This window comes from Coenobita brevimanus, chromosome 90, assembly GCF_032717465.1.
Source record: "Coenobita brevimanus isolate Jiangsu-jjx chromosome 90, ASM3271746v2, whole genome shotgun sequence".
Classification (NCBI taxonomy): Eukaryota; Metazoa; Arthropoda; class Malacostraca; order Decapoda; family Coenobitidae; genus Coenobita; species Coenobita brevimanus.
In genome coordinates, this window is record NC_137043.1 from 37947581 (window position 1) to 38018314 (window position 70734).

The window sequence follows — 70734 nt, forward strand, 5'->3', positions numbered from 1 at the left end:
GCACTGAGTAGAGGTGGGAGGCTGTTGCTTAATTATCTATTATTCTGTATCTATTTGTCTGTCAGTATGCATCTGTCTATGTCAGTTTTTTAGTTGATCTGGTCTATCTGTATTCATTAGTCTGCCTGTCTGTCTTTATCTGTCATTCTCGTTCTTTCACTTTATATATCTGTCGAATATGTCTGTCTGTCTGTTTATCTATCAATGCCTTAATCCTGCAGCATTGGTGGTCACAAACAAAGTGCCTTCATGTCACCCTGTCCTCCTCCATCAGGCATCCCTGTCTCAGTCCCACATCACTCTCATCCACATACCTCTCCACTCTGCATCCACCACATCCTCAGTCTTGTGTTCTCACCCTCTCTCCTTCCACCACACTCACATACACTCTCTGGAGTCTGAACTGTAGTGGCCAAGTGTCTGTGTAGCCAATGATAGATTTTTTTTTTCTTTTTGCGTTTCAGAATTATATTTCAACAAAAGTGATGAAATGCAGTAATCCATGTAGTATGTAGTTTTATATGTCAAATTTTGCCTTGGTTATGGGTTTTTACCAGAAATATGCCCCACTGATGTAAATTTCAATACAGTGTGCATCAGAATAATTAAAGTGTACAAAATGATACTGGTATATGAGTTTAAAAGCCCAATAACTATTCTGAACTCCTTGCTTAGGTGGGAAGAAAGATCGGAATGAATGTGTAGGTAATGTTGGTGGTTAATATGATGATGATGATGTTGGTGATGAATTTGTCTCTTTCATTCTCTTCATATTGCACAAACTCCATCACACCTCATCACCCCAGGGCACAGACAGACAGATGATGATGATGATGATTTTCTTTTGGTTTCACCCTCGTCAACTTTCACATTAGCTTGACTCCACCACACTGTTTGTCCCTACAGGCAATCAGTGGTACGGGAAGGTGAGCTACGTGGCAGCTTTGGTCCCACTGCTGTGCTATCTAGTTGTCTGTTTATACCTCGCAGCTGGAACGAAGGATGACCTCTATATTAATGACGTCACAAATTTTAGCGAATTCTTCATGAATAGTCGGGTCAGTGTGTGTTTGTGGTTTTATTGGTTTCATTTGTTTTGGATGTGATTTATGCAGTAATCATGTCACAAGTCATATTACAATCAAAATACTGCATAGGCCTATGTAAGTACCAGTAATTTTTGTTTCAGTCATGGATGGCAGCAAGTCGGGAGGTGTTTCTGGTGTGGGGTTTACACAGTGCAGTTTTACAGCAGATGGCTGCACATAATAAGTAAGTTACTCCCATTTTGCTCTTGGTTTATTGTTACTCAAATTGGGTCCCATATGTGTAATGTGAATAGTAGATAATGGCTTGTTTTTTAGAAAACAGGCTGTTTTTCCTTTGCAAACCAGGGGACATCATGTTAATTTTGTACTTTCCATCTCTTGACAAATTAATCAGCTTCAGATACACTCCTCAAACTGCCAGGGTTACAAATGGAATTAATAAACCCCTTTGGTGCAAGAGGTTTTTACAGAGTTAATGAAATAACCTGGAAGCAGCAAGAATACCCCTCCCCCCCAAAAAAAAAGCACATCGCCTGGAATTATGGGGTTAAATGTTGTGTCCATTTTTCTGCATCATCCATACCAGGCAATAACCATCTCGAATGTATGGATATCCTGAGAATTGCCCAAACTTTTTGAGCCAGCATCTGATTGAGTCCATATGTAGCACACTTATGGTTGTTGATTTCATAAAAAATATTACAATTTCAACATATTCTGGGTTCAGGATCTGTCTGCTTGTCTACCTATATCCAGTTGTCTTGATCCCTGGAGTGGCCTCAAACCAGTTGCCTCCTTGTCATCCTGTCCTCAGTCCTAAAGCTACCCTCCCTTCAGGTCACACAATGTTCAGTCATGTACCTCTTCACCTCATCTCTCCACATCATTCCTGGTCTACCCTTCCACCTCACTTTCATAAACTTTGAGTCTATTATTCTCCAATCTGGTGGACTACACTGCTCATCTTTCCAGGCGAGGCCATGCACTTTACCGAGACACTACAGTGCTGTGGGTGGTGACAAGCCTGGCCCTGGTTCTGGCTGCTGTCACTGGTTCTTCCTGTGTTGCTGGACTTAGTCACCATGACCTCAGATACAAGCCGTCTTCATTTGGTAAGCCCATCATCATCATCATCAAAAGCAGCAGTGGCATGGATTTAATAATGTCTTTGGAGATACTGTACCTTATAAATTGGCTTTTTCTCTACTTTTTTTCTGCTTCATCATCATTGTGCTGACCATCCATCTCCTGCTTTGGCTTTCATCCTCTTCATAAAAAGTACCTAATCAGTCTCTCTACCACAGAAACAAGTGAGACTGCACAGTTCCTGACGGAGGCGAGAGACGATGAGAATGGTGTGCTGGAGGCATTCATGAAGCGACTGCAGCTGAGTCACCTCCGACCACGCTTTGATGAGTACCTACACCATGACAACTTCTATGCGGGGATTAGGATACGACCATCACCTATAGCCACCCGATGTGAGGATTTTGATTACTTAAGTTTTTGTGTAATGCTTTTTTGAAGGGAACGGTACAGTCACTCCAAGCTTTATCCAGTGACATCTGTTTAAATTTATTCTTGCTTCTTACAGATAATTTTATTCATGTTTGGAAGGCTTTTAGACTGTACTTAAGGGGTTAATGCAGTCTATACTGGACTTCAGCTCAAAAAGTTTCTATCCATCCATCATCTAATCCTACGTTGCCCCATGAGGTGCATAGGAGCCCGGGGCTAGGAAAGTTGGTCCTGGCATTAAGATGAGAGTGACCAGCCTCACTCATCCCTGAGTGGCATTATGTGAGGAATAAACCCCAACCATCCCTTGGATATAAATCTTCACCGGCTCAATCCGATTGGAGTACCTTTATTACCCACTAAACCACCAGGAGCCAAAATTTGGTTATATGGTTACCACCCAGCATAGCAAATGGTTTCCTGGTGTACAGGAAACCATTTAGCTTGTCACTCAGTGTAGAGTCACCCACAGGCAGAAGAAAGAGGAAAGAATGAAGGAAAGACACAAGAGGGAGTGTAAAGTAACCTGCAGGCAGAAGAAAGAGGAAAGAATGAAGGAAAGAAAGACAGACGAGGATGGATGGAAAGAAGGATGGAGGAGAGAAAAGGGCAGACACCCGAGAGCAGCACTACATCAAGTGAGTGGATGGTGTTACTAATTATAATTAAATTGACTCTATCAGATACATTTATGTGAAGTTACAGAATGTGATGAATGTTTTTGGCGTATCCGATAGAGCCAGGATTCCAGGGCTTGAATGATGAGTGAATGGAATGGTGGCCCATTGGGTTGGGCAAATTTGGGCTCTCTGGACATTGCTGCTCATCATCCTGCCCTAGGGTGGGAAAGGAAATCCGGATGATGATGATCAATTACATTGCATGGTGGTGTTAAAAACAAAATATAAAGGATATCACCTGAGTAAAGGTATTAATGCCTAGGATGTGTGCAGGCAAAATGTTGCTCTAAGTGAGGCAGGCATCTGGCTTATGACTGGGTAATTAGTCATATGAAAATTCTCATATCCCACTTCAAAGTAGCTTTATAATGAATCACAAGCATCATTAAATGAAGAAAATTACATCCCCTGGCTGTTGTCAGTGCTGTCTGAACATAACCTGGTGAAGTGCAGGCTGAAGATACCCATCTCTTGCTGTCTACCATCCTCTTTTTGGGTGATAGAGAGAGTTGAAGGATGTTCACATGACTAGGCAGTGGAGTCACCCATTTATATCAGAGCTACCATGAGAAGGCGTCCCTCTTTTGCACCATGTCTTCTAGCTGAAAGAGTTAACAGACTCTCCTCCTTCTGTGAACAGTAAAACAGGGTGAGGGAGAGGAGGAAGAGAGTGGATACCAAAGCCTTAGATTGGCCACTGAGCTTTTCCCAGCACTCCTGGCTGTCAGTGGGGCAAAGGAGGTCTCACCTTTCTGGTCTTCCCTCTTCTACCTCAGTCTTCTGCTCTTTGGCATAGCTCAGCAGGTAAGTGGTACCAGTAAGTTCCCTGAAGGAGATATTCTAAAAATATTTTGTGAATTAATATGGTATGTAATTGTCATCTTCATTACCATCAAGTAACCTCATTAGTTACCATACTTTTTCTGGATTCTACTTCATCTCATCCATTGATTGAGAAAAAAGGTCATGGTGATGATGATGATAATGGAGAATGAAGTTTGAGAACTGATAAACAAGTGACAGCTTACTTCTTATCACTTCAGCTGGCAGTGTGGCGAACAGTTGTCGAGGCGGTGATCAGCTTGCGGCGAGAGAGGCTACAGGGGTGGGAGACCTTTATCACCTTCCTTTGCTGCCTTTTTGGGTTCTCTGCAGCTCTTCCAATGGCCACTGGGGTAGGAGTTGATCTGAGTCCTCTTGTTTGGGGGTAGGGGTGGGATTTTTAGCAATAGTACAGTGCCTTCAGAAAGTACAGGTCCAGAATCCTTACTTTACTTTTTCCATTTTAAAGCAGTAGATGATGACAGTATTCTCCAGTAACTTCTTTTTAATGTATATGACTCTATTTCTGTTTGTACATCTTCAAGCTAGAACTTTATCAAAATTATGAAATACAGTATACAGTACATTGAAAAATAATAGGCATACTAGTAGAAAAAAAGAAAAGAAAACAGCAAGTGCTCAAAGTAAAACTGTCTGTCATCTGGGTAAGGATTTTTTTTTTTAGTCCTCACAGTAAATTTCCTTTTTGACATTTTTTTTTTTTTTATATTAAATCCTCTTTAAACACAGAAAAATTGCTCATTAAGTCTCTGTTGTTATCTATAAAACTTATTTGCCAGTTTCCTCTAAATTACGGTACCAGTTGTACAATGAAAAAAGTTAAGGTATTTTGCAACACATCTCTGACTTATTAAGATAAGTCTGAAATGAGATACATGCTATTTTCCAGTGCATACTACTTCCTAGTAGACTCTACAATGCAGTACTTTCCAGTACATGTTACAGTACTTTCTAATGCATACTACTTTTTTCATGTACACCCTGTGATACCTCTTCACTCCTGTGCCATGTACCACTGCAGGCTGGCATACACATCCTCTACTTCCTGGACTATGCCGTCAGCTGTGGGTGGTGGCTTATGATCATACAGCTTGTGCAGGTATGTTATTCCTCACCTCTTAGTTTGGCACAGACTGCCTTAATCATGGGTTTAAAGGAGTATGTTGTGCTGCTGTGATCGGTTTATTTCAAAGTCCTTACTGAAGCATTTTGATTGACATTAGTAAAAAAAAAAATTATATTGGTGTCAATAGCTCATCTCATTTTGCCTCATTCATTGTGTAGAGCCCCAAGCTTAGGTAAGTAAGGCTTATAGTACAGTGAAGAGTAAATGACCAGCCTGCTCCTTTTGGTGGCTTTACAAAATAGAATGAAACTGTGCACTAACCTGTACTGATATCATTTTCCACTTAACAAAGAAGCCTTCATTTAAGCATATGAAGCCACTTTGTACCAATCAAAAGTTTATCCAAACCTCCATTAAAATTTTGTCCCCAGATATTTGCACTTTTGTTTGTGCGCGGTAAACCCTACAGTGGGCAGGACATTGTGAGTGAGCTGCTGGGGCGCGAGGGTGGCTGTGGGTGGCTCTGGCTGGGTCCCCTCACATCCTTCTCCTGGAATATTATTGTGCCTGTCGGCCTTCTCGTGTTGTCCATTTCATCTTTCAAGTCTGGCCAGTACAGGGAGGTAGGTAGCTTTCTTGATTCTTAACCTCTTTGCTATGAGAGGTTCAAGTGAGTTTAATGAAAGGATCTGGCAGTAGCAAAAATAAAGTACAGTATTAAAAAATGTCAAGTTAATAGGATAATTTCTAACTCCATGACTATAAGAAGGCCATCCTAAGATATATAAAACTGGCTGAGAGTAGCAAGTATTACATAAACTAACAATTATTTTATTGAAGAAAATAATGGAATTGCTATTGACCAAGGGCCAATATAAGGATGTGATGGAGAGATGGAGTGGAGAGGTATATGAGGGAAGCGGGAGTGGGTGGGAGGAGTTCAGTGAAATGGCAGGGGGCAGGGCGACATGGAGGCAATTTATATGTGGCCACCCCTTCCAGGAGTAAGGCGTCTGGAAATAGATAGATAGATAGATAGCTGTTGATCACTTCACTAAGACCTTCCAAGTAACACAAATGTAAAATGCTATTACACTGACTAAATACCATGAGGGTTCTTCAGTAAGCTTAAAAAAATAATAATAATAATAATACATTTGACAATAGCAAGAATAGAATGAAAATGATGGCATTGTACCTAAGGGTTTTATATATAGAAAATTGATAATATTTCTGGATTGTACCTCACCCCATCTGATGTTGGAAAAAAGAATCCAGATGATGATAATTAAAAATAATAATGTATACCACAGGTGTTCACATGGGGAGGTGAGGGTGGATACTGGCCAGTGTGGGCATGTCAGCTGGCAGCTGCACTACAGCTCTTCCCCATACTCTTGGTGCCTTTGGTTGGCTTGGCCCAGACCTGTCGATACCTTGCCTCTTCAGATGATGATCTCTTTGAGGTGACTCCATATTGCAGTTATGTCAGTACAACATTGCTATAGCTCTTTTGAACTTTTTATAAATTTTATATTTAACATTGATATTTTGACAGTGCATTAAGTTCATTATTAGTTTTTGGTACATACTTTGACCCAAGGTGTTCAGTGATATAAATCTTCTATCTTCCCTTGGACATGAGTACCCAAGTTTTTCCTGTATATATCATCTGTGTGTATACTGTACTATGAAGCTATATTTTGTGGTATACCTGTACAGCATATGGTGTCCTGTGAAATGTGTTACAAACTACAGAAGGTTGTTCTTGGGCTTATTCTGAGTAACAAATGCTGTATCTCCATGAGTCCAGTTCTCAGCCATTACAGATCACAGTTACTGATGATCTTGTATCTGAATTATAAGGAACACCATTTTCCTCCATAAGGTCATTAGTTATTGTAACTCTGGAATGGTTGAAAACTGGATTCATGTTGATATTGTCTCTTGTACACAAATGTCCAAGAATACCGTAACTTCCAGAAATTTGGCATACAGTACACTCTTGATATAACACACAAATTGGTACCAGGCCCTTGACGTTAAAGCCGATAGTTCGTTAAAGCTGAACACCATGCTGTTCGGTAATTTCCTAGGTGTCGTGGCTTATACTGAACAAAGATCATTAAATATAGAGCATTGTTCGGCCGTACAGTCCTACAAAATAACGTACAGCTAGGTCTAAATGGCTCTTTTTCTCAATGACTGCTCTATTTATGGTTCTCACGATGCAGGTCACCCAGAGACTGATGCAGCATTCTGCAGGATGCAGAGGAGCATGTGTGTGTGTGTGTGTGTGTGTGTGTGTGTGTGTGTGTGTGTGTGTGTATGTGTGTGTGCATGTAGGGACACTGTGCTGGTCAGTTTCCTGCAAATCCATTCTTTTACCGAACAAAATTCTTTAAATGAACTTAACGTTCAGCCAGCTCAAGGTTGTCGTTAAAACCAAAATTTTTGGTAAATTGAGGGTTACTGTACATTTCATGGAAAACCTTGTATGTAGTACTGGCTTAATTACAGTCTACTCATTGTGATCATTAATTTGTTGTAACAGAGGATCCAGCGACTGTATCGTCCAACACTACGCTCCCCGTACTCCCTCGGCCGCCATGCCTTCCTCTCCACCTCTGAATCAGATCTGGTGGAGAGGGGAGGAGGAGGAGATGGAGGAGAAGACTCTGGAGATAATCATCTGCCCCTCCCTTACAGTGACCCTCCACCCAAATACACGCCTCCTCCCTCATACTCCACTGCTACAGGAGCCAGGTCAGAGCTTTGTTGTTTTAACCACCGTTGGTCCTAGTTTAATATAGCCAGCCACACTGTGTATTATTATTACTGTACTTATTTCTCTTAGGATCTGAGGATGGATTTCAAGAACTATGCAAAGTCATTTCCCTGTTTTACCTCTTTGGTATGACAGGGCTTTCTTAAACACGATTAAAACAAGAAAACTGTCATCATACTTGAAGACTTAAAGGATAATACTGTACTCGCAAACTTTTCACTACAGATAACCGATAAGTCCCAGTGTTATCAAAATTTACCCTTTTATGGGACTGTTCTCTGTTATGCAAAGGGAGATCAAGGATGGGTTGTTGTGTTGTTTACTGATGTAGTGCATTAGTCCTGTTGCCCTCCTTCTGTACAGTATTTTAGGTGCCTGATGGTCTAGTGAGTTGAGGCACTCAAAGTTGAGGATCAAATTCAAAGGGGTAGTTGGACTGATTGACCATCTAATGCTGTTGTAGGGCAGAAAAATGGTCACTCTTGTCTTGCATGTCTGGACTGCATAGCCTAGCTCTGGGCCCTAACTTTCCTGATAGAGCAATACTAGGATAGATGATGGATAATGACTTTGCTTAATGAGTTATGTACAGGGAAGGTATTCATACCTGGACAGTCAGGCTGCATTACTATGCAATGATCAGTACTGTATCTTGTGCCCTCAGACTGGCCAAGCTGTTGAACCAAGGTGTTCGGCAGAGTATACGGCGACTGAGGGCAAGTTTCCGCTCTGCTACCACTGCCACCACCACTGCCGCTACAGACAGTGAAGCAACACAGCAAGGAGGGGACCAGTCAGGGGGAGCTGGCTCACGGCCCTATATACCCCCACCAGACTATGTAACAGCAACAGATAGTAGTAGCAATGATCCCCCACAATATGCCACACTGGACCCCCTGAGGAGACAGCGTGCACTGGCAGTTCTGTCAGGGATCAAGGTGGGAGACCAAAGCAGTAGCGAGAGTCCAGGTGGTCCAGCCAGTTCCGGGCTAAATCGGAACAGTAGTCTTCGGGGATCTGGCTTTGGAAGGAGCCTTACTTCAGGGGTGCGGCGCAGTGCAAGGCGGCTGGCAGCTACGTTAGGTGTTGGAGGTGGAGATGATGGGGCAGCTCTGGTAGTCAGTGAGGCCACCCCATCCCAAGCCAGCAACTCGGGAACAAACCAGGACTCGCAACCCTATGTCTACACAAATATCGAGCTGGTCTCACATTCCTACGCATAATCTGGTCTCGGTGCTCTATGGCTGTAATAACTTAGGCATTACTTTACTATTTATAATGTAAAAAAAATATATATATATATATATATATGTCAGTGTTCCGGTCCGTCCTCGATATCTCCATGTTTCAATGTGTATTTCGGTAACATTGTAGCATAAGTACATGTGTGTGCAATAAAGCTGGTGTATCCGTGAGTGCCAGTGAAAAAAGTGTTGGTAGATGTGCAGAGCAGTAGAATGAGGTATCGAGAAGGGGTCATGGGAAAAGTACCTAACCAAAAGGAACTGAGTCTGCAAAAGAGTAGGAAAACAACAGGAAAGGAGCTAGCAAAAGAGTAGGAAAGCAAGAGAAAAGGAGCCTGCAAATGAGTGGAAGGCAAGAGAAAAGGAGCCTGCAAATAAGTAATAACATTAAGTATGGAGCCTGCAGCCAGTTATAGAAGGCAAAGTGGAAGGGATGCAACAGTGAGGAAGCTGCAGCAGATACACTAATCACAACTATGGCATGCCACACCTGCAGTTCAAGTCAGACTCACATTTATGTTCTACTGGTCATTTACCATCTAATATTTGTTATTTATAAATAAAATCTTTACAGAATGTAGTATTTACTTTGCAGACTTTAAACTTAATTTATGGGAGTTTTAAGTACACTACATTTTCCCATTCAGCCTGCAGTTCACCAGTTTCATGTTCAGATGGGCCACCAACACCAGCAGCAGCACTTCCCATTCATAAATGTTTACAAGATAATAAATACAAAGTAGCAGATGCATTGAAACCCTTGACACAACCAGAAGACTGAGTGTGGAGGGTACAAAACACCTGTGGTTGTGGGACTTTGGTGTGGCATGAATATGAAGCCAAGTGCGAAGGAAGTGGCAGTTGGACTGTTAAGGAGTATTTTTATGTGGGTTGTATAGGCTTGACAGAAGAATCACAAAGAGATTCCTGCAAAATTTGTGATAAAGTAGTCAAGTAATTAGACAGCAGAAAAGAGTGTATCTAGATGGTACAGTATATAGAAAATGGATATGAACAAGGCAGTGACAAAGGACATGCTGTACCAGCATGCAAGTGAGTTTGATGGTAGGACAGGGTTAGGATAGCCAAGACAACTGCCAGTGGATGGAAATCAATGTATGACAAAGTAATGCATATTGACACTGAATATTCTAGCATCCGGCAGCAAAGGCCATATGGCACTCAAGTGATGCATAGAAGCTGAGGAAGCAAATGAACTGACACGATTAAAAGAGATGGATGACAAATATGGAGATACACATGATAGGTTGATAACTGATGCCTTTCTGAAGCACATCTAAAAGTAACAGGCAAAGAAAAAATAGATAATTTTGCTTGTGACTACGTGGATAGGTGACTCTGAAGCTACAGACTGCATGTTTTTCAATGTTGGGTGGAGCCAGGATTCTAGGGGTTTGAATGGTGAGTGAATTTGAGCATTATAGCTCATTCAACCGGGCAAAGTTTGGTTGAGCCCTCATCCTATGAAGGTTTATTTGGCTCTCTGGACCCTACCTTAACCCACCTTGGAGTGGAAAAGGAGGTCTGGATGGTGACAGTGATGTGACTCAATATGAAAAAAGCTTGAGTGGTGAGTGAATTGTATGGTCCATTTCACTAGGAACTTTGTTGTTAGCTCTGTTTTTCTCCTTCTACCTATATTGGGATCTCACATCCCTTTTTATACTAGGAGTTAGGTTCACGACGTTAGTAATGTAATAAGCCTTTTTTTAATTCATCTAATCATGCCTAGTTATTGGTGCTGCTTAACCGTGGTCAGGCACAGGATAATATATATTGAAAACGTGGTGGAAAAGCACTGCATACAGTAGAGTGCATGGGAAAACAAACAGCAACACGAGACTGTTCGGCCAGACTGCCTAGGGAACAACTACTACAAACAGCAACACACTGTTGGTACTTTTGTGGCTGTCTGGCATAGGGAAGGTCATAACAAGCAAAACTAATCTATCAGCTAAAGACAGGAATAGAAAAGCCGGAAGGCTCCCCCAGTAACAGATCGCCAGCGACACATACCAGCACTGTAAACAAGAATCTCAAGATTGAAATTAATTTTCATTCATATCAGAAAAAATAACTAATACCATCTGGAATATTTACAGATGTAATGAAAATGCCTTTTTATTAACACACTTCTTTATTGGATAGGTCAGTACATACACAAATGCCTCTAACAATCAATAATCATTTATATACATAGAAGATAAGCTTTCAAGTGTGTATCTCTTTAGAGAAATAGTGCTGAACCCCCTATCACATTATTAAATCAAACTATATTGTCATCATCATAACTGGCTTTTCGGCATGCATAATGTGTCCCCTCATCTTCATTTAACTGATACATTTATGACAATATGCTTTTCACAATTAGCAGCACTCTTTAATATTTTCAACATTATTTCACCCATTTTACCAATGTCACCAGTTTCACCACTTCCATCTTACTGCTCCCAGTCATTTGGTACACTGCCATACGAGAACCTGTTAATATTTGAGGTTTTGGCTTCATAAATTTTTGATGCTTTGAGTAAGAATTGCAAGAGGTATAAAAGATTTTCCTCACGCCATCCTTTGGTGGGAAAATGAGGTTGGGATGTTGCTGATAAAGAATTTTGAGTGTAGAATTGTGGAGATTTCCAACTCGGTTAATCTTCACCAGTTCCCACTCTCTTAAAAGTCACACCACCAAAGATGTAGGTTTCTTACTTTCCTCAGGCAGACATATTTTCATCCATTTTACTGCGCTCCTTCTTGGTAAGTCCTGTGCGACGGTAAGTGCTACGTTCCTCCAAGTATTCGCGCGTACATCGGGCCTGTCAACAAATATACTTATCATCTCTCTCCCTTTCATGAATCTGGTGTGATGAAGACATTATAGGTACCTGTAGGAGCTAAACTTTCAGAGGCCTTATAATACAGTAAATGAAGAGAAACATCAGACAGGCAGTCTGAAGACAGGCACTTTTACTTATTAACCTATTTCTTTTCTCATCTCAGTTCTTCCAACTTCACAACATGGAAAATGTGAGTAAAAAAGAATATGGTGGATCACTGTTTTGCCACAGCACCATCAGTTCACAAAGAAACTGGACCATTGTATAAAACTATTAAAGGTGAAAATATAGTTTACTAATTAGCGCAGTGCATGTGAGGTGGAGATGGGGAGGGGGAAATTGAGGATGAGGTGGAGGAATGGGGTGGAGCAGTATATAATTGAATGTATTGTGAGTTGGAAAAAGGGTAGCCTGATGGAAGAGGAAAGGGTGACATGGTGGAACTTTGTTCAAGGACACAGCAGGATTATGGCATCAGGTTATGGAATGATACACAAAAAATATTTATATACCTTAAACTCCTCATCATTATACCACTTGCCCAAGCAGTCCCAAAGCACGGTGTTCTCTGCCCGACACTTATACACCATCGCAAAGCTGGAGTCTTTACAGCACTTGGTGAATTCTGAAAGGTAAAATTTATGTAGTAAAGTTTCAATGATAAACTTGCTAAATAATTACTATTTGCTTGATCTTGAATGAATTACATTTGATGAACACTTTTACAATGACCCCTACAAAAGCTGCATTACATTACTCAGTCAATAGCTAGTTTCCCTCAGCTGAAGAATAATGAACTTTCTCATCTGAAGATAATAATCTGGCAGTAAACACGATAAAGTGCCATGTTATGTATGAGCAAAAACAGAATGGTACAGATCATATTAAATATTCAACCAATTGCACAAGTGCCAAAGTAACCTTTTTAGTATACACTGTCAAGGTAAATTATCTTATCCTTTGAAAATTATCAATAAATTACAGTATTCTTAACAATGGCCACTAAAGCAGACTTTCAGTAAACCTGTATGGAAATTTTCATATTACACTCTACCTTCAACCTCTTTCGTGCACTTCTCCTGTCTTGCAATATCTCGCATCTTTTTGGGTATACAGACTTCTATCTCCACTTTTCTTAGACTTTTGTCATCTGGGTCACCTGTCAAGAACAATGAATATTTGAATCATCACTAGAACTGATGAAACAATGAAATGCATAAAACATTTAATAATAACAATGCAATTCTATCTCAGTCCTGATCTCTGCATTACTCAAAATTCTTGCATTAAGTAAATCTGCGAATGCCAAAGTTGTGAAAAAGTAGAATGATGCCCATATACAGTACGGTACTTTAGGCACATTTAAAAAGCAGCTCTATGACAAATCCCATATTTGAGCTCAATACAGTATCATGAATAGTATTGTAACCGAGCTTCATAATCTTTAAATACTGAATGAAAAAATACGTGTCCAAGAATTCCTTAACCTATGAAAAATTGGTAATGAAATGCAATATCGCTAATGAAGGTTACCTAATCCATGAGGTCCGCCCTTATTTTTGAAAGGATCACTTAGGCTTTCTACCCCCATCCTGAGGTAAAGCTGCTGCTGTAGTTCTGCTATCTAGTGCTCCTTATTGGCGACTCAAGTGTCAAAGTATAATGAATTTAACCTCGTTCGTCTCTTTCGGCCAGTTTTGTTTACATGTGAGTGACGGGAAAATAAATAGTCATGGTGATCGCGCAGGAACCAAAACAATAGTCACGCTGATGTTATTGTTCTAAGTTATTCTATCATGTTAAATAATAAATATATTTTTTAAATGATTATAACATTCGTGTACAACAGATGAGTAAGATTTAATATGAACAAAGCCACTTAAAATAAAGGAGCCTGACCAGTAAGGAAGAAGAAGAGTAGCGGGTGAGCGAAAAAGTGACGTTTACAAAATCGTTAGTACAGTCATTCCTTGTAAACTGTTTGTGTTCATTAACTGCAAGCGACTGCTCTGTACCTTGGACTGAGGACTGAATGGCTACGGTAAGTCAGACAAGTGTAAGTTAGGCATGATACTGCGTCGTAAGAGTAAGTTCATGTTGATTCAAATGTGTGCAGTCATATCATTTTATCTGCACGGTCCCATGTTGGTTGTCATTCTCATCTACTTTCTTTTCCCCCAAGTTCTCTGGCCCATCTCCCAGTGCTTCCTTAGTTCTCTTGTCTGCTTCATTCATCATTTTCTCTTCATCATGTCTGACATTTTATTGTAGCGGTGTCTTGCAGCACCTGTAATCTCAGCTCCCGTGCTCTCACGATAAATCTCTTGCTCGTACTCTAGACGCAGCTTCAGGAAGGCCAAGTTAAACCGTTATAAGCAGGCAGCAGAAAGCCCCTGTCAGTATCTCCAATTGGCCACAGTATTCTCGTACTCTTGCAACATTCATGTTAGGCGGGATGGAAGACAAGTAAAAAATACGAAGTTTTCTCCAAATCTTTTGTCATGATTGTTTGGATTCCAATCCCTGTGAAAGACAGGAACATAGGAACAATAAGAAATTAGTTTTATATCCTCCGACGGTCCTCATCGACATCGGCTCATCGTCTTCGCTGATTCAAATGTGTACGGTATTGTGTCATGCTAATATTTGCTGTTTTTATTAGTTCTCTTACACTCTCTTCTGTATTGTTGAAGTTAGATGAGCTGTGTGTGTGTGTGTGTGTGTGTGTGTGTGTGTGTGTATGTGTGTTTTGTTGCAAGTAGTAAATCATTGCCTTGGTAAGTTTTGGGTACTGCACAAACATTCTGTCATCAATGATGTTGCAGGCCACTAAGCAGTACCCTGACTTTCTTCCCTAATTCTTGCTGCAGTCAGACGAGGGGAAGACCGAGGATGAGATGGAGGGATGGAATAGGGAGGTATATGAATGAGGGGGATGTAAGTTGGGGGGAGGGGAGTGAAATGGGAGAGGGCAGGGCGACATGGAAGTGATTTGTTTGTGGCCACCCCTTACTGGATGAAGGCGTCTGGCTGTAGATAGGTAGATAGAAACAAGTTTACAGCAATAAACATTTCTGTCAGTTCCAGTAACCCCTACAGACACACACACACACACACACACACACACATATATATATATATATATATATATATATATATATATATATATATATATATATATATATATATATATATATATATATATTATACTCGTGTGACCGCCAGACGAATTTTCTTACCGTAGGGGAGGCCTTCTGTTTAGTTGGTTTGTTTTATCAGACGGAATTGGACTACTCCTACAACTTGAGTACTGTATCGTGGTTACATGAAATTTGATGGGCATTCGCTATGAGGTAGGAATGCGTCTCCTTGGTTAGTAGTGTATAATCACACCTACCCTGAAGTCTAGATACACTTGGCCATCAACTGAACAGAAAGAAAGGGTTGGGGATCTTTGTTTGGTTAGGAAATATATAGTAAAGGGAAAACCAGTCTCGACAACCCATCTCATCACAGTCCTCAGACTCGATAGGGAAGAAGAAGAGTGCCAGACAGCAGGAAGTGACTGACAAGGAAAGTGCCCAAACATTGCCTTAAAACCCGACATGCAACCGTCGATGTACAGGTCAGGTCTCTATTTTCGGCTCTAGATTAGGTAAAGAACAGACTGGTATGAATAAGCAGGAAGAAACGTTAGCTATAAATACTGTGTATAAAAATGAATCGGCACCTCCAATACTGGCAGCAAACTCTCAGTAAGTTACATAAGAAGCGGCGGTCCTCTCCCCCTCTCGCTCCGTCCCTCTCTCTCTCTCTCTCTCTCTACTACCTTGGCACGTTACCACTAGGGTAACAAGACCCCAGCAACACCTCTCTGCCGCCCTCCTCCATTGTCCCCCCCCCCAGTCTCCTTTGCATTTACCCTCCATCTCCCTCTATATCTGTCTCCCCTTTTATCATCATCCCCTTTCCTTGCTCTTGGACTCTAGCCTCTCCTCTCCCTCTCCCAAGCCCCACCTCCCTCTCCCTCTCCTATTCCCCTCTCCCTCCCTCTCCCATTCCCCTCTCCCTTGTTCTCGCCTTCCTCCTCTCTTCCCCCTCCCTCTCCCTTTCCCCTGCCATCCCACACTACAACACAACACTCATTTCCTATCACAACGCTATTTGGCCCGCGCTTGATCACGCTTCCCAACATACGGCGCTGATCTGTGCTCTCGTGGACATAAAGGTAGAGAATAATTAGCTGTCAGTCAATCCTTCATTCTGCCCCATTCGCTCTAGGGCATTGAGTCTAGGCTACATAGTCCAGTACATTAACGATTAGATGATCAGACTGGACCTACTTCCTTTGATGACATATACCGTAATCGAAAAACATGTGGCCCTACTCGCGGATTGGGTTTTGTTTGTGTGTCAGGGTGAGAGTTACATAGGTACAAATGTATCCTGTATAGCCACTAGAAATAGGTATAGTCAGCCTTAGTGTTACTTCGTTATTTTTATTATTGTTTGCTTTTATTGATATAGTATGGTTAGTTACTAATACCACCATCACCACAACACCAACATCACTGCTACGACTGCAATTACTACTACTACTACTACTACTATCCAACTCGGGGGTACAAGTTTAATTGGGTGCAAAAGTATGTCGTTTAATGTGTCTGTCTGCATAGCCCGTGTTCATTCAGATATGATTATGCAGACTCTCTCTCTCTCTCTCTCTCTCTCACACACACACACACACACACACACACACACACACACAAATAAGAATACTGTACAGTATAAAGCAAAATACCATATTGGGAGTTTATGAGGAAGACGCAGCGTCACCCACAAAAGCAATCCCATGTGGACATTGCTATGAGCGAACACCTTTTCTGTGAGTGAAAGATGGCTTGGTGGCGGGGCGGGTTTCACCGGATTACGTGTGTGTTTGAAAATGTTTAGAACTCTGGCCCGTATTGCTTGGATTTCGTAGCACCTCTTCCACATCTATTTATCATACCTGTTAGGCCGTTCAGTTAACACCTTGAGGCTCCTATGACGCAGCTAACAAACAAAATCGTCTGGCGTTAGCTGGAATATACCGTACTGAATTAGAGGATGAGGTTCAGGGATGGAATGGAGATTTCGTGAGAGGGGAGTGTGAGTTAGAGGGAGGGCACCCAAATGTTAGAGGTTGGCGACATGGAGACAATTATGTTTGTGGCCACCCCTTACGGAAGGCGTCTGACAGTGGATGGACAGACAGATATTATTGATGCAAACTATCTTGTGCATTACTAATGCAAGCAATGTCGACAGAGTGATTTACGTAACATAAGAGATTGTTAAGGTATATATATATATATATATATATATATATATGCAAAATAACGTTAATTCTAAATGAATTGAGAAAGGAATGGTTTAACGAAAGAGAAAGGTGAAGCAGTCAAAGCAGGCAGCGCAAGACAATTAGATAAGGAAACTAAAGATAAGATAGCCGTAAGGTATCGGTATTCCATTTATCTCATACGAACCTTCGACGTTATTCTCTCTCAGATACTTTCACAGTAACTAGGCCCAGATTATCGTCCTTTTGCAGCTTATTTCTCGTAACCTAGTGACGGAAAAAAAAGGTAGCCTAATACTACGGCTCTATATTATTTCCATAGCACTTCCCCGTGACTAGTAGTAGATTCTAGTAGAAGACTACATCGTCTCTACATTCTTTCCATTCCACTACTTCGTGACTAGCAGGATATTCTGGTGTATTTCTCCTGTTACAAATCAACATTCAAGATGGAGAGGTGACAATTTTAGGCCAAGTTAAAGCGAAAAGAGAACAGTTCACTGGGTTTTCCATCAGGTTAAGAAAATCGAGTTGGTGGGGGGAAAAAAGTACCAAAATGTTTGCTCTTTTAGACAAAGGGTTAAGCTTTTAATGGATAGGTCTAATCTTTATGTACGGTAACTTGTGTTCTCACTCATACCTTCCTCACTTTCGTTGTTTCTATTCCAGCAGAATGAGGGAGGGGAGTGGAGGTCGAGGTGGAGATGGAAGGAAAGGTGAACCTCTGATAGTGAAGTATAAGGGTGAAGTTCCTCCCCCACCCATCCCCAACACCAACTATGCCTCATTCATCCTCAACATCTTCGCACACCACGGCAATAAAGTAGCCTTGGTAAGTGGTCAGTAATTTATTTTTATTATCTGAACACTCTGAGCCCTTTATTTCCCAACCCTGTTGGCTCCTTTGAAATAGGGACATGAATTGTACAGTGTCGGTTGCGTGTCGGGAGAAAGTTGCCAGGGTGCTTCCTTGCCAGTGATGCCTGTGATTATAACCTGCCCTTTATAGTTTTTTGGCCATGTATTTCTCTTCTAAGTCCTCTTGTTATCAGAGATTTTTTTTTTTTTCTGTCATAAGTCTGTAACCTACCTACCTTCCCTCCTCCAGGTAGACGCAGGTACCGGTAAACACCACACGTACCGGGACCTGTGTCAGTTGTGTGTGCGTGTGAAGGTGGGGCTGGGGGTCGCCGGGGTGGGGGCAGGGGAGGGCGTTCTGCTCTTGACTCCCAACCACATAGACTTCCCCATCGTTGCTTTCGCCGTGTTCCTGACCAAGGCTGTCTGTGTGCCTGCCAGCCCCAAGTTGATGCCTGGTGAGCTGGGTGGAAATCTAGCGGTCTATATGCTAATCTATATCTATTTATCTGTTTTTACTTATGTTATCTGTCTGTCCATATGTTTATCTGTCTACCTATCAGCCTATCTATCAGTCTACTTGTCTGTGTTTGTCAGTCTGTCCAACTGTCTCTGTCCATTTTTCTTTCTTCATGTGTTTATGAATACATTGTGTGTTCATCTTTAGGGGAGAAAGAAGTCTTTTATTTGTCTCTCTCTCTCTGTCTTTGTCTCTGCCTACCTATGTCTGTCTGTCTGTCTATTTATCTATCTGTGTGTCTCTATCTCTGTCTGTCTGTCTTTCTTTCACTTACACCACCATCTAACCCCTCATTCTATTTCTTGTCCAGAGGAACTATCGCACATCCTACAAGTAAGTGGGGCCAAGTGGGCGGTGGTGCACGAGAGCCTGGTGGACGTGCTGGAGCGTGCCACGTCCCTGCTGCCCCCCGCACATGCACTCTCCAACATGTGGGTCCTTGGCCATGCATCGGGATATACCTCACTTGCAGAGCTGATGAGGAGTAAGGAAGGGGAGATTAAAGAGGATGTGGAGGTAAGTGAGAGGAAGCTTGGAGAAACAGAAAAATAGGGGAGGGAAATGGAGGAGGCTGGAGGGGTAAGGGAAATATAGGAGGGGTGGGGGGGATGGAGAAGTGGCGGGTGAAAGGTAAGGGAGGTGGGGGAAGGTAATGACGTAAGGGTTGGGAGTAAGGAGGAGGATTTTGGAGATGATGGTGTGGAGGTTAAGTTTATGAAGGAATTTGGGAGAAATAGGGGAGAAAAGTAGGTAACAATACAGGTAGTGAAAATAATAATGGGTATAAAGATGATAATAATAATAGTAACAGTACGAATACCACTCCTCTCCCCACAGGACTTCAACGCGAGCACAACGGTAGCGATGATGCAGTTCTCCTCAGGTACAACAGGCCTGCCCAAAGGTGTTCTACTCTCACACATAAACCTACTTGTCTCCTTCATGCAGAACAGGTGTGTGTGTGTGTGTGTGTGTGTGTGTGTGTGAGAGAGAGAGAGAGAGAGAGAGAGAGAGAGAGAAGTGGTTATGGTAGGAGTACATGCGAGTGTGTATGTGTGGAGGTGGGTAAGAGTAAGGTAGGTGCATATTGATTTAAGTTTTCCATACTCCTTTCTAGTAATCCTTCTTACTTTTTCCTGCCATCTCACAATTTCTTCCTCTTCCCAGGTACCTTCGCGAGACCTTAGGGGGCAGTGGCCCCAATTCATCAGGGACATTGCAAGCCACTCTTTTGCTGTTGCCATTGTGTCACAACTACGGGTACAACATGACGATAAACACACTGTCTGCTGGGGGAAGGGTAGTGATGATGCCGAAATTCTCCACACACGCTTTCTTCACAGCCATACAGGAGCATAAGGTAGGGAATGGGGTGTATGGAAGTGTATAAAAGGTGTATATAGAAGGTATTAAGGGATCTGGTTATAGTTAGATAGATTTGTAGATATATAGGCAGTAAATGGAGCACAAGGTGGAACAGGGGAATGTATTGGGATGTATAAAAGTGTATTTAGGTCTATAAAACTGAACTGGGGGATATGAAAAGTAGGAGTGTATTGGATGTATGTAGGCTAACATGGGGGTGCTTTGATTGTATTAAAGTGGGAATGCATTGAGGTGCATGAAATGTGAGAGTGTATTGTAGTGTGGAGAAGTCTGTCCCTTGATTCTAGAGACATAAATTATTCAGATGTAAGAAATACACTCAACTCTGAAAACAGCTGAAGCACATCAGTTCAGAATCTTAGTGGTGCCAGATAGTGCTACATGCACCCCCCCAAAAAAAAAAAAAAAAAAACAACATATATTAACCTCTCCCTCCCTCCTGCCTCCTCCTCCTCCTCATCATCATCATCATCATCATTACCATTCAGTGTCTTCTAATTTCCTTCCACAGATCACCTACGCACCTGTGGTCCCTCACCTAGTGCGGCACCTGTTGCAGTCGGAGGCGTGGGGGCGCTATGACCTCTCCTCCCTCAAGTCCATCTCCAGCGGATCAGCGCCCATACAGTCACACACGCTACAGGCATTCATGGAGAAGGTCAGTGTATGACTGGAGTGAGCAAACTGGCTATATAGAGCCAGGCAGTTAGTCAGTCAGTCACTCAACGAGTCTGTCAGTTCTTCTATCCTAGCAGTCAGTCAGTCAGCATTCTGTCTCACCTATGGTTGACCTCCTTCTTGCAGAGTATAAAGGTTAATCGATCAGTTAGTCAGCCAGTCAATCAGTCAGTCACCTGTTCTATATCATGAAAGTAAAAAAATCAGTCAAGAAGTCTACTATCTCTCGTGTCTGCTGTCCTTACTGATCAAAAGATCAACCAACCACCCAATTAACCAGTCAGTCAGTTAGCTTTCTTTTTATCCTAGCAGCCAAAAAGCCAATCAATCAGGCAATCAGTTTGTTAGTCAGTCAACACTTTTATCCTAGCAGTCAAGAAGTCAGTCAGTCAGACAGATAATTAATCATTCAGCCAGTTAGTCTTCCTGAACTCTTCATTTGTCTTAGTAATTGAAAGGTCAGTCAGCTAGTCAATCAGTCTCACCTAACTCTGCTGTCCTCCTTGGTTCAGAGTGGCCGTGGAGCCAGTCAGGGGTACGGTATGACTGAGACCTGTGCAACAGTGACAATCAATGGGGGACCCGTGGGGTACAAGTTGCATTCTGTTGGAAGAGTCTTGCCCTACTTTGAGGTCAAGGTGGGTGCACAGGCCTTAGTCATGAGCAGTATCATCATCAGCATCAGTAAGAGACACAGTAGCATCAGCGTGGCATCATTGTCATCATGAGCCGCAACAGCAGCATCTTTATCATATTTTTCGTTTTCGTTTGTCATATTATCATTGTCGTCATCGCTATCATTATCAGGAGCAGCTGTAACGGTTACATTTACCTCATAATCTTCCATTATGGTCATCTTCATTTTTGTTTTGTTCATCCTGATTATCCCATCATTGTTGTCATTGTCATTGATGTCACTTCATCGTGTTGCTTGTCTTTTCATCATCATCATCATCATCATCATCATCATCATCATCATCAACAGGGGACATGTGGGCTACAAGATGTATGTTGCTGGTAGTGTCTCACTGAGAAGCCAAGGTGGGTGTACAGGCCATAAAACCATGAGCACCAGCTATTTCATCGTAATCACAATCATCATCATTATCAGAGTGCGTCCTCCCTTCTCGTATTTTGTTGTTGTGCGATTTATATTGGTATCACGTAAGAATAGCTTATGTAGTGCCTTCCAATGCCACACCTGGCAGAGAAGTGTTGCAAACTTTTGCTTTGGTTGTACCAATAAAGAAAACGTATAATAAAAGGAAACATTCATATTTAATGTAAACTAACCTGTATTTATATTCCTTTGCAATTTTTGTGTTAGATTTTACCTTATTCATTGTTTGTCTTTTCCCCAAAATTAGTGGATGGAGGCAGTTGTGAGACGGGTTGATGATAAGGCAGAAGTGTCTCCTTGGTTACTAATCAAACTTACCCAACAATATTGATACACTTGTCCGTCAGTTGACCTGAATGGGGTTTAGGGATCTTTGTTGGGATAGAGGAAATGCGCTTTTAGTTGTTTTGCTGATGATGCTTCCCTTTCAACAGGTAGTGGACGTGGAGACAGGGGAGACTTTAAGTGAGGGTGAGGAAGGTGAGGTGTGCGTGCGGGGTCCTGCAGTGATGCTGGGTTATGCTGGAGACCCCAAGAGTACCAGCGAAATGTTGGACTCTGATGGGTGGCTCCACACGCAAGACCTCGGCAGGCTGGATTCTGATGGATTCCTCTTCGTCACTGACAGGATTAAGGATATTATTAAAGTTAAGGGGTTCCAGGTGGGTTCATGAGTGGCTTTATCCCCTTTAGTAGGATTGAAGAGGCTTTGCAAAGTTTCAGGTGACTGAGGAGGATTTAAAATTTTTAAAGTGAGTTTGAGAAGGATTCAAGAGGTTAAAGTAGATCTGAAGAGGGTTTCAGTGGTTTTAAAGTTGATATATGAGGTTCTAAATAGATATGAGGATACTTTAAGGTTTCAAGTGAATCTAAGGAAACTTGAAGAAGCTTGAGGTAGGTTTGAGGGGGCTTTGAAAGCTTTGAGTAGATTTACAGAGTTCATTTGGTTTTAAGTGATCTTTAGAAAGTTCAGAGTGAACCCATGTAACCATCACTCAGTTCCATTGTCCAGTACAATTTATCCACGTTAGCAATACCTCATCTTGCTGGAGAGTGACACCTTCACTTGGTGACACTGATATGACCGAGCAATGAAGCAGCTCTGTTATACAAACGTCTCTCCTCCCAAACCCTCAAAAGGAAGATGATGAACTGCAGCCTCAGCTAACAATCCACTGGGTTCACGTTCAGATGAACCTGAGGTTGCAGTTACTAATAGGCCAGTAGTACCACCTTCACCAAAATTAAGCCACTTCTCCAGTTTTCAACATATTCACTTTTTTACCTTACTGTTACCTCCTCTACCTCCCCCAGGTGAGCCCTACGGAACTAGAGGGCGTGCTGAGGGAAGTTGAGGGTGTGGGTGAGGTTGCCGTGGCTGGAATCCCTAGCAGCAGGTACGGGGAGGTACCGAGGGCGTGGGTAGTGCCTAGAGATGGTGCCACACTCAACCCTCAGCATCTACAGGAATATGTCACAGGTGTGTGTGTGTGTGTGTGTGTGTGTGTGTGTGTGTGTGTGTGTGTGTGTGTGTGTGTGTGTGTGTGTGATAACATACAGATTCCATTGTTATGTATGAATTAATTGTTATAATAATGTTCTGCCTTACTGAATGAGAGCTTTTTGTAGGCCTTTTTGTATGTATAAATAAATGACTTGTAAGGACTCTTTGTTCTGTATGAATTATGTCTTGAGATGTTGTAATGAATGATTTATATGAATGATGTTTAAGTAAATAATTATGTGTTTTGTTATACTAGATAAGCAATGTAATGATGAAGTGCTTTATATTGTGCTGTTATATTGTTCATGTATGGGGGTTTGAAATAAGGACAGAATTTGTATTAATGGGTGAGCAGTATAATAATGCTGTGTTTTGTATTGTGCAGGCCGTGTGTCTAGCCATAAACAGCTGATCGGCGGTGTGGAGCTGGTGAAGGAACTGCCCAAGAATGATATAGGAAAGGTGGCGAGGAGGAAACTAAGGGAAAAATACCTAGCAATGCACTCCAAGCTCTGATATCGATACTACTGTTACATCTGTGGCTGTTTCAACTCTGCTACTATTATTTCTGTCACTACTGCAACTACTTATATGAGAGAAGAAGAGGAAACATACCAAGGCCTATTCTTGTACGTTCCTAGTGATTATACAATGGTGAGGCTTTGTTATTTTTGTGAAATCTTTAGGGGATTGTATTTGTGCCTAGATGCTTCGATAATATTATTACTAGTAGTAGTAGTAGTAGGGGTAGTAGTAGTAGTAGTATAAGTAGTAGTAGAAAGTAGTAAAAGTAGTAGTAGTAATGTACAAGTTATTAAAGGAACAACAGATATAACTGAATAGAATTAAGACAGTTATATTTGCAGGGGAAAATTTATGATATTTAATAAAGTGACAGTTCACCTGTAATAACCCTGCCCTTGCGTGGAAAAGGAGGTCCGGATGATGATAATAATATGAATAGGGGATAGCGTCAATTGGTCACTCAGCATTGAAGACAAGAATTCAAATCTCCACCACCACCACCACCATCACCATCACTCGAGGATATTAATTAAACATAGTGATGTTATTGTTCTTTCACCTTAACTTGGCCCATATTTTCATACTATTGCAGCTTATTTCACTGTGCTCAGGGGCAGGAAAATACAGTGCCACGACTATATATCGTTTCCATAACACTTCTTGATGACTAGCATCATATTCTAGTATTAGTCTGTTGTTACGACTCAGGATTCAAGATGGAGAGATGACAATTTTGGCCAAATTAGAGTAAGAAGAGTATAGAGATGTGTAAATGTATGAATATTATTGTACTTAAATTTGTATAATAATAATTGTCTGTGTTAACTGTAGTATTATCATGCTTAGTGATAATCGTTTACCTTTATCTTGGCTTATTAATGATAAAAGGGAAACGTAAAGAAATAAAGAATGAATTTCGATTTTTCTACGCGCCGAGGGAAAGAGGGAGGAGTGGGGGGGGGAACCACCTGACAGGTATCTTCCTCTTTTATTTTTGTCCGAAACTTTATGGGTTGTGTGCGTTGCTGCCCGACACTCCAGAACACACACACACACACACACACACACACACACACACACACACACACACACACACACACACACACACACACACTCTCTCTCTCTCTCTCTCTCTCTCATTAATTTGCGTATCATTTTAATGAAAAAATAAGACAGCTCTTACATTCGGTCTATCAGTCCGTCTATCAGTTTTATCTCAATGTCTTCGTATTGTTCTCAGTTTATCTGTTTTTCTTTTTCTGGCCTGATAACTCCTGATAGCTTGCATACACCAGTCGTACAAACAAGTGTGGCATACTCGCTCTCTCGTACACACACACACACACACACACACACACACACACACTCTCTCTCTCTCTCTCTCTCTCTCTCTCTCATTAATTTGCGTATCATTTTAATGAGAAAATAAGACAGCTCTTACATTCGGTCTATCAGTCCGTCTATCAGTTTTATCTCAATGTCTTCGTATTGTTCTCAGTTTATCTGTTTTTCTTTTTCTGGCCTGATAACTCCTGATAGCTTGCATACACCAGTCGTACAAACAAGTGTGGCATACTCGCTCTCTCGTACACACACACACACACACACACACACACACACACACACACACACACACACACACCGTCACTCTGGCGCCACTGAGTCCAGACGGGATGGGGGCGGGGGGGAGGAAGGTGAGAAAGAGAGAGAGAGAGAGAGAGAGACGGGGGAGGAGGCAGGAAAGAGAGGGAGGGGAATGTATGAGAAAAATGGGGAAGAACACATAGAGTATATGTAGATATAGAGAGAGTACAGGAAAAAGTGAGGAGAGAAAGCATTGAAGGAGAAACGAGTTAAGGAGGAAGTGAGGGATGGGGAAGGAAGGGAGGAGTTGAAACAGAAGGTAAAGAATGGGGTAAGGTTGTTGGGCAGGGAGGGAGGGAGGGAGGGAGGGAGAGAGAGGTGGGGTAGGTAGAAAGGTATATAAGTAAGTGGGTATATAGGAATGGAGGGAGGTGGGTAGGTAGTTAAGGAAGGAGTAAGAAAATCGAGGTAGATAGGTAGGTATATGGAAGAGTAGGTAGGCAGATGGGAATGGAGGGAGATGGGTAGGTAGGTAGGGTGGGGGAGCGAGACAAGGAAGTAGGTAGGTAGGTAGGTAAGATGCTACCCAGGTGGAAAGATGGTTAGTAGGCAGGGAGGTAGGTAGGCATGTAGAAAAGTAAGGGTCTTGGCAGTTAGGTAGGTAGGAAGGTTGATAGGTAGACAGGTGTGTGGATAGGTAGAAAGTTGGTAAGGTAGTGTGTAGGTAGATAAATAGGTGGTGTGTCGGTAGATAGGTGTGTAGGTAAGTAGGGAGGTAAGTTAGTGCTTTGGTAGGTAGGTAGGCAGGTAAATATGATAACATTGAGGTAAGCTGGTATTTAAAGATAACAGAATATCTTTTTGTAATCTGCTATTGATGCCGGCAGGAAAAAGGAAAACGATGCATTAGGAAAGAATAGGTTATAGAAGAGAACGAATGGATGTTATTGCATGAATACATTATTGGTACTGTTGGATAGATAGGTAGATATACAGACTAATAGCGAGGGAGGGAGAAATTTAATTATAAGCTTAAGTAATGTTCATTTTGGTCTCTCTCTCTCTCTCTGAAAAACCTTTATCTAGACATTCAGTAGGAAAACAGAGAGGGTGGGGGGCTTGATTTATGAGAGAAGAGCCAGAGGTCAGTGAATTGGGTAAAATCAGAGCAAAAAGACAATAGGCTATCCCCCTCCCTCCTACCCCTCCGTTGTAGAGTGAACGAGCATCCCAAAGAGAATTTCACGAGACGTCTCTATAAATCAACTAAAATAATTTGCAGGAAAGCTTGCAGGTGAATAATATGAAAATAAACATGTAATAATTCGGAAATACTTTGACAGGACAGTAAGAAGTTAGCTATGATTTTTTAAAAGAGATTTTCACACAACAGTCAGAAGTTAGCCCAAAATTTGATAAAAAAATTCGCAGGACAAAAAAAAAAAGTGCCTGAAGTTCGGTCTCTCTCTCTCAACGTGAACCCGGTAGACTGCTGACTTAGGTTGTCCTTCCCCTGCAGTCCACCATCCTTCCGGGAGATAAGGAGGTAATTGAGGGGCGTTTGCATTGCCAGGCAGTTGATAAATCCGATTATTTCAGTGCCTACACGTGAAGTCGTCTCTGCAGCACCTGAGAGGCTACTTAAGGGTTATATAAGACGATGTGTTATAGAAACAGCTGAAAATTGATGATATGAAGGATGGAATGGTTGGAGAGAGAGAGAGAGGAGAAAGACGGATGGAGATGGGGAAGGGACAGTAGGAGAAACAGAAGTAGAGGTGTAGGGAGAAGAAGGTGAGAAGTAGGAGGTACACACATAGGAAGAGTAGAGAGAGGAGAGGAAAGAGGGAATGGTGGAGAGGAGAGAGAACATAAGAAGAGAGGAAGACTGCAGTTGGCCAGTTGGCCCATGCTAGACAGCTCCTTAAAGAGGAGAGGGGGATGGAAAGAGAAAATGGGAGGGATGAAGAAGCTGATAAAAATGAAGCTGGAATAAGAGGAGGTGCTCATAAGGAAGGGAGAGGGGGAGAATAAGAGAGAGAGAGACGTATAAGGGAGGGGAAGAGAGAGAGAGAGGAGTAGAAGTGGGAGGGGGAGAGAGAGACGTGTAAGGGAAGGGGGGAGGGGGAGAGAGAAAGAGTTGGGTAGGGAGGAGGGGGTCGGACATTCCATCTGAGGACGCTACCACAAGGACGCCACCCAGACCTTTCTTTGTGGTCGGACACTGCCCCCTCCCCCTACCCATCCCTCCCCCCTTACCTTACCTCCAGTTCCCCTCCCCCTTGAAATTCCCCCTACCCTTCCTCACCCCCTCCCTTTCTCCTTTCCTCTGCCTCCTATCTTCTTCCTTCTATCCCTCCTCCCTGTATATCTCGCCGACCCCAGCTGACCTCCTCCCCATCCTTCCTTCTGTCGCTTTGTCTTCCCCTCCCCCTCTGCCATGCTTTCCTCCCCCCTCCACCCCCTCCCTTCCCTTCCCTCTCCCCATCCTTTCCTCCATCCACTTCCCCATAATTTCCTCCATTCCCCCTCCCTCCCTCCTCCCCCTCCCCATCCTTTCCTGCTCCTTCCCCCTCTCCATGCTTTCCTCCTCCCCCACCCCCTCCCATTGTTTTCTCTCCCATCCTTGTCTCTCTTCCTGCACGTAATCCTTCCATCCTTCTCCCTATCACCATCCCGTCTCTCTCTTTCTCTCTCCTCTTCCTCCCTTCCCTCTTCAGTTTCCTACTTCCTCCCCTTCTCCCCACTTCTTCGGACTTCTCTTCCTCCTCCTCCTTCTCATCATCAGCATCACCACCATCACCACCATCACCACAAGCGCCGCCACCACTACCACCATCATCATCATTATCATCTTTTCTTCATATTCTCATTCTTCATCCTCTTCACCTCCTCCAAAACTCCTCCCTACCTCCTTTTCTTCGTTTATTACCTGCAGCCTACCCCCCCCCTCTCTCTCTCTGATAAACACATGGAAATAAGGCCTTGGTCTGAAGGAGTTAAAAGAGTGTGATTGTGTATGTGATGATGATGATGGTGATGATGATGAGCCTGTAATAGGTCTGGGTGTTGTCATCATCATTATCATCATCATCATCATCATCACCACGCCGGCAAATAACGGGCCCTCCCTTAATTGCTAAGTCAGGGGTGATGATGAGGGGGGATAGGGGGGTATTTACAGCCTCTCTCTCTCTCTCTCTCTCTCTCTCTCTCTCTCATATAGACCACCTCCAGACGAAAAAGATTTGTTTTATTAAAGGGATTAATGGTGTCTTCGTTCCTTCTCCACTCTGAAAAGTCTCTCTCGTCTTAAGAAAAAGAAAGAAAAAAGTCTCCGGTTTCAAGAGATATCTAAATGATGATGATGATAATGATGACGGTAGCGGTGGTGGTGGTGGTGATGGTGGTGGTGGTGGTTGGTGATGATGGTGGTGATAGTGGTGATGATGATGGTGGTGGTGGTGGTGGTGATGATGATGATGATGGTGGTGTGGTGGTGGTAGTGGTGATGGTGGTGGTGGTGGTGATGATGGTGTGGTGATGGTAGTGGTAGTGATGATTAATTTTCCTTTCATGGTTTGTTTCTCAATATGGGTATCAATTTTTACCAGCGTTCTTTGTACTCTCTTGTTTTTCTTTATTTGTAGTAGAGAGAGAGAGAGAGAGAGAGAGAGAGACGAGGGAGCTAGACAGATGGAAAGAGGAGGAGGAGGAAAGCTTGAGGGAAAGGTGGGAGGAGGGGAAGGGGAGGGCGCCCTAGGGTAAAAAAAAAGAAAGAAAAAAAAGCCACATACAGGAGTCAGGGTCGGGCAAGGACGCGGCTCTCTCTTTCTCTCTCTCTCTCTCTCTCTCAAGGGGCTAATGGGTAAAGCAAACATCTTGGGAATACCTAACATCTTACATAACTGACTACCACACTGAGAGGAGCACAGGGCCGCATTCTCGTGTGGTTAGGAAGCTTACTAACACCTCATCCTTACCGATTTATTTCTGGCTCTGCTCCGTAACTGTTTCTTGTGTGTTATTCTCGTATGGTTAGGAACCTTACTAACACCTCTTCTTTACCGATTTATTTGCTTCTACTCCATTACTATATGCCTATGTGTTACTCATGCAATCTATACCGATATTAAAAAGATCTCAAAAGGAAAGAATGGATATTAATATGTAACCTGGAAAATAAATCGCTAAGGAAGAGGTGCTAGGGAGACTATGGGTTTGAGTTATGACCGATGCATCTCTACCTTGGACTGACGTTGCTAAGGTTTATTTATTATATTTATTTTTATTTATTGAGTTATTTTTTCATGAGGGAACTAGATAACTTGAATAATTTGAATACTTTTGTCGTGATTGCGTGAAATTTGGCAAGTCTAAGTTATTTGGCGGAAATAAGTCTCCTTGGTTACTAGTCAGATTTATCCATCAATCCGACTACTTCTGGCCATTCACAGATCTAAAAGGTTTCTTCCTTATTTTCCCACTGTACTTAGTCCTTTCTCTCTCTCTCTCTCTCTCTCTCTCTCTCTCTCTCTCTCTTACCCTGACCTCTACAGTACAGTACTTTGCTCCTCACTTCTGGTCCTAGTTCTCTTTCACCTTGCTTTGCCCTGCCTTGCCCTGCCGTGCATTAAGCTGCCCTGCCATTCACTGTCTTGCCGAACGATGTCCTTCCTTGCATTATTCTTCCGTAATCTGCCTTGCTCTACCTTGCCCTGATTTGCCTTACCTGACACAACTATACTTACTCCTATCCTACCATACCCTAATTTACCCTACCTTGCCCAGCCCTACCCTACCCTACCCTACCCTACCCTACCTTACCTTGCCTTGTCCTGCCCTGCCTTACCCTACCCAATAGTACCCTACCGTTTCTTGCCCTGCCCTGCCCTGCCCTGCCCTGTCACCCTCTCCTTGTACCCGTCTTGCGCTGTCATGTCCTGTCATTTCTCCAGGCTTGTCATATCCCCCCCCCTTCTCTCTCTCTCTCTCTCTCTTTCTCTCTCTCTCTCTCCTGTCGTGTCGTGGTATCATGTTGCATTATCTTATTAGAGGGTGATGTAGGGTTCAGGAGAGAGAGAGAGAGAGAGAGAGAGAGAGAGAGAGAGAGAGAGAGAGAGAACAACTAGACGGCAATGACCTTTTCAGTTACTCAGTCACGATCAGTTTCTTTAATCACTTTCTCAACTTTAATGACTAATATCAGCTTCTCACTCGCTTTCTAATTATTTATACTACTACTGCTACCACCGCCAGTATTACTACTACCACTACTACTAGTATTACAATTACTACTACAAAAACTACTACTGTTACTACTGCTACCACCACCACCACCTATATTACTACTACTACTGCTACTACTTCTACAACTACTGCTACTACCTCTGCTACTACTACTACTACTACCTGTGCTACTACTACTACTACCTATGATACTACTACTACTCTCTCTCTCTCTCACGGTCAAATAGGCCTCACCATTTTAACCCTTTCATTCCAATGATGTAATTTATTTTTATTCTCCCTATCTCCAGACGATTTTCTTTAGCTTTAGAGAGACTTCTTGTTGTGAAGGGGTAAATGATGAACGATATCTAACCCCTCCATTTTGAAAAAAGTCTCTCCTAAACTGAATAAAATCGTCTGGAAGGAGGAACTAGAAAGTGAAAAGATTTGGTCATCGTTCCTCATGGGTTTGGTCGCCTTTCGGAAATCGTCACCTTATTTCCAGTTTCTTTCGTCATTTTTCTGGTATTTAGGTTGGGGAATAGATATGAAAATGTGTAAGGTTTTGAGAGAGAGAGAGAGAGAGAGAGAGAGAGGAGCTGGAAAGTTAGGACACTAGTTTATAAGTTTAGGGCATTTTTCTCATTCCACAACTTGCATGGTAGAAGAAGCTGCATAATACTTTTTCCTAAGCGATTTATTTTGTCTATTGTACCTTACTGTCCTCTTGTATGACCTAAAGCCTTCTATTATCACCATACTCTGCATAAACAACGTATAATAGGATATTAACCAGCTATATCCAAAAGTAAGTCGTTAAGGGAGAGGTGATAGGGTGTCTTCTTCACTGATTAGAGTACCAGCTTCAGTCTCTTGCTGTGTACTGAGACTGCACCGTTTTATTGTAGAAAGGTTTTGCATTGGGGATGATATGTTCTTGTACATTGTTAAGTAACACATCCCCTTTCACCAGATGCAGCGATTTAACACTTCAGTCCGATTCCGTATTAGTTATGTTTAATATTACCACCTCCAGACTGCAGTATTCATTTTAGGAAGGATCTCTGATTCTGACATGGTTAATGGAGGCTGTACGTGCCACTCTTGTTTGAAAAGTCTCTCCACGGCTAAATATATCACAAGGACTACGGAGGAAGTAAGAATAAAATATAAAATACACCTTCGGATTGAAGGAGTTAATTTAACGTGCAGATAAAGTACCATTCAATGAAAGTGCACTCAAATCTTGAGCGTACTGGCGCTCGTGTCTGAATTGGGGGTTGCAAGAAAGCAACATCATCACAATTTCAACCTTCATTTCTAGCTGAATATGCGGTAAGGGTAGGATCAGAAACGATTAAGGAGAAGACATAAAAATGGGAGAACTATCAGCAGCATGGCTAATTAAATAAGCCACTTAGTCATTCATAATCAAACCTTCAGAAATTCAGAATCGCTACATCTCTCAAACGTAAACATGAACTCATGATTTAAATTTGGCGGACTTTTTCTTACGCTAATGCTAAAAATAAATATGAGAGAAACTGGGGTCTGTACTTAAAAATGAGTACAATCATTGGACAGTTTACAGGATAAGTAGAAGCATACGCGATTCAGATTATGTTATCAACCAATAACATTTGTAAAGGAGTAGATGCACACCGGACGAGAAGCATAAGCAAACATTGCATTTTATTTCTTTGTTAAGCTGGCTATGATAATATCTAGTGCTATAGTTAACAATAAACCTAAAATGATTAATATCTTATGCATTCACACTGAATTATGAGAAAAAAATACAGAATCTAATTACATACGCATCATGACCATCACTTTTCATCTTTCAGACCCTCACCCCACGGCCCACGCCACGTCAGCAACCTTTGAATCTTCATGGGGGGGAGGTTGCGCGTGTTGTGTTCCCTGGATTTCATCTCTCAAGCAGTTTAGGAGACACCTGTGGCATCCCTGACTGATAAACACCCGAGACAGCATTGGAGCATCAGTGTACCTGGAGTTATGTTAGCAGGAGATCAAGATGGAGGAGGAAAATAAGTCAAGTCACGCAGCCAACAGTTTGGAGAACGCCACCTGGGAAGAAGTAAGTACTAGTTTGAACACAACCTTTGCATTTTGTTTTTCACCTGACGGAACTGGGTCTTTTCCATAAATTGAATACTGAATCGGGGTTTCAAGAAATTCAGATAGTCTTAGTTACAAGGGAATATTGAGCTTCCTTGGTTGCTACCGGTAGTCAGATCTCCCTTGCAAGCCTACAACACTCGGCCATCTTCAGAACAGCAAGGCATCTTTGTCAGGGGAAAACAACTGAACTGTATTTGTTATAGGTTTGGCATCATCGTCGTAATCATTATTATTATCGTTATTAATTATTACATTATTAATTATATTGGGAACTTAAATGCATCAGGGCGGATTTTTTTTTTTTCTGCAATGGTTTTTTGAAATTATTAAGGAATTATTCCAGAACCTGGTTTGTTATTTCTGATGATGCCATTGAAGGATAACCTCACCATGTATTGTTAATTTTTTATTTTTATTTGATCTGCTATTGCAGTTGAAGTATAGCCTAGGCTTAGAGTGTAAAGTTTTTCCTTTGAGAATATTTTTAATTTGTTATTCAATCTGAAATAATATGCCTGTAAAGTTAATGCGTTTTTGGAAGGCAAGGGTTAAGATTCCTCGTCACTTTTCGTTTTTTATAATTGTTTGATATGTTTACTTTTGAAATGAATGAAACTACAGTCTTGTTCTTAAGTAAGGATACACATGTGTTGTTTATTGTCCACTGCTGGTTGGATGTAGAACTATTTCACGTATTACCTGGTCCATTTATTTTTGCGCTAGATGGTAAGTGGACAAGTTCCGTATTGCAATAGCAGTTTGGATTACAATAGACAATACGACCACAAGTGTTTACCTTTAGTGCTTACGTTTAGTGATAGTCAAGAAGCATAGGAGTCAGTGTTCTTAAAAGGTGCCTCTTCTCTTTTTAAGTCTCAACATTCTTGTTATACGAGTTTTTAAAAGCTTTCACACTCCGGCTTGTGACTACTTCATCGGGGAGATTATTCTAAAGGTTCACATCTCTTGCATTAAAAAATTTTGTCCTCCGTTTGATTCTGTGCCTGAGTTTAGTTAGCTTCAGTCTGAGTCCTCCTGTGTTCAGTTGGTTGTCTCTTGGTGCAGGTTGTAGAAAGTATCCATCTTTAACCGCATCAGTACCGTGGGGTACCTTGTATGTCTGGATCATGTCGCTACATATCCTCCTTTCCTCCAGTGTGGTGAGGCCAAAATGGGCCAGCCTTTCCCCGTAGGACAGTTCGGATAACTCCGGGACTAGTTTAGTGACTCTCCGTTGTACTTGTTACAGCTAGTGTCTCGACAGGTGTAAGGTGGCCATGCTTGGATACTGTATTCCAGCCGGGGTCTGATCAGAGATTTGTACAAGGGGAGAGAGATCTCTGCGTCCGGGAATATGTATGTTTTTTAAAGTCCCACCATGGAGTTTTTGCTGGCTGTTGCCTTGGCAACTTGTACTGTTGGCTTCAGGTTGGGGGTAACATATACAGCTAGGTTCTCCTCCACTGTGGTGGTTAGTGGAGTGTCACCCATATGGTACTGGTACTTTGGATTTCCCCTCCCCAGATGCATGACCTTACACTTCCTGTTGAAATTCAGAAGCCATTTTCTGCCCCACTTCCGTAGTCTGATGTCCTCTTGAAGAATCTCTCTATCTGCCGGGTTTCTGATTTTCCTGAACTGCTTGGCATCGTCAGCGAAGAGTCCATAAGGTCATTCATAAACACTTGGAAGAGTATCGGCCCGAGCACACTCCCTTGAGGTGCTCTACTCCAAACCTTAGCCACTCTGAATGTGAGTCCTTGATGACAACACATTGGATCCTCCTGCTCAGAAAGTTCTCAGTCCAGACTAAGATATCACCAGAGATTGCCACTGCCCTTAGCTTTTTGAGTAAGTGAAAGTGGGGGACAGTGTCAAAGGCTTTCCTGCAGTCAGTGTCCACCAACCCCATCATCAAATGCATCCTCTAGCTCTTCAAAGAACTCCAGTAACTGTGTCAGACAAGATCTCCCTGTTCTGAAACCATGTTGGGAATTACTAAGAAGTTTGTTATTTTCTAAGTGGTCAACTGTTTTCTGTTTTAGCATTTTTTCCATAACCTTACATGGAACAGAAGTTATGCTTACTGGCCAGTAGTTGAGAGGGTTTGACTTATTTCCCTTCTTGAAAATTGGGGTGACATTCGCCTTTTTCCAATCCTCCGGTATTCTGTCGGTGAGGGTTGTCCTAAACAACAACCAGAGGGGGAAAGTCAGCGTGGATGCACATTCCTTCAACACTCAGGTGAACGCCATCTGGTCCAGGTGCGGAGTTTTTCGAAGACCTTCTGGTAGTTTTCCTACATCGTCCACAGTGAACTCACATCGACTTAACTCTTCGTCTTGGAATTGGTGCTGTGCGCTTGGAATAGGGATGTCTGTCTTCTTGGGAAAAACCTTCTGGAACTCCATGTTCAGTAACTCGCATGCCTCTTGGGTGGAATTTGTTACTTGAACGGAACTGACTACATTTCAATTTTTTCTTATAGCAAACTTATGATAAAAATTAGTTAAGGTTAGGTTTAGAAAGTAACAGCCTTCAGAATGTCGGTCTGAATTGAAGCCATGGTTAGATCGAATGGATGGTTGGTTAGTTTAGGTCCGGAACTATTCTCATGGTAGGTCAGGCCATGAGATAAACAATTTTCGTCAGATTTTAGCCAGACTTGGTGGAATGGTTGAGGGTAATCCTGTGGTGAAATCTATCGTTTTTTAGAACAACAGGTCAAAGGTTTTGGTCACAGAAAAAGATGAACTCCGACATTTTTGTTTACCCCTTCTGAGATTAGGATGTCTGTCTATAAGAGAAATAGGTTGACATAAAACTTAGCACTGTATGTTTTAAGCCTCCTGGCCCTACATAGACGCTATACTCAATACGAACTTGGCCTAAAATTGCCATAATGCCATCCAGAATGCAGAATTGTAACTATAAATTAGTACTAGAATATAATGCTAGCCATAAAGAGTCGCTATGGAGAAGATACAGTATCATAGTATTGATTTATGCTGCCCTGAGCTCCAGTGGCCTATACTGCAAAGGGGAAAAAACCTGGGTCAAGTTAAGGTGAAAAGAGGATAGCAATGGTTAGGGTAACTAGAGGATAGCAATGGATTTTTCATGTAGCTTACAACTGGTACATCATTGTTTTGTTAGCTCGGTCTGATGGACATAATCTTCCTTCGTGCGTCACAGGCGAGGAACTTTTGACATTTGTTCAGAAAAAAAAAAAAAGAGTCGAACTTTGTTACACACACACACACACACACACACACACACACACACACACACACACACACACACACACAGATAAATCGTTGAATCATAAACATCATAATATCGCCTCTTTCCCACCCATCTGCAGGTAAATTACATCATCACCCCGCCTTTTCCCAGCTGTACTGCAAGTGGGTTGAGTTACACCGTCATTAAAAAAAAAAGAAATGTATTCAGAAGTTAACATCAACAGTTTTGGCCCGATATGGATTCACTGTAGCTACTGTGAAATCAGGGGAAGTCATAGCTGTATTTATTTAAAGTATAAAATTCCATGCATACAGATTGCGACGGTCTCTCTCTCTCTCTCTCTCTCTCTCTCTCCCCTAAAACTTTCTCATTTCTCCTCATACCTTATCGCAGTTTTTATTTTTTCTCCTTATGACGCCTCCCCCCTCTCTATATATCCGTCATCAATTGGTGCTTACAATTTCTTTTTCTTTTTTTTTCATGGTTGATGGGGGACGGATACATTATGGCTATTCATAAATTTGTTAGGCAAGTACTGTACGTTAGCTGTTTTGTTATACGGAGGCTCTTTTTTTTTTTTTTTTTTCCTAGCTACCGAAGTGACCAACGTTATGTAATAGGATAGTGATTTTTTTTTTTTTTTAATGTTTTGTTTTTCACTACAGGGTAACTTTTTCTTATAGTGTACTTTTCACCCTTCTCCCTCTTCCTCCTCCTCCTTAAATTGATTTCCTTATACTTTTTTTGCCGTCAGTGGTTGTGTGTACTTTCTCTCCTTTGCCCTGGCATGTAGCTATCCCTTGCCCTCTGTCGCCCTCTACACTGGTCTCAACTGCGCCACAAGACCGGTCAGACCCGTGTGTGTGTGTGTGTGTGTGTGTGTGTGTGTGTGTGTGTGTGTGTGTGTGTGCGCGCGTGTGTGCGCGCGCGCGCGTAAGCAAAATCACAAGAGACTCATGCCTGGCTAAGACTGATCAGATTTACGGAACCTTGATTATCATCTGGTTGTGGTCCCGTTCCCTCAGATGAAAAGAAACCTCCGAGCTATAGCGTTTTATTCCAGCTAACGCCAGACGATTTTATTCAGTTGAGGAGGGAAGGAACATAAGTGTCAGTATTGTCGCCATAACCCTACTCAGTGATTAACTCCAGTATTATGTTCATCAAAACCAGACGAATTTGCTCAGCTGAGAGTGAGTCATAGGACCCCGAGTGGGTTAAGATGGAGGAAAATCAGAGGAGGGAAATAAACTCGTAAAATGAGTCAAAATATGAAGTTTAAGGGTTTGACTAGGTGAAAGTAATGTGAGAGTTGATTGGGAGGAGGAGAAGGAGACCGGGAACGAGGTAAGATGGGAGAGCTGGTTACGTAAGGGAAGCTAGTGGTGTTTCGCTGGAAGAGGGGTCGTTACTGAGTAGGGACAGAAAAGCTTGGAGGTACTGTTGTCGAGATCGCTCCTTATGGGATGGAGGGAGAGAGAGAGAGAGAGAATGATTATGGACGGAGAGAAAAACACGAAGAACGTTGCTTATACAGGTATTTAACACCTGTCCGATGACGTCATTTATATTTTATTTATTTAACTGTCCAGATTTTTTAAGGGAGACTTTTAGAATTGGGACGGGGGAAGGGGGGTTATAGAAAGCCTTCATTAACCACAAGTAAACAATTTCTTTAACTCGAATAAAATTGGTCTGAAGGTGGCAAAAATGTCAAATATGTCACCAGGTTGAAGGAGTTGATTTAATTGTGTTCATGAATTGCTTAGTTTTGGTTAGGCCAACTAACAAGTCCATTTTAAACAAACGTGATATTATTGCGGAAAAATGAATTAGAAAAGAAGTTGATGGAGTAGCGAGCTCGTTATTTGAGATTATGGACGTTTGGGAAAAATATTTGGTACAGGGAAGGTAAGCTTCTCTCTCTCTCTCTCTCTCTCTCTCTCTCTCACACACACACACACACACACACACACACACACACACACACACACACACACACACACACACACACACACACACACACACACACGGGAGAGAGAGGGGGGAGGCAAGAACAATGGAGGCATATATACATCAGAGGGCAGTTACCCTAATTACATATGCATAGACTGGGTTTACATAGGTTACACTGCAGGGTAGTTAACGGTAGATGCAGGTTAACAACGTAAACTTCATGGGTACCGGCATGGTTGTACCAGTGGATATATTTTAATGGTACTGTATATGTTTTCTCTGCAAAAGAAGAACGTTCTTAGAATTAAATGTGCTTAATCTTTTTTCAGTTTTCCCTAGTGAGCTCTCTCTCTCTCTCTCTCTCTCTCTCTCTCTCTCTCTCTCTCTCTCTCTCTCTCTCTCTCCGCCAGCTACTTAGAATAAAAGGATACTGTATCCTCTATATGTGACTGCTCCGGCCGTTGCTGATAACCAGCAAAAGATTTTTTCTTTTTAAGCTTGAGATAAACAGGAATATATATGTATACTTGTTCAAATTTATATTGTCGCTCAGGTGGCTACCGAACACTTCGGAGAGAGAGGGGGGGAGAGAGATTGTGATAATACTTAACTGTTATGGACTTTATTTTCCGAAATGGTTAGGATCCTTTATAAATAAGATTTGTGAAATGGTTAGGATCCTTTATAAATACGAGTGTTGGATTGTATTGTTAGTGTGGTAACCTTGACTTTTTATAGCACAAATTTCTCCCCTCCTCCCCTAACATTGACTTCTTCCCGCCCCCCTCTGCTCATTAGGCTAGACTTTTACTCAGGTGTGGAGATCTAGAAGTTAAGCTTGTTAGTTAGAGGCTAGGATACTCTCGTTTTTTTCACCTTTACTTTCATTCATCCTTAGCCAGTTCAGTTCAGATTAGGGAGTTAAGCTTGTTAATTCAGAGGATAGGACTGACTCTCTCTCTCTCTCTCTCTCTCTCTCTCTCTCTCTCTCATTAACGCACTTCGTTCGTTCCTCCTTCCAGTTCACTTGTTCAGCTCGAGTAGCCTGTTAATTCAGAGTATAAGATGCGCTCTCACCCCCCACACATTTTCACATTAACTTCACTTTCATTTGTCCTGTCAGCCAAGTCAGGTGTGCAGATCAGGGAGTTGGGGTCTGTTAGTTTGTGGGACAGGACAGTTGTGTACTCTTCGCAATTAACTTTTTATTTTCATTCATTGTCTGTGTTAGTTCAATTCGTTATCTCCTCGTGCAAAATGTCAACCTTGACGAGTTTGTCTTAGAAGTAGCAAGCAAGAAAAATAGCTATATATAAAAACGTACCAACGTATTACAGTCTTGTATTTGGTTAGTAGTAACTCTTCTGTTTGATACGATCATATTGGTCACGTTTGTCAAGAAATCAGTGAATTTTTTACTGGTACACGGTAACGATTTTACCAGTTTTATTGTTATTACAGTAACTACTGTTACTGTTGTTATTATTTGTTTTTATTATTATTATTCGCCAGATTATGAATGAGAAGATTTTGGTCGTTATTGTTAACTCAGTCGATCAGTTTATCATCTTCATCAACTAAACTACAGTCGCAGCATACAGGTATAACGTTGCCGGTGCTGATGGGCAGATATACAGAATATAATTATAGAGTAACAGGTTTATTTATACAAAATATACAACACTAACACAATAATCCAGTATTGTGCGTGTAATTTATAATAAAAGGTGATAGTGAAGTACATAGAACGATTGAAACTATCGAAAATAAAAATGTACTGAGTAACAAGTGCTAATGTCAGATGGTTGACATAGCTGATGGTTATGAAGAGCTGATGATGATTGAAGTTTATTGTTTGGTTAATGATAATGGTGGTAGGTACAGTTTTAGATGTGATGTATGGAATTGTCGAATGCTGATGTAATGATGGTAGTTATGATTACGATGATAACTTTGTGAAGATGCCGGTGATTTTGGTGATGTGATTGCAGCTTGATAGTAAATGATAACTGAAACATAATTGACAGTGATAAGTTGACAGGTAACTTTTAGTGGTATGGTGATTCAGTGAGGATGTTGGTGATCTCTGAGGCTAGTAATGAACACTGGAAAATGAAAAAAAAAAAAAAAATGATCGCAGAGCATACCAGTAATGGAAAGGTGTATGACAGTGATATGGTGTGATGTGACAAAACAGCTGACTAGAAAAATAAACATTTATAAATAGTTGTGAACATCAAGGGGGCTATTTACACAGTAACAATTCTACAAACATACATACACTCACACCTGCACTTAAATATCATAAATAACAACTAAAGCCTCTTTACAGTTGGCAAGAGTCTCTACGAAATTGTTTACACAGGAAATATATTCATGTATACCGCAAGTAAGACCAATATTCTTTGACCATAGGTAAATGTAGTGAAAGGTTAGCTATTCTTTCAAGTTTCATTATCAGATATATGGCTATCTGAATTAAAGAGCAGTAAGTCTTACTTTTTTGGGAGGTAAGCTAAAGCAATTTTTTTTTTTTTAATAGCCTACCTGATGATTTTCTTAAGAACAGTCTGATTCTTGTCGAAACCTCTTTACGACTCATAGCTCTTGCAGTGTGACAGTCTTGACTACTCTTATTTCAGTGACTTCATGTACTTCATGTAAGAGCTGTGTTGGCAAGATTACTGAGTAGGGAAAAGCGTATCACACAGGGCGAAGTAACATATTATTGGGGCAGTCACGTTTGTTCACCTACCCTCATCTTTCATGGAGACTCCTCATTGGCAGTCTTTGTCTTAGGCGGGAGTTGAAATGAGGTAGCCTGTATATTAGGCAGAAGAGCATCTCGGACTGAGCTGAGCTCACATTGCATGGTCAGCATGCAGGCTTAGAATTTGTAGATCATTTGGCTCACTTCTTGTTTCAGACAAGAAATTGATGCGATCCATGCAGAATTGCACTTCATTGTATGAGATATTGTATAGGTTTCATGTGAATCCAGTGCTGTAAGCCATGGCCATTTACTGCCCCATCACCATGGCAACCAGCTCTTTCATTTCACTGTCTGGGAAGTTAGGGATGGCACGTCTGGTCCGTGGCAGTGCATGGCTGCTGGCAGGGAGTACACGGTGTACTGTTGGTTGAACACGGCTCTCGGACATTATGGGTTCAAAGTCAGCACTTGGCTTGATGCGATGAACTACTGGCTGAACACGGCTCTCGGTCATCATGGGTTCGAAGTCAGCACTTGGCTTGATACCAGCAGGAGGGACCCAGACGGCATGAGGGTGACTGCTCCCTGTGAGAATGGGTCTAGGGGTGGCAGCTCTACCGGACGTGGTGGTGGTAAATCTGGCCGGCGCAGGCACCCTGACGGCGTATGGGTGAGGGTCATTGGTGGCCTTCAGGGGGCGAGTCAAACGGGGATAGTCTTCAACCTCATTTGCAAGTTCATAGTCTGTTGAAGAAGAGATTGATTATTAGAAGGGGATTTCTGGCACTGTTATTCAGGTCTAACATAATTCTCTGCCAGTCTTTAATATTTCTTAGTTCTTTCGTTTAAAGTCTGCTGGACATTAGATTGGGCGTTCGATGGGGATTACTGGTATACACTACGCTCTTATTCTTATGTTGAATATTTGCTGCAGCAGTTAACACACATGGCTATGAGCCTTGTGCTTAGCCTTGCATTAGAAGGGAACTACTGGTACCATACTGTCCTACTGAAACTTAAACCATTACAGTTTCAGGTCAGGCAATACAGTAGATACCTTAGATATTGTGTGTATGCATGTGATTTACCATATCTGCCATAGCACGTCAAATATTTCTCTTACCATCTCTTAGCTGCAGACCATAAAGAGATAAGCAAAGACTACAGTATTAGCTTACAACAGTTAGAGGAATCTGTACTGCACTACCGTTGTATCGGAGTAGCAGTGCTAGATACAATAATTGTAATACCTGCCACTTTTTAGTTGATGCTTAGCTGTCAGTGTGCATGTTATACCTCAACTCACATTTTTCACTAGCACTTTAAAATGCTTTTATCACTGACACTTAGAAACATCAGCTGCTAACCACAACTAGCACAACTGCCAATAGGAGCAGCTATCAAGCAAAATAAGTGACCTAAGAAACACAAATAACGAAACACAAGCACTGTCAGCGAAGAACACCACAACCACCAGTAACGACAAAAACACACCCATCAACCCAAAACACTTCAGTAACTAAACACAACAGTACCACCACAACTGTCAAACGTAAAACAGTGCAAAAACCAGCCACAACCAGAGATACTGCAACTTCTAACAAAATAACACCAGCCAGTTAGCCTATTACAAAATACGATTCAAAACATGCTTATGTTACTCGAGCAAATATCTGACTACCAGTACCCTATTTTACTAGCCCTCCTATGGTCAGAACACTTAAACACTCACCCATCTCGCTAGAAGCAGAGTCGTCAGGGTTGAAATTTTTGTAGTTAGGCAGCTTAAAGTCTCCCTTCATGACCTTCTCCCAGATGAGTCCCCTGGAGTTTCGGTGGTAGGGATCCATTTCATCCAGAGTGTGATCTTCCGCGTTTACAAGGTTGGACAGTCCGTAGAGAGTTAGCACTTTTTGGCAGTCTGTAAAAAAAAGAAGAGAAGAGGTTAGGGATGTATTCTTTCACTAACATTTTCTTGTAGTCTTAACAAAGGGGAGAAAAAGTTTTTTTTTCTTTGGCTTAACATTTTCTGGGGATTTGTAATGAAAGTTAAGCTACTGAGGTGTTTCCAAATTTCTGCTAATTTGACATTTTGTCATTAAAGGAGAGAAAAGGTTATTGGCATTTCTCCTACTCTTGAATTCTTTTCACTGGAGCTACAGATTGACAAAAAAAGTTTTAAGATGACTTTTTAAGTACATATGCTTTATTCAACCAGGACACAAAATTGGGCAGGTAACCTGCGTCTGCCACTGAGCTAATTGAAATAGGGAATACATTCAAGTGAACCGCTGCCCATGCTAAATCAACACCTGGCAGAGTCTAGGCAAGACAAGAGAATAAGTTATTGCATTTGCCTCAGGATGTTATTTTAAAGTTGATGTACAGTACTTTCTTTAGGTACAACATTGGAACAGCATTTTCGACGTGCATTCTCTGAGTAACGGTACGTAATTGAGTTTGCAGGTTTTATAACATTAAGGTTAACATGCAATTTATATCAGTACATATTTGCCCCTGGGAAGACAGTCCAGCTAACAAGTATGCTCCCAATAAAAACTAAAGGCCGAACAAACTTAAATTTCATCTGAGGAAGGAAATGTACCGGTGTTAATCCATAGTCAATTCGTAGAATGACTTTCATTTCAGCCAGGAAGAAACATGTGATAAAGAACTGAATACAAGGAGAATATACAAGAAAATGGTAGGAAATGAGCCGAGCTAAATAGACGTGGAAGAATAATGAACAGGCATGCTTGGAAGAGAGATTAAGGAATATAGCTACCGATTTGTGTGGAAGGGGAAAGTACACTAATGTTAGTACTTTGTAACGCTTGTACGTTAATATTAGTACTGTACTCTGTAGCCTGTTTGTTTCAGCAGCTCTTATGTATTCATCATAATAGAGCGACTACGGCTGTTTAATGGGTGGTCCTGTTATGTAAGGAACAATGAAACCCAGTTGAATTATTCCTGACGCATTCTTGGAGTGGTCATAACTGTTGCATAACTAGAGGAACAATGAAAGATGAATTATTAGAGACCATTTCTTCCAAGTCGAAAGACTGCGTACGGTAACAGGAAAATGAAGGGTATAATGAGTTTGTTCTGTTTACACGACAAAGATCCGTAACGCCATTAAGCTCGGTAGGTGGCCAAGTTTAGTCGGGTTGGAGAGCTGATTTGATTAGTAACCAAGGAGACTCAGTTCTTCCTCAGAACTAAGTCTTATAAGTTTTCAAGTTGTTTGTGTGGCTCAGTTCCGTCAGATGAAAAACTGTAGTGATTACATCGAAAAATATAAGCAGCAATGGAGGGTAGTCATTTCTTGACCTTTTCTAAGAAGGGTAGCGTGGGCAGATCACATAATTCATGGTTAATTAATGGCTGGCAAACTGAGGCATCAGTTGTTTAGTCCACATGAAGGGAGGGGATACGTCAGCAGTAATCAATTGGTCCTTTCAGCAGTAATCTATAGGCTCTTGAGCCACTAGGGGAGAATGGATTTATATTGGCAGAGAAAAACAGGTCTCGACTATTGCTTTAACTCCTGCAGTCAGGGTGTATTTATTTATTTTTTTTTGGTATTCTTGCTGCCTGTAGATTAATGTATTCAGATGTAGATTAATGTGTTCAGCTGTTGATTACTGTATTCAGCTTTTGTACTGAAAGGCTCGTGGAGGCTGTATCTTAACTCGGAAGTTTTTCAGTTCTCTCAAAAAGTAATGTAATAAACTAAAAGCAATAATCAAAAGAAAACGTCATCGGATTGAAATGCTTAGCCTGAGCTTAACAAGGGTGGTATTAAAACTTGGATGAATAGAACTTTACTCCTACTCAGATATCCGTTTCAGACTTAATTTGCCCTATCAGGTTCAGACTTTTTATGTACTGTCAGAATTGAACCAAAAGATATCCTGTAGCATTAGCCTCCGCAGAAGCCTTAGACAATGAGCGGAAAAGTAACAGTGACAAGACTTGCAGCTTTAATGTCAGAGGTAGAACAGTTACCTTGAACTACATGTACTAGTGTTTGGTAATGAAGTGTGAAGGTGGAGGATGGAGATCTTGCTTAAAATGGCAAGAGGAAATTGTAATTGAAAGATGAGGTTACTTTGGACACAGTTTAACAGCTACAGGAATACAAAAAGGCAAGGGAGTGAAAGGGGATGATATAAGCAGAGAGAGAGAGAGAGAGAGAGAGATAATGGAGGAGGGAGGAGTCCGCATACTCCAAGGTCAGCACCGTTGGAAACTCCCTCCACCCCTCCCTCCCTCTAACGTTGGGTATTCCCGATGGAGCGTGGAAGGAGGGAGGAAGGTAGGGAGGGGAGGGAGAGGGAGAGATGGAGGGAGGGGGGAGAAGGTCACAGGTAGGAAGGTCGAGAAAGGCCCACGAGGGTTAGAGAGAGCGAGAGAGAGGAGGGAGGGAGGGAGGGAGTGGGAAGATTAGAAGGGAAGGAGGAGGGGAGGGATGAGTTTGGAAATTCCCAAGCCAGTCTGCGTGTGGAATTTTGCCTGTCTGTTCGCCTGCCTGTCCGTCCATCTGACTTTCTATAAGGCTGTCCATCACACACACACACACACACACACACACACACATTTTCCAAACCTGTTTTTCAATCCGTTCTGAACGCCGGCGGTCTGTCTGTCTGTCCGTCTCAAGGCTGATAATGCCGGTTCCCTGTCAGTTTTAGATGTTAATGTTTACTTTTAATATTGGTTACGCTAACATTGTATTTATCGCTTTATTATAAGTTTGTATAATAAACCTTTTACTAAGATGATAACGTTACCTTTGTTTATATAAGTTACACAGTAATTTCTGTGTATTGTATACTGTTGTAGTAGGATATGTTTTATCCATCTTTGTCCCTTAAGTTAATATTTAAATTGCCTAAATACCAATACTTTGTCCAGTTATTTTTTATCCTTACTTTTTAGGTTTCCAGTCTCCTTTACTTTCTTATAACCTTGAGTCGGTTAATACCACCACTCTTCGTTGTAAATAATTCCGTTGACATCGGTAAATCTCTCTCTCTCTCTCTCATTAACCGGAATTATGTTTTTTATGAGTAAGCAGATTCACTCGAAAGATGAAAGCCGGCGGGACGTCAGGCAGACAGACAAGGAAGCCTAGTTAGCCCTCCTCCCTCCCGTAAAAAAAAAGAAAAAAAAAAGAAAAAGAATAAAATGACTGACGTTAGGCTATTTAGAGGGGCGAAATGGGTAGACGCATCAGAAAGGTAGTTTATTAGGGTAGATTGAAGTGCTAATGGAGGGCTTTAGCAGTAGTAAAAGACCAAGAATGAGGCTGAGAATTTTGACAGTTATGAGGCTTTGGGTGAATTATGGGGATTATAAAACTATAATGCTTTGAGAGGAAGGAATGCTGAAATGTGAAGAAGGTAAAAGGGTGGTGAGGAGGAAGAAAGTGTGATGACTAAGGAAGGAGAATTAAATGAAAAGACGGTTGATAAAGAAAAAAATCTGACTACAAGGACAGGAAGAAAACTATTATGAGGTTAAGGAGTGTAAAGCTTGAGAAAAGCACTGGTCATGGAAAAGACTAAAAGGGCAAGAAACTTATCGATTATTCAAAAGCGAACGTGACAAGAGAAACTGTAGTGACGAATAAAAAAAAAATAACTACAGCACTTGCAAGAAGAAAATGTCAAGTAAAAAGCACGGTAGCACTTGAAGAAAATGTATAATGAAATCCACAACAACCCTTTAAAGGAAGAAAATGTGGCCAGAACACGACAGTAACAACATGTAGAATAATTGTACCGGTAATGACACAAAATAGCGGTCTAAACCACAGTGTACAGTAATGCGGCAGATGTACTCACCCGGTATGTTGGAGTCTGCGCAGTACTGATCGACTAAGTGTAGAAAAACGTACATGAGGCGGCCCAGCTGTGGAGGAGAGAGAGGGATGTTAGGCTTGGGATCCGTTAAGCGGCCGGTTAAAGTGTCGGTATTAAAATAGGCTTTTGAATAAGGTCCTTTTTAAGAACTACCGTATCAAATGGGTTTTTAGAATTTAACTGATTGGGCTTTGAACGACGGGCTTTAGAGTTACCGTATCAAACGTGGTTTTAGAAAATACTGATTGGGCTTTGAATGGTGGGCTTTAAAAGTACCATATAAGTTTAATTTATTTTTAAGAATAACTGATTGGGTCTTTTAAGTATCTATAGGCAGCGTTACTGAAATAGGTATCGGAAATACTGATGTTAAGTAGATATCACAATTCATTAGGTTTTTGAACTGCAGACATAAGTACTGAAACAGGCCTTAGAAAACAGATTAACATCAGAATTAATGATGAGACTTTTGAAGTGTTAATTGGACTGCTGAAATCTGAACTGGACTTGTGAACTATTGATAGAAATACTGACCATTTGACTAGGTATTTGAAGTACTACTGTAGTTATGGAATTATATAAGTGTGAGACAGTTGAACTATTAACAAGAACTTCTTCAATTTTCAAGCCATTAAGATGTTGATTTGGCTTTGAAACTAAGGAGTAAACTTGATATTGTTGACTTTGCAATTGAAAGTGTTGGCTGTGCTTTTAAATTGTTGGCAAGGCTTTTAAATGGTTGACCAGGCTATTAACGTGATGAGTATGCTTTAAGTTGTTGACTATCCTTTTAAACTTTTGGTTGGTTTTAGACTTGGGTTATTTTTAGGTGCTGACTGTGCTGTTACACTGCTAAGTAGATGCTTAACCTGTTGACTAGGAATTTAAACTGCGTGTGCCTGGACTTAGCAGTGCTTGCTGTTATCAAGCGTGTAGACAGTGATTAATACAGTAAGCATATTTTGACAACTTTTTATGTGTGATTGGCATTTTATCCCAATAATTTGTAAGCATTTTTAAGCCAACTAGCTATATCTTTTTTCACTCATTCTGATTCATTGTCAGTAAGAGATGTTGAATCTGACAGTTTTCAAGCTTGCAACCTGTTCATGTATCATGGCAACTCGAATTCTTCTCGCTCCTTCTGGCACCTTGCCAAAAATCTTTCTAACAACTTTACCTCATCATCCTTCCCTCCTCTTTTCTACTCTGATGGTTCTGTAGCTGTTTCTTCTACTGATAAAGCAGATCTCTTCGCACAGACTTTCTCCTCCAATTCCACCTTAGACGATTCCGGTGCTGTTCCTCCATCACTTCCCCCCTCTGACTTCCTCATGGCTGACATTAAAATTTCTTCAGTTGATGTATTTTCTGCCATTACTGGCCTCAGTACTAACAAGGCATATGGGCCTGATGGAGTCCCTCCTGTTGTTCTCAAAAACTGTGCTTCTGTGCTTACACCCTGCCTAGGCAAACTATTTCGCCTTTGTCTGTCAACTTGTACCTTTCCTTCTTGCTGGAAGTTTGCTCTCATTCAGCCAGTCCCAAAGAAGGGTGACCACTCCCAACCCTCCAACTATCGTCCAATTGCTTTAACGTCCTGTATTTCAAAAGTTTTCGAGTCAATTCTTAATAAAAAAATTTTAAGGCATCTTTCCTATCACAACCTTCTTTCCGATCGTCAGTATGGGTTCCGTCAGGGACGCTCCACTGGCGATCTTCTCACCTACCTTTCAGACTCCTGGTCATCCTCCTTTCGGGACTTTGGCGAAAGCTTTGCCATTGCACTTGACATCTCAAAGGCTTTCGATCGAGTCTGGCATAAATCTTTAATTTCCAAACTGCCCTCCTACGGTTTCTATCCTTCTATCTGTGCCTTCATCGCTAGCTTCCTTTCTGGTCGTTCTATAGCCGCTGTCGTAGACGGCCATCGTTCTTCTCCTAGATCTATCAACAGTGGTGTTCCTCAGGGCTCTGTCCTATCACCAACTCTCTTCCTTTTATTCATCAATGATCTTCTAAGCTGTACATCTAACCCTATCCACTCATACGCTGATGACTCCACCCTTCATCTTTCCATTCGGTTCCCGCAACGCCCATCTCAACAGTTACTTCAAGAAACAAGGGATGAGGCTATGGCACACCTAATGTCTGACTTGGCTCATGTCTCTGACTGGGGTAAAAATAATATGGTTGTCTTTAATGCATCTAAGACTCAGTTCTTACACCTATCAACCCGACAAAATCTTCCACAGGTATACCCACTAATGTTTAATAATATTCAGATTAATCCTGCATCATCCTTGAACATGCTTGGGGTTTCATTTACTCGGGACTTATCTTGGAAAGATCATATTACATCTCTTGTAAAATCTGCTTCCAAGAGATTGGGTGTGCTAAGCCGACTCCGCTCTTTCTTTACCCCTGCACAATTGTTGACTCTATACAGGGGTTTGATCCGCCCCTGTGTGGAGTACAACTCTCATGTGTGGGGAGGCTCCCCACATACAGCTCTTCTCAATAGGGTGGAGTCAAAGGCTTTTCGTCTCATTAACTCTCCTCCTCTTACTGACTCCCTTCAACCTCTGTCTCTTCGCCGCACTGTTGCATCTTTATCTCTTTTCTATCGCTACTTTAATGGTCACTGCTCCTCTGAACTGTCTGCTTGCATTCCTCCACCTCTACGACGGGCGCGTAGCACCCGTCTGGCAGCAAACTCTCATCCCTTTTCTGTCCAACTCTCTAATGCAAGAGTTAACCGTTACTCCCAGTCTTTCATTTATGCAACAGGTCAGCTCTGGAACTGTCTCCCTCTGTCTGTATTTCCTCCTGCCTATGATCTCCAGTCTTTCAAACGTAGTGTGTCCAGGCATCTCAAAATGATCGGATCTTGAATTTGGCTCTCTATTGTATTTTGTTTTTCTCTTGGAGGGAACTGTTACTGCGGGCTCATGGCCTTTGGTTCCTTCTTCCTCGCATAAAAAAAAAAAAAAAAAAAAAAAAAATGTGGATCATTTTAAAAGATGTCTTGAAGTATTACCAAGCAAATTAGCTCCTGCAGAACATAAGCAACATTGGATGAATTATGGCAATATTTAAGATATTAATTGTCATTTAAAACAGATTTTACTCGTAGTTAAATCGACAACCACAGCATCATGCTACCGTATTGGATTGACTCGCTCCAGAGCGATTGATACCTGACAATTTTACAACTTCGGAGCTCTTCAATCTGTTTACTTTGGTTTTGCTTACCTTTTCCTGCCGGGTGAGGAGCTCCCAGATTGGTATAGCTGCTCCCGATGCGGCAGCCACCATTGCCACCATAACCATATACCTCAGGGCCATCATCTTGCTTGACGGGGTGCAAGGCGGAGGTCAAGGAGAGTTGGAGATTGAAGTCACGTAGAGTTGGGGGATGAGTGTGATATTACGTTGAGTAGAGTTGGGGGATGAGTTTGATGTTACTTTGAGTTTGAGGTTGAAGTTAGGTAGCCTGAGGCCTGAGATCAGAGTCACGTCGAGTTGGAGGCTGGGGTTAAGGAGAGTTTGCGGTGTGAAGTAGTTTTGAGGTTGAGGTCACGGAACGTTGGAGGTTGAAGTGACGTGGAGTTCAGGTGTGGTGGCGATGATGATGATGTCACGGAGAGTTAGCGTGACTGAAGATGAGCCGGGATGCACCTCACACACCGGAAATGCGATTGAGTGAGTGTTGCGTTGCAGGAGACTTGGTAAATGGAGCGGGTAACGGAGCGATGCGTCGCTCTCCTCAGGCTCGTAGCGCGAAACTGTGTCTAGGAATCCGCATCGGCGCCTTTTTATACCTTCTCACCCACGGACAGCTCGGTGGTGCCACGTCCTCTGCGGCCTTGTGTAAATAACTAAAAAACTCATCATATAATTTTAAAATATCGGAATGCACATGTTTTCCATAATAAGTAAATGGTATGTGTGTTTCAAAGAAGAGGGTATGTATCCCGTGGGTATATTTGGTTTCTGGAGATCTTTGAGATTTGGCTTCTCGTGTGGGTTTGGAGGAAGGTGGGCTGGAAGGGAGGTGTGAGGTACTAATGAGGTGAGGAGGATGCGTAGAGTGAGGAGGAGGAGTAGGAGGATGCGTAGTGGGGAGGAGGAAGAGGAAAGATGGGAAAGTGATGAGTTTGCCCTGTTATAATGTTTTTTTTTTTTTTCTTGGAGGGAACAATATGCAGGTTCCTGGACTTTGTTTCCTTCTTCCTTGCATTGAAAAAAAAAAAAAAGTTGTATGGCTGATTAGTGAGAATGCAATTGAAGGATAACGATAAGTATTGGAGTGAAGGTTTGTACATGAGTGAGATAAAGGGCTGTAACATGCATAGAAGGCTTCGTTGCACCTGTTCCCTAGTGATTTATTCTGTTCCATGGAGAGTGAGAAAAGAGGTCGGGATGGTGGTGGTGGTGGTGGTGGTGGTGGTGGTGATGATGATGATGATGATGATGATGATGATGATGACAGCCGGATTAGAGTTGGCGAAAATTTAGGTTACCCCTCAGATTTGACAGTCACCGTGAAACCCATGATGAGAATAAAGCGCATCCGACTTTTTACCCTCCTGTTGAATGCACTTTGTTGGTGGAATGCTGGCTAAGCACATCTTATGCGCTCCTTAGATATCAGTCAGATTTTGGAGACGAGAGAGAGAGGGGGTGGGTGGGTTGGTAAGAATGGGGGATGAGGGAACTGAGGAAAGTGAGGGATAAAGGGTCATTGAGGGAATATGGAGAGAGAGAGAGAGAGAGAGAGAGAGAGAGAGAGAGAGAGAATGTATGAGGAAAGAGAGAGAGAGAGAGAATGTATGAGGAAAGAGAGAGAGAGAGAGCATGAGGAGAGCAGGCAGGCAGACACACGAACACATACCAAAGGGTCGGCAGAGTGGCGCCTAGGTTTTTCCTCCGCTTTCTCTCTCTCTCTCTCTCTTATTGCTTCTTTCCCGTCCCTACCATCGTTCTCCTTCCGTTGTCACTTTCCTCCATTCAACCCTTCCTCCTTCCTGTAGCCCTTTCCTTTTTTCCTTGCACGATATCTCGTAGCCAGTACCCGGAAATACGTCATTTCCGTACCAACAGCAACACTATCTACATTATCATCATCATTATCTTCACCATCATCATGGTAGTCGTCTCTCCTTATCACAGTATTATTATCAAAACAGTCATGGTATACAAAGCATATCTATATCTTCTGATCTTTAAAAGTGCTACGTCCTCGACAAGAACCACCACAACCACTTCATCTACTACTAATACTACCCCAACCACCACACCCACACCCACCTCCACTAGTCAACCACTGCCACAACCATCCCAACCGCCTCAGCCACAACCACAACTACTCAACCATCACTGCCATACCTACCACAACCACATTACCTTAGCTACCACAAGTACTAAGTCCAAAATTCCACAACTCAGCCCCGTATCCGCTCTTACTAAAACAACCGCCAATTTTCCCGCCCCTCCAGACGAAGCTGCCAGGGACCTGTTCTCTGTATGACGTCATGATGAGCATTTTCTGAGAATATTGTGAAGGGAGGAAGTCAAGGAGAGAGGAGGGGAGAAAGGTAGGGAGGGGTGGAGGGAGAGAAAGGACGGTGGCGAGAGAGAGAGAGAGAGAGAGAGAGAGAGAGAGAGAGAGAGGTAAGGAGAGAAGGATGGAGAAAGAAACTGGTGAGAGAGAGAGAGAGAGACAGAGCAGGGAGGAGGAATAGAAAGGGAAGAGAAAGATGGAGAAAGAAGCTGGTGAGAGAGAGAGAGAGAGAGAGAGAGAGAGAGAGAGAGAGAGAGAGAGAGAGAGTACATGGAGGGCAGAGGGGGAAGGACGGGGGACGGGGGAACATGGCAGTGGGAGAGCCGGGGTTTTCCAAAGGGGGGGAGGGGGAGGGGGAATAGAAGATGCAGATGGGAGGGTATGAGGAAGGGGGAGGTATTGTGAGGGAGGGAGGAGCGTAGTGCATGCAGGGGGAGGGAGGGGGAAGGAGTATGAGGGAGCATGAGAGAGGGGGTATGAGCGATAGTTGTTAAAAATGAGAGGATATAGGGAGGGCAGAGGTTGCAGTGGGGGGTATAATCAACTGATTTCATCTGACAACTGGTCCACTTCAGCAACTGGAATATAAAGTCGTGGTTGTTTGAAGTTTGGTGAGCCTTATGAGTCTCCTTAGTTACTAGTCAGATCAGCCCTCCATTTTGACCACGCTTGGCCATCAACTGAGCTGAAAGGGATAAGGGGTATTTGTTAGAGAAGAGCAAACGCGCTGTAGTAAATGCAGAGGGAGGGTGGGGATATCGGAGTGGGGCAAGATGATGATGATGATGATGATAAGAAAGAGGAAGAGGGGAAGGGTGAGGGAGGGCCGGAGGAGGAGTAGGAGTATATGGAAGAGGAAGAGGGGCGGTGGAGTAGGAGGAGGGGAGGGGGAAGAGGAGGGGGAAGGGTTGGTGGGATGGTAGTAGCGGTAGTGGTTGGAGAGGACGACACTATGACTTGTACTCCCAGAATGTTTGAGAGTTTTAGGTAAAAGAACGCGGCCTTGGCATATTTGTGTCTAGTTATGGCATACACGTGGTGCTGGTATAGGGTACGGGTGTGCTTGATCACAGTGGGGGTAGATACATGTGGTACAGGTAGAGGGTATTGTGTGTGTTTGATCTCAGTGGGGTAGGGTATAGTGTGTTTTTCGTTAACCAGACAAAGTATCTCTAATCCGTTTCAGCCCGTCTGATATCTGAGTGCAGCTAGATTGGAAGGTTGATTTGACCGGTGACCAAGGAGATTCATTCCTCTTTTTATTCTGTGAATATCCAATACATCCCTAACCCCTTTAAGATCGGTTAAAATATGAGTGTAGTCAGATTGAAGGACAAGTTTGATTAGTGACCAAGGAGACTTATTCCTGTTATTCTGTAAATACCCAACACAGATACGTTACTCCTTTCAGCTCGGTTTGTGTCCGAGTGTAGGCAGAGATTCATTCCTCCCTCATATCTAAGGCTCATGGAATTTCATATAACCATCTAGTATGAGTGGCCTAGTTCCATCAGGTGAAAACAAATCCGTAGTGTTAAGTAGGGTGGGTTTAAGGTTCGGCCTGTGTATGATGCTGATTTTGTATTCTGTCAACTCCCTCACTCCTAAGCTGAACAAACACGTCTACTGATAGTTAGAATGAAAAGGAAAATACAGTACGTCTTCTTGCTGAAAGGATCATCCGTTTTGCTGGAACAGGTTTTACTAAGCTGGAAAAAAAAAAAAAGCCATAAAAATGGCAGGGTCGTTAATCGCTGCTAAATGTTTGAAATAAACTCTTAAAAACGTACTTAGTACACACGTGTCGACTGAGTGTGGTGTTTAGGGTTGAGGGTGACTTTGCTTCTGTCCTTTCATGTCACTAACACAGTACTCGACCTTGACACGTGGAGGGTTAGTGGTGGTAGTGTTAGTTCTAGTATTAGTGTTAGTGTTAGTTTATCGTTATGTAAGGGTAAGTAGTGTTTAGGGCTGAGGGTGACATTGATTCTCTCCTTTCATGTCACTTACACAGTACTCGACCTTGAAGAGACACGTGGAGGGTAGTGGTGGTAGTGTTAGTGTTAGTTTATCGTTATGTAAGGGTAAATAGTATTTAGGGCTGAGGGTAACTTTGCTCCTTTCATGTCACTAACATAGTACTCGGCCTTGGAGAGACACGTGGAGGGTTAGTGATGGTTGTGTTAGTTGTTACTAGGTCGTCTACACCATAGTTTGGAGGCCTGTATTTCTCTCTCTCTCTCTCTCTCTCTCTCTCTCTCTCTCTTTCCCCATCTTGGAGCCATTCATTTATTTCTTCACTAATTCACTTCAGACTTGGCACAGCTATACCTTGGGTTAGTACTCCCAGACACCCTTTCTTTTTTTCATTCTTTCTCTTTATATTTTTGTCTTCCAGTGGGTTTTATGGGGTCAGGGGCTGTCATATGAATACACAAAAACTTTGGGGATCCTCATGTCGTGTATGTTGATTCATCACCATGGTAGTTTGCACAGAAGGATATCAGTGTGTTGGCAGTCATGTTCACGTGTGTTGGTGTTGTTTAGGGTTCAGGGTGACTGATTTTATGCTTCCATGTCACTGTCAAGGTAAACGGCCTTGAAGAAACACGTGGAGGGTTTGTGGCGTTAGTGTTAGGGTTAGTTTTAGTGTTAGTCGTGTTAGATTGTGTTAGTGGTGTGTAAGGTACTAAACACACGTAGAGGATCAGTGGTGTTATTAGGGTTAGTTTTAGTGTTAGCCTTGTGTTAATGGTGTGTAGGGCTTGGGTGACTAACCCTTCCACGTCACGAACGCAGTACTGGATCTAGAAAACAGATTTGATAAGTTAGGAGTGTTGTTTGGCAAGTTAGTGTCCTGTTGTTTGATCGTAAGAAAGATGGGGGTGTTAGGGATATTTGTTAGGTTAGAGTAAATGTAGTATTGTTAAGTCAATAAGAGTGATGAGGGTTGAGCTAGGGAAAGGTGTTAGGGATTAGGCACTCCTTGTTAGGTCGCTAAGAAAGATGAGTGTTAGGGAAATGAGTTAGAGATCTTTGTGTCACTGAGTAAGAAAGATTAGTATGTTAGGTAAAAAGGGAAAGAAGTTAGGGATCTTTGTGTCACTGAGTAAGAAGGATGAGGGTGTTAGGGAAAGGAGTTATGGATCTTCATATCACAGAGTAGGAAAGGTAAACAGTGTTAGGAAAATGAGTTATGGATCTTTGAAACTGTGTCCCTGAGTAAGAAAGTTGAGGGTGTTGGGGAAGGGAATTACGGAAGTTTGTCAGGTTAGAGCAGATGCACAATTGTTACGTCATTGTGGATGTAGGAAATGCCACTTTGCATATACCACTTGTTATACTCCACCTTCCGTGTTGCCCCACTCGTCACGTGCAATTTTTAGTGTTGAGGCAGTGAATGATGTAGATAGATACTTATTTATATGCCTGTGTGTATAACCTCGTGCACAACCATTCATCGATTCTCTCCCTCCCCCTCGCGCGCGCGCACACACACACACGCACACACACACATTCGCGAGGAATGTGGAAAAAGGTCAGTGAAGGGCAAGAATTACCCTGTCTGCCACTACTGGGTTTCCCGCTGGGCTACTGAGGAGTGGGGGGGGGAAGGAAGCTGAGTAGAAGGAATGAAGAAACTAGGAAGGATGAAAGGACAGAGATACATAGATAGAGATGGGGAAGAGATGCTAAGGTGAGTGGGAGGAATGAAAAAACCGGATGAGGAAAGGACAGAGAGAGAGAGAGAGTGGGGGGTTAGAGGTCGTGACAGGGGGGCAGGGGTGACGTCACTCCCTGTGCCAGAAGGGGTTCCCAGTACTTAATTTTGGGGGGAGGGGGGCAGAGTGGGTGAAGGAGGCGTAGGCGACCAGTCTGTCTACCCTGAGTCGAAGTATGTGATCAGTAAATTCCAGCACCCCTCGGACTTTCCACCTTTTGCATTCATTTTCCCTCGGTACTACGGCTTTGCATCGTTTTCACAGCACATCTTCGTGATTAGCGTCATATGGTAGTGGTTATCGCATGTTACAGCTGAACATTCATGAGGGATGTCAATTTTATGCCTAGCCTATACCGTACTTGAACATAGCTTGGCCCAGATTTTCCTTTTTTTTTTTTTTTTTTTTTTTTTTTTTTTTTAAATAGCATATTTCACATACTTCACAGGCAGAATGACAATACGGTCCTGCAGCCTTTCCACGACACTTCTTCGTGATTAGCGTTAGATTCTAATGTTAATTATCAAAACTCAGCTTTCAAGATGGAGGGGTGGCAATTTTAAGCCAAGTTAGAGTGAAAAGAATGTAGTAATAATGTAATAGTAAAGTAATGCTCAGTGAACCTGACAATTTTTAGGTCTTCAGATTGGGAGAAAAAGGATGGATGATAGAAAGATGTTTAGATAAATATTCTTTATATCAGCAGAATATTCCTTATATCTGCAGACGATTTTATTCAGCCTCAGCGATGCTACTGTGTGTGTGTGTGTGTGTGTGTGTGTGTGTGTGTGTGTGTGTGTGTGTGTGTGTGTGTGTTTGTTTCGCTCTCCTTCGCTGAGTCGAATCGCTTGGAAAAAACAAGAAGAAAGTAGATGGGGGAGGAAAGGAGGAAATAATTTTAAGATACTGAATTTTATCGGATTACGGATTGAGAGAGAGAGAGAGAGAGCGCTAGCGTGAGGGCAAGGGGTAGAGGTCGTGACAGAGGGGGCAGAATGACGTCACTCCTTAGACCAGAAGGGAGAGAAGAGGGAGTGGAATGGAAATTAGAATTAAGAGAGAGAGAGAGAGAGAATAGGTTGGGGAAGGACGGAGAGAAGGATGGGGAAGGATAGAGGGAAGGTAAATAGAAAGAGAGAAAGATAGTAAGGGTGAAGGATGGAGAGAAGAAAAGGTAGGGAGGAGGAAAGGGAAGGTAGAAGGACGTAGAGAGATGAGGGAGGGAGGGAGTATGGTAGACATTTATGGTGAGAGAATGACGTCATGTTCCCTCACTTCATGATCTCATTCATTTCTCACGCTCCCTCCCTCCCTCCCTTCCCCCCCCATTCCCCTCTGACCTACCGTTTGTTCCTCTTGTGCTTCTAGTCCTTCCCCATTCTCTCTCTCTCTCTCTCTCTCTCTCTCTCTCTCTCTCTCTCTCTCTCTCCCCCTCCCTCCCTCCCTCCCTCCCCACACACAAAATTACACCGTGAAGATTTTTTCTTTCACTTCTCGTGTGTGTGTGTGTGTGTGTGTGTGTGTGTGTGTGTGTGTGTGTGTGTGTGTGTGTGGAAGAGGGAGGGGGAGACCGAGGATGAGATGGAGGGATGGGGTGGAGAGGTATATGAGAGAGGGGGGTGTGAGTTGGGAGCAGGGCAGTGAAATGGCGGGGGACAGGGCGACTTGGAGGCGATTTGTTTGTGGCCACCCCAAACGGGATTGAGGCGTCTGGCAGTAGAGTAGAGAGTAGAGTTAACAGAGTACAGTGATTGTGTGTGTGTGTGTGTGTGTGTGTGTGTGTGTGTGTGACATTGAACGTGGAAATGTAGGCTATGTGAGAGTGCTAGAAATCGAGTGAGAAAATACGTGTGGGGGTGTGCGTACAAGAGAAATCCGTGTGTGTGTGTGTGTGTGTGTGTGTGTGTGTGTGTGTGTGTAGATAAACAAGTGCAAATTCTGTGGGGTTTCGTGTGTGTGTGTGTGTGTGTGTGTGTGTGTGTGTGTGTGTGTGTACCTCCTCCCCTCCGGCTGCCACACTTAACTTTCCTTCCCGGATCTTCTCTCCTTCCCTCCCTCTCCTCCTCCCTCCCGTGCTCTGGATAATGCGAGAGAGGAGGAACAGATGGAGGCACTGGAAGGTTGAGAGGGTAGGAAAGAGAAGGGAAGCAATATTGGTAGGTAGGTAAGGAGGTATGTATGTATGTCGGTAGGTAGTTAGGAAAAGAAATATGATCGGTAAGTAGGTAGGAAGATGTGGTAATGAAATTGGTACGGTAAGTAGGTGGTTAGAATCTGGTAATTGGTAGGTAGGTAGGAATAGAACGGTAGGTAGGTAGGTAGACAGGTAGATGAGAAGTGATAGATAGTAAGACCTACTGTTATATATTATGTTTTATTTATTTGTATTTTATTTTGGGCTAGTTGATGCAGTGCTTGCGTGAGTGGATTAGGACTCTTTAACCTTGTAGGGCTCGCAAGGTTTTTCATCCAAGGGGTGGTTGGGGACATTATTGCTCACATAACGCACTCAGGGTAGAGCGAGGCTGGTCATCCATACTTTGAATGTCGATAACCTATGGACATAGGTGGATGGAAGAAAAAAAGGAAGGAAGATGAATTGATTGAATGTGAAAACAAAATGAAGAGACTCGAGGAAGATGGATGGATGGAAGACTAAGAAAATGAAGAAATGTTAAGGAATTTCAACCAAGCGTCAGATAGTGAGCTAGAAAATGAGAGAGAGAGAGAGAGAGAGAGAGAGAGAGAGAGAGAGAGTGTACAACCGTGAGTGAGGCAGGGTCCATCCGGGAGTGACGTCACAGAAGGAAGGCACGGGTTGAGAACTGTCATTACTTGTCTGCCCTACCCTGTCCTTACCTCCTCCCCCCCTCCATCTCTCTCTCTCTCTCTCTCTCTCTCTCTCTCTTTCCTCACATACTTATTTTTTCTTTTATTGTACCCTTCCTCATATGCCCAGTTTTTCCTCTTTCCCCTCCTCCTCCTCCTCATAATCATCATTAAAAGCCAGAAAAATGAACAAAGTTGGAAGACAAGAAAACTAGGGAAGAGAGAGAGAGAGAGAATGTAGGTAGGTATTTTGCAATGATGTCACCCTTGCAAATAGAGCTGATGTCAGTACGCATTGCAGTACTGTTATTTTCACTACCATTCCCCACCCTCCTCGTTTGGACCTATTATCTGTTCATTCTAACTTGGCCTAAAATTGCCATCTGTCCTTCTTCCCTCATACCTCCACCACTCTTCGTTTGGAGACGTAATCTTTCAGTTTAGTGTGACTGTCTCGTCGTTTTGTTACTAGAATATGGTGCTAGTTACAAAGAAGTGTAATTGTCATATTTTGCCGTAAGGCAGCTCTTCGCTTTAACTTGGCCTGAAAAATCGCCATCTCATTTTGCATGCAGAGCTGTAACAAGAAATTACCGCTAGAATATGATGCTAGTCATGAACAAGTGCTGTGGAAAGGATGTACTGTGGTACCATATTATTACATTCTGCCTTAAGGTAGGGGAAATAACTACCGGTAACTGCACGAGGACGATCTTCTTTGTCATGGTAGGGTAAACAAGCATCTTTATTTCCCAGCGTTCCCGGCTACAGTCTAAAACGTTTGAGGAACAGGAACCTAAACTCGTATTATCTACTTGTCCGTGTGTGTGTGTGTGTGTGTGTGTGTGTGTGTGTGTGTGTGTGTGTGTGTGTGTGTGTGCATCAGTATCCTTCTTTCATCTTACAAGTAGGCGAGGAGAGGAGTCTGTTCAGGGAATATCATCCACCACTGTACAGTCCGGCAGTTCCTCGCTCGGTCATATCAGTGCCACCACTTGAAGGCGTCCCTCCCCATCACCAGGGGGTTTGGGTAAAAATAGATCATGACGTCGTGTTAAGCCGGAGCTGGATAATGAAGGGGTGGCTCTGTGCTCTACCATCAACTCCCCCCCCTTTAACCCCCTAGCCCTAACCTTCTACCCATCTTCATTTCCCCCTCTAAACCTTCCTGTTCCCACCCTATGCCCCTCATCAAACCCCTCTTTAACCTCCTTGCCATAGTCTCAAATCCTCTTTAACCACCTACCACTTAGCTTTACCCCCCCCCATCACTCCTCTTTAACCTCCTCTATCTCAAGCCGTCTACACCTCTCACCCCCCATCACTGTTCCCCCTCCTCTTTTCATTTACCCCATATCCCTGGCCCTCATCCTTACCCCTATACCTGGCCCTCATCCTTACCCCTATACCTAGCCCTCATCCTTGCCCCTGTCCCTAGCCCTCATCCTTGCCCCTATCCCTAGCCCCCATCGCTACTGCCTACTCTTCCTCCCCAGCACTTTCCATTCCCCCCGATTCATAACGTTATCCATATCCCGTAACCCGTAATCTCGTCGGTTAAGAAGGCTCCCTACCATCTGTTCCTTAGCGATTTGTTTTTTAATATGTCTTGTTAATATTCTTTTGGACGTTGTCTGTGCGGAGTATTGCGATATTGGAAAGATTTTTGTATCACAGAAGAGGACAGTAAGGCGCAGTAAACAAAATAAATTGCTCAGGAAAAAGTGACGAGAAAAAGGACCCCAGTCTTCACATCCTGCTTCCTCCTGTGGCAGATGGATGGTAGGGACAGGTGAAGAGGGGAGCCTTCATTAACCCCTTGACGACGAAGGAATCAATAATTTTTTTCACCTTGACCAGGATTTTTGTCTTTTCCTTAGTTCACATGGCTCACTGACAGAGTAATACGATGGCTGTACGTTTTTGCCGTAGAACTACCTCATGACTAGCTTCGTGTTCTGTTGTTAATCAGGTGCCGCAACAGAGCATTCAAGATGGAGATAGAGAGAAAAAATATGCTTAATGATACCTTACCATAAATGCACAATGCTAACGTCCCCCCTCCCCCCAGGTAACGAAGGGAGATGAGGGAGTTGTTATACAAAGAATGCTAAAGGAAGAGAGTAACAAGGCGAAGAGTGGGTAAAGCAGAGGGAAGAATGATCAAAGCAAAGGGAAGAATGAACCATGCAAGGAGTAGTGTAGGTGAAGCAAAGGAAAGTATGAGTCTGGAAGGGAAAGAATGAGTGAAGAAGGAGGGAGCCAAGGGAATGGATGAGTGAGGAAATATGAAAACAAGAGGAATGGAAGGTGGTGAGAGATGATAGAGGAAGATGACAAGAAAGGGAAGCAGGAGAGGTGTAAGAGAGAGAGAGAGAGAGAGAGAGGGAGAGAATGTGTGAGAGAGGGTATAATGTCGTGGGAATAAGAGTCGTTACTTAGTAGGGGTAAAAATACTAAGATCCTATTGTCAAGGCCACCCCTCTCTGCATGTGGCGTAGGCTAGTAGATATAAATCGATAGGTAAATGAATGGATAGATAAGGACAGCTGAGATATAGTTAGGTATATAGAGGGATAGGGACAGTTGACATAGAAAAAGATAAGTTGGTAGGTGATGGATAGGGGCAGTTTAGATAGATAAGTGGGTAGATAGATAGATAGGTAAAGTTGATAGATAATAGTTAAGTTGGTAAATAGATGGATAAGGATACTTGGGATTTATGGGTAAGCAGGTAGAAGGATGGTTTATAAATTCTTGACTGTTCTGCCCTACTATTATTAGACGATTTTATTTAGCTTGGTTTTGTATCACGTATGTATATCTGTTTATCTGTCTAAGGTACATAATTATTTTGAAGTAGAGTGGTCATGTATAGCTTTCATTTGTATTGATCGAAGGAGGGTAGATACGAACTGGAAGGGTTATAGTATTCGTTAACTCCTTCACTACGAGGGTTCCTCATAAGTTGAACAAAATCGTCTGGCGGTAGTGTTACACAAAAGACGTCGTAACGAAGGGGTTAGGGAAGATGGTTTAATTTGACTCCGGATACGTCCAGGCGATTTTTCTCAGCCCAGCGGAAAACGTCAATCCGATATGAAAATACGTCGTGGGGTGGAGGGGGTTGTCAGGCAACTCTAGATGCGACTTTTTTTTTTTTTTTTTTTTTTTTTTCCCGCTTCCTGTGTTTCTTATCCTGTCTATCCCTAGGATCTTCTTCCCTCCCTCCCTCCCTCTGTCCTTAATTCTCTCCATCCCACCATTCCCTCCTGCCCCAGTCTCCCACTTTCCTTCCATTCCGTCTTTCTCTTGTTTGTCAGGTTGATTCTTCCAAACCTTCATTCATTGCATTCCCTCTGTCTTTTTCTTCCTATTCATTCCTTGATTTACTTATTCCTTCTTTCCGTCGTCGTTACTTCTATCCCTCCGTCCTTCTCTCTTCCCCTTCTCTCTCCTGCCTCCATTGCGTTCACTCACTTCCTACTTCTCTCCCTTATTCCTCTTCTTTCTTTCAGTCCCCTCCTCCTTCCCCTCCAGACATCCCTCCTGCAACCCTTTCCTTAACCATCATGCCCACCTCCCTCCCCCCCTTTTTTTTTCATTCTTGCCACTGCCAGACGATTTTTTTCCACGAACGGAAGACATCTTAGAAACCCAAGAGTTATGTTGTCTCCATTTACCAATTAACGACGTCTTTTTTTATTTGTGACTTATTTATTTTTTGACTCAGATCTTTTGTAGTTTGTAACTTAGACCGCCTCCTCCTGAAGGCGTCCCTCCCTTCCTCCCTCCCTTTAACTATTTCTTGTCTACCTCCCATCATTGTACCTACCCCTCTGTAACTTTTCTGCTCCCCTCCATTGTATTTTCTTCCATTTTTTGTCCACCCTTCTCTCTTTTCTTCCTTTTGCTTCCCTTGTTCCTTCCACTTCTCCGTTGTTTCTCTTCCTTTACACCTTCCTTCACGCCCTCCCTCCTTCCCTCCACTCCTTTTTCCTCTCCTTATCTCCCCTCTTCACTGTCTCATTAACTTTCCCCCTGACCTTCCCCTCCCTTTCTCCAGATAGTCTCCCTTGTGTCTCTCCCTTCCTTCTCCTTGGTCCTTCATTTCCGCCCATCCTCTCTCCTCATCTTCCTCTCCTCTTCACATGCATCCCCTCCAACTCCCTAAATTATCTCCTCCGTCTCTTCCCTCTCTCCCTTATGTTCCCACACTCGTCCATTTTTTCCTTTCCTTCTCCCATCGTCACTGTCTTCACGTTTCTTTTACATTACTACCCCTCCGTCTCCCCAGATTCTCTCTCTCTCTCTCTCTCTCTCTCTCTCTCTCTCCCCCGTTCTTGTTCTTCATCTTCCTCACCGTCTCTCCAACTCTCATTAATCGTACCTCTCTGTGTCTCTAATATATTTACCTGTCTCCCCCTCCTCTCCCTCCTCCCCCTTCCCTTCCTTTTCTTTTTTTCCTTCATCTCCGTCTCCACATTACCTCTGTCCCCCCAATCCTTCTCTCCACCTCTCCTGGTTATCTCCCCTCTTCCTTTTCTCTCCGTTCTCCCCTTTCCTTCCTGAGTAGTCTCTCTTCCGCTCCGTCTCTCCACATTACCTCTTTCACCCCTAATTCTTCTCTCCGTCTCTCCATATAACCTCTCTTCCACCCCTAATCCTTCCCTCTGCCTCTCCAGATTATCTCCCTCTCCCTCCGTCCCTCCGGCCGAGGAATGCCGCGCTGCCCTACACAGATCTCCAAAGTTTGTAAACATTAGTCCGAATCCCTGACTCACACTTCTTGGCCCGTATTCATGTAGGGCAGAGAGGCTTCCTGGCACCTCTTCTTTTGCGATTTTATTATTGGTATGGCTGGTTAATATCCTTCTGTACGTTGTTTATGCAGAGTAGGACGATATTCTTTGTTGTTATTATTATTATTATTATTATTTCTTTAGTTTCCCGACCAGTTTGTTCAACCGACATTTTTTGAGTTGGATGACTTAGATATACCTAACCTAAATAAATCCCTGCAGAACGAGAAGCCTTTCCTGCCTTCAATAAAATCTCCTGTTAGCGGAAAGAGGAAGCCATACTCCCCATAACTTGGTCTAAAATTTGTCATCCTGTCATCTCGAATTAGCTGAGTTGTAACAAATGGATTAACACTACAGTATGGTGCTGGTCACAAACTAGTGCAGTGGAAAGGCTGTAGACCCAGAACAGGCCCGACTGTTGTAGATTTTTTTTTTTTTTTTTTTTTTTTTTAAGGAGGACACCTGTAATCTGGCGTATGGATTTTTAACTTGTTTTTGCTTCCTTTGTTCATCTTCCTCCCCCCCCCCCAATAAAAAGAAAAGAAAAAAAGAAAAGCATTGTCTTCTGTCAAATACACTTCAAAAGGACGAAATCAGGGACAGGTTAAGGTGTCTGAACTACAGTATGGACATCGCTGGGATTCAAAGGGTTAACTAATCTTAGCATTAGGATTTATTCTGTCTATATCACAATGAAACTTTAATTACTTCACTCCATGACTTATTTTTAATTTTATATCTACCTTAGATTATTATTATTATTACTATTATTATTATTTGAGAGAGAGAGAGAGAGAGAGAGAAATGGTTATGGTAAGAGTACATGTGTGTGTGTGTGTGTGTGTGTGTGTGTGTGTGTGTGTGTCCATTTGAATCCAATACGTGAAGGTGAAGCCATTGACTTATAAGGGGCTTGGGACGAGGGCTGGTTTTGCTACGTGACTGTGTTGTAAAGCGGCTGGCATTTTTATTTACCAGCTTAAACAGCGCGACCTAGCAGAGGTCACACACTGCACCCCCCCCCTCCCTCCACAACCACTCTACCCCTTGGCCTCACCTCTGTTGTTTATTCATCTCCTCTCCTCTCCTCTCTCTCTCTCTCTCTCTCTCTTTCTCTCTCTCTTTGAATGAGTTATTTACATTTTAATTTTGCCTTATTCACCTTTTTTCTAGTCCAATTTTTTCTTCATTCTCTCTTTCCACATCACTGCTATTCTTCATTCTCCGTGGTGCTATATCTGTTCCGTATCTTAATTCATGTTTTATCTTGTTTTCAATTTTAATTCTTTTTCTGTGTTACTTCACATTGCCATCACATAAAAACACTTCATGTAACACCAACATTTCTCATTTCTTCTTAAACGACAGAGCATCCTTCTTTAGTTCTTTTACTATGTTACATCATATTACTGTCTCATAAACACTTCATGTAACACCTATATTTCTCATTCAATCTTAAACGACATAGTATTCTTCCATAATCTTTTTACTGTGTTCCTTTCTGTTACTATTACAAACAGTTCATGCAACACCTTGATATCTCATCCCTTATTAACGACATAGTATCATTCCTTCCTATATTCCAATACATTGCGGTGTGTTGATGTTTCATATTGCTACCGGTATCATATTGAGTTCATGTAACACCCTTCATTGTCAGGGCAGAAAAGTGTCAGCTAACTTTTGATGATTATTATTTATTATTATTTATTATTATTATTATTATTGCATTGTTGCCACCTTGTACTGTGCCTAACATTATTGTAAATAGACTACCATACGTAGTTATCTTCCCTAAGTATACATAAATAATAATAATAAGATTAAGTATAAGAATAATAGTAATAATAGTAACTTAAGATTTCCTGTATTATGGTGTATAATCAGTTCCATTTCATAACCATTTTTTTTTTTTTATCAGGAAGGGGAAGGATGGCATTCAAGATTTCGCAGCTTTTACACCTCCTCCTCCTCCTCGAGTTCTGAGGTAAGATTATTTTTTATTTAATAGGTAAAGTAGATGTAATAGCTTGAGAAATTCAGTACGGTAACGCTTTTTTTAGTATCTTTCATTTATTTTTCGTTATACTTTATTACTGCCATACGTTTTATTCTACTGTAGTGTACGAGACAGTTTTCCTTATTTTTTCATTGAGGGGGTTGATGTGGCGCTTGTTTATTTTATCCTTTGTTATAATATTCTACCACTGGATTTATTTCAAAGTACGAGACAGTTTTCCGATTTTTTGGGGGGGAGGAGGGGGGGGATGTGCTACTTATCAATACCACAGACGTGACCCCTAAACCTGTCAAACATAACACCGGTATTTTGTTGTCATCGGCGGAACTAGGCTACTCCCACAACTACCATACTAGGTCGGGGTTGCTTGGAATTCTGTGAGATCCAGTTATTAGGTGGGATTGAGTCAGAAAAATTAACCTTCCAGTCTGATTACACATAACCATCTACTGAGCTATAAGAGTGTAGGAATATTTGTCAAGTGAAAATAAGCGGACTGTAGTAGTTAGCAAAAGAGAGGGGGGGGGGAGGAATTAAAAAAAGAAAAAATGTGGGTTGAAAAATTAAAAACGATAAGAAACAAAAGTACTGGGGTTGAAGGGGTTACTTGGCCATTTTCCTGCCCCTCCCTCATCTATTCTTCTCTCCAGGGGCCATTTTTCTCCCTCCAGATGCCCCCATAAAGTGAAGTTTATGGGAGTTGTGTAGGGGGAACAGTGACCCGGACAATGCATTCTTAAGTTGTCTCTACCAGTGTATTTACCCCCCCCCCCCTCTCTCTCTCTCTCTCAAATTCCCGGCATTCCCAGGGAGATAAGAGCTGCTGTGGTCAGTCATGTTTTTTAGGGTTACGTAAGAGAGAGAGAGAGAGAGAGAGAGAGAGAGAGAGAGAGATGGAAAGTAGGAGGGCAGAAACTGGATGTTAAAATGAAGTGGAAAGGAAGTAGAGATAGAAGAGCTGGAAGAGGAACGGTAAGATTTGTAGAACCCGTGGCAGAAGAAGAGGTAGATATAAGAAAAGAACAAAAAAAAAAAAAGCTGTGAAAGAAGATGGCTACGAGAAAAAAAACAACAGTAGAGGTGGAGGAGGAGGAGGAAAGATGAAAAAGGGAAGAAGAAAAGCAGGAGACAGAAGAGGAGAATGCGGTGGAGGGCTGGGAATTCCTATGAGCCGGGGTCTGGGTGAGGGATACAAAGTTCCTTATATGGGCATGTGGCGAGCGATGGGGGAGGAGGAGGGAGGAAGAAGAGTAGGGAGAGGAAGGGCAAAGGAAGGAAAAGAAGGTGAAGGTAGTACCGTCGTAGGAAGATGATACAGAAGAATGATGATGATGGTGATGACAGAGATTGGGGGAGGGGTGTCAAAAGTACTGCCATTGTGGGTTAAAACAAAAGATCCTGCGACACATATGTGTTATGTTTAGTAAATGAATTTTGCCGGTACCAAATATGAGAGTAAACTTCTAGGTGCAGATGCATGAGGGACATCGTAGCACATACTATATACTCAAATTTCTTGTTTGTGCTGCATCTGCATAGCATGTTTGTATTGCGTTCATGGCGGGTTAGCGGTAGGGGACAAAAACCCCGTTTGTTTCCCACTAAAAAGTCAGGTGAGGCCACTTACCCCCTAGCCCCCGACTTCCAGCGCCCTTCGATGATGATGGTGATGACTTAGGAGAGAGAGAGAGAGAGAGACTGCACAAGGGTTAGTAAGTTTGTAATCGATCTTATCTAATCGGTGTGTTTCTGTATAATCTCTGTGTTTCTGTATTTATCTGTTCGTCTGTGCATCGGCCAAACCCTCATCCTGTTACGGGCATTCTCAACTAAAGGACTCTCAGGCATTTATATCCCTACTAAGTAACGACCCCCTCTTCCCACGACACGCCACCCTCCCCCATATACCCTTCCACCTTACAGCGTCTTCTTGAAATATATGTTTTTTTCCAAGGAGACATTTTTTTTTAGACGGACCAAGACATTGTATGGACCCCCCGCTGTTTCTTCAAGGACGAGAGAGAGAGAGAGAGAGAGAGTTAAAAGGAAAAGAAAAAAGTAGCATCACAAATTTAAATATAATTGAAATTTTTGGACCACTTCATGCCAAAGTCGTTCTTTTATTTTCTCCCCAATAACTGCAGACGATTTTATTCAGCTTTTAGTTAGATTTTGAACTGGGCCTTCATTAACCCCTTCATTCCCGGGGGGTTCTCCAGTAAAATCGTTTGGGAATAGATAGAATAAAAATCGTCTGGTAATAGATACAATGTAGGAAAATAAATCGCCGACTGAAAGGAGTTAAGGGTGATAGGCTCCATTTTTTGTTTTTAAATCCTGCCCTGTTCCTTCGGTTCCAGGAAATTTTGCATTGTCTCCCTGGTTCAGTTACTACCTCTACCTGGTTCCCTATCTACCTTTATCAGTTTTCTGTCTACCTGGTGTGTCTGCCTGGTTCGCTCACTTCTTCCACTTTTACCTAATTCGATATCTACCTCCACCTCTATCGAATTCTCTATCTACCTTATCGAGTTCACTATCTGTCAACATCTTTATCTAGTATTTTTTCCCTATCTCTACCGGGTTCTCTGTCTACCTGCACTTGGATCTGTTGACCACTATATCGTTGTCTGTCTGCCTCCACTCCGTCTCTGGGCTGATATTTTTTAGGCTCAGAATTTCCCTGATATGTTCTCGGAAAGACGCGTTAACGCCCTTCTTCACCATTTCCTTGAACATGGCGGGTGTTAATATCCTCCGCCTTATTCTGTTTTTATTCTCCTTAATCCTTCTTGTACCTTGATTTATTTTATTCTGTTGTGGATTTCGTCAGACCATTTTTTATTCATGTTTGGAAATGTCTCATGTCTGCTTTTTTATTTCCTCCGTTTTCTCTTTCATTTCGCACCTTTTTTCATTTAATTCGTGCTACCACCAGGCGATTTTATACGTGGATTTTCTTCAGGTGTATTACTGAGGGGATTACCAAGGATTTAGCTAGACCCTGCTGATGAAAAACTATCTCCGGGGCTTCGTATCATAGTTAATAATAATAATAATAAAGGTACATACCCGTAGTGAAACGATAAAGTCTATCATTATTCTTCCCATTCCTCTCCCAGCACCTCTTAACCCACGCCCCACCCTCTCTATGTCACTGAGCTTGATAAGGGAGACGTTTGAGATAATAACACGCCTTTCTCTGTTTCTCTTCCCTCTCTTTTCTGAGTTTATTGAGAGCATTCCATTCCTTCCATAGCTGTCTTGGATGTATTATGATTTAGCTGACCCTAAGTATGTTTGGAGTTTGGATAGGTTATGATTGTGCGTGTGTGTGTGTGTTTGCTATTGTTTAAAGAATCTATAACCAGCACGATGTCAGACTTGATTGTGATACTTGTATTTCATTCTTGCTACTGATAGGCGTTTTTATTTTATTTTAGTTCTCATCACCATACCATGAACATTTTACACAAAGCATCCTTGCAGCGAATATGTTGAAAATCTGCCTGGGAAGCCCAACTAGGCACCTTGTAAGGGAAAAAATGCCAGCGGATGGTGGTTGGTACTTCCTCCTCTCCTTATGCTTTGCGGAACCTAACTCCACCTTCTCCCTCTTCCCCCCCCCCTCTCTTTCTCCCTCTCTCCCCTCCTCCTCGTCCTTCCTCTCCCTCACCGCCTGCATCTTCCCCCACTCTTCTGCTTCTCTTGACTCACTGAACAAATGGAATGGATATAAATGATAAGGCACTTCCTCCTCCCCCAATTCTCCCCGGAACTTACTCCCACTCTTGCCACCTCTCCCTCTCATCCCTCCTTCCCTCTTCATCCCCTTCTGCTCCTCCCATCTGACTCACCCTCCAAGAATTGAGTCACGTACCTGCTAATTAAGGGCATCACCTGAAAATAGCACATGAGCCTACCTGGGGCGTTCACACCGGCCTTATTTGCTTGTTCACCAAAGTGACGTCATTTTTGTTACGATCTTGCGTCCTCTGAATTATTTTATCAGTCGGAGGCTTATTACAGTCTGTATTAACCCTTTCGCCACAGGAGACCTTTCCCTAATAGTATAATGATCATAAATTGCAAACGAAGCCATTGCATAAAAAGAATGATTAGCACCATTATACAATATCTTGATTTCTAATATTATATAGGAGGGTAGAATAGTTTATCTGTGCATTAGATTGGAGGTGTAACTCTTTTATGTGTAAGCCGGACTGACGTGTGGTAATCTGTAGTAGTGTGTGGGGTGGTAGAATGATTTGTGGCACCGGGATGTTTTTTTCCACGACCTTAGACAGTTAGTTCCGTGTGGCGTAACATTCCTGCGTATCCACACACCGCTTGTGTACCGGTACTTTTCCCACTTATTCTCTGCATGTCGTATAAAGCGATGAAAAGAGCGGGAATAGAACTGAAAATCCCTATCCTTCTGCACCAAGTCCTCGTTACAAACCTCCCTATTCCCCCCCCCTCTCTCTCTCTCTCTCACTCACTTACTCTCGTATGGTTGCTCTAATCTTTACAGTCACATAAAGCCTTTCCCAGCCGTAACACCTGGCCTGGATTGAATAATTCCGTACTGAATGACTACAAATTATGCCCTAAACTAAGATAAGTATTCGCAATTATTTATATTTGTGTTATTATTTACGTGATTAATAATATACGTACGTGTTACAAATGGATATTAAAATAGGTAATGGGAATATTAGGCATGTAACCATTTTATATGTTGTCACAATCCATTCTCTCTCTCTCTCTCTCTCTCAGCCTTCTATATTCCCCAATTTCTCAGCTATGTGACATCCTCCCTCTCCTTTACTGCCCCTTTTTCTCTGCTGCCTGTCACTTCGTCTCCTGTGCTCCCATCTTTCTTCTCTCACTCCCTCTTCCCCTTTCTGTCACCCTTCTTCCCTCCTCCGTCTCTCCTCTCATTTTTCCATAGCCTTTATAAATCCATCCTTCTCTCCCTTTCTGTTCCTCCTTTCTCCCCTTCTCACTCTCCCTCTCCCGTCTCACATCTTTCCTCTTTCTCCTCCTTTTCTCCCCCCTGTCGCCTTCC

The 70734-nt window shown here is 42.4% G+C and overlaps 4 protein-coding genes across 4 annotated transcripts in view; 2 read left to right on the top strand and 2 right to left on the bottom strand.

Annotated features, from left to right (window-relative positions):
• Nucleotides 1-9548, top strand: part of bdg (sodium-dependent transporter bedraggled) — a 28157-nt gene extending 18609 nt beyond the window's left edge. The window contains exons 6-17 of the mRNA XM_080281727.1: nucleotides 1-13; nucleotides 907-1058; nucleotides 1190-1272; nucleotides 2022-2161; nucleotides 2354-2530; nucleotides 3888-4051; nucleotides 4291-4422; nucleotides 5112-5189; nucleotides 5588-5779; nucleotides 6470-6622; nucleotides 7711-7922; nucleotides 8609-9548. The exon at nucleotides 1-13 is cut by the window's left edge and continues 118 nt beyond it. Coding sequence (XP_080137853.1) covers nucleotides 1-13; nucleotides 907-1058; nucleotides 1190-1272; nucleotides 2022-2161; nucleotides 2354-2530; nucleotides 3888-4051; nucleotides 4291-4422; nucleotides 5112-5189; nucleotides 5588-5779; nucleotides 6470-6622; nucleotides 7711-7922; nucleotides 8609-9167 — 2055 coding nt within the window. The 3' untranslated portion in view covers nucleotides 9168-9548. The remainder of the gene's footprint in view (nucleotides 14-906; nucleotides 1059-1189; nucleotides 1273-2021; nucleotides 2162-2353; nucleotides 2531-3887; nucleotides 4052-4290; nucleotides 4423-5111; nucleotides 5190-5587; nucleotides 5780-6469; nucleotides 6623-7710; nucleotides 7923-8608) is intronic.
• A 1795-nt stretch (nucleotides 9549-11343) lies between these two features.
• On the bottom strand, nucleotides 11344-13747 carry LOC145411524 (COX assembly mitochondrial protein homolog). The gene is made up of 4 exons (XM_080281535.1): nucleotides 13577-13747; nucleotides 13098-13202; nucleotides 12556-12668; nucleotides 11344-12022 (listed from the first exon to the last, which is right to left on the bottom strand). Exons 1-4 carry the CDS (start codon nucleotides 13632-13634, stop codon nucleotides 11921-11923), a joined length of 378 nt encoding a protein of 125 aa, XP_080137661.1. The 5' UTR covers nucleotides 13635-13747; the 3' UTR covers nucleotides 11344-11920.
• Nucleotides 13748-19127: 5380 nt separating this feature from the next.
• On the top strand, nucleotides 19128-24040 carry LOC145411568 (luciferin 4-monooxygenase-like). The gene is made up of 8 exons (XM_080281578.1): nucleotides 19128-19278; nucleotides 19600-19715; nucleotides 19930-20122; nucleotides 20660-20806; nucleotides 21339-21464; nucleotides 22381-22608; nucleotides 23261-23426; nucleotides 23836-24040. Exons 1-8 carry the CDS (start codon nucleotides 19192-19194, stop codon nucleotides 23964-23966), a joined length of 1194 nt encoding a protein of 397 aa, XP_080137704.1. The 5' UTR covers nucleotides 19128-19191; the 3' UTR covers nucleotides 23967-24040.
• Nucleotides 24041-41049: 17009 nt separating this feature from the next.
• On the bottom strand, nucleotides 41050-50116 carry Reg-5 (Rhythmically expressed gene 5). Its single transcript, XM_080281591.1, has 4 exons — nucleotides 49977-50116; nucleotides 46704-46770; nucleotides 42584-42772; nucleotides 41050-41595 (listed from the first exon to the last, which is right to left on the bottom strand). Exons 1-4 carry the CDS (start codon nucleotides 50070-50072, stop codon nucleotides 41159-41161), a joined length of 789 nt encoding a protein of 262 aa, XP_080137717.1. The 5' UTR covers nucleotides 50073-50116; the 3' UTR covers nucleotides 41050-41158.
• Between the last annotated feature and the right edge of the window lie 20618 nt (nucleotides 50117-70734).

What these genes read in the sequence shown, in the direction of transcription:
- LOC145411524 (XM_080281535.1), bottom strand. Translation starts at nt 13,634, where the DNA reads ATGGGGGTAGAAAGCCTAAGTGATCCTTTCAAAAATAAGGGCGGACCT. An exon ending in GTGCACGAAAGAGGTTGAAG is followed by an intron (nt 12,669 to 13,097) that starts GTAGAGTGTAAT and finishes TTTACCTTTCAG; the next exon opens with AATTCACCAAGTGCTGTAAA. An exon ending in ATAATGATGAGGAGTTTAAG is followed by an intron (nt 12,023 to 12,555) that starts GTATATAAATAT and finishes ATTTGTTGACAG; the next exon opens with GCCCGATGTACGCGCGAATA.
- LOC145411568 (XM_080281578.1), top strand. Translation starts at nt 19,192, where the DNA reads ATGTGGGTCCTTGGCCATGCATCGGGATATACCTCACTTGCAGAGCTG. An exon ending in TACAGGCATTCATGGAGAAG is followed by an intron (nt 20,807 to 21,338) that starts GTCAGTGTATGA and finishes TCCTTGGTTCAG; the next exon opens with AGTGGCCGTGGAGCCAGTCA. An exon ending in TGCCCTACTTTGAGGTCAAG is followed by an intron (nt 21,465 to 22,380) that starts GTGGGTGCACAG and finishes CCCTTTCAACAG; the next exon opens with GTAGTGGACGTGGAGACAGG.
- Reg-5 (XM_080281591.1), bottom strand. Translation starts at nt 50,072, where the DNA reads ATGATGGCCCTGAGGTATATGGTTATGGTGGCAATGGTGGCTGCCGCA. An exon ending in TCCTCACCCGGCAGGAAAAG is followed by an intron (nt 46,771 to 49,976) that starts GTAAGCAAAACC and finishes TCTCCTCCACAG; the next exon opens with CTGGGCCGCCTCATGTACGT. An exon ending in CTCTGCTTCTAGCGAGATGG is followed by an intron (nt 41,596 to 42,583) that starts GTGAGTGTTTAA and finishes CTTCTTCAACAG; the next exon opens with ACTATGAACTTGCAAATGAG.